The 72,089-nt window shown below is 38.5% G+C and overlaps 1 protein-coding gene across 2 annotated transcripts; it reads right to left on the bottom strand.

Moving 5' to 3' along the window:
* Positions 1–15,080: 15,080 nt before the first annotated feature.
* LOC149784945 (uncharacterized) lies at positions 15,081–55,485 on the bottom strand. Of its 2 annotated transcripts, none has more exons than XM_089931167.1 (9): positions 55,331–55,485; positions 52,555–52,627; positions 51,298–51,446; positions 50,714–50,862; positions 23,165–23,301; positions 21,352–21,442; positions 20,743–20,899; positions 16,627–16,768; positions 15,081–15,218 (listed from the first exon to the last, which is right to left on the bottom strand). In XM_089931167.1, the coding sequence occupies exons 2-9, from the start codon at positions 52,625–52,627 to the stop codon at positions 15,154–15,156; spliced, it is 963 nt and encodes a 320-aa protein (XP_089787293.1). In that variant the 5' UTR covers positions 55,331–55,485; the 3' UTR covers positions 15,081–15,153. The 2 variants fall into 2 exon arrangements, with proteins under 2 accessions (XP_089787293.1, XP_089787292.1); XM_089931166.1 differs by lacking the exon at positions 55,331–55,485 and adding an exon at positions 55,200–55,325.
* Positions 55,486–72,089: the final 16,604 nt, after the last annotated feature.

Genomic DNA, 72,089 nt, shown 5'->3' with positions numbered 1-72,089 from the left:
GAGTACCACTCCCTCCAGGTTTCAAAATGATTTGTTTTTTGGTTTGAGTGTCGATGCGGAGATCGGCCAGTTGGGTCAAAGCAACTTTGTTTCGATCGAAAAAGCGTTTGGTTTGATGAGGAATCTGAATGATCCCTTGGAGTAATTGACGTGCCGTCACCGTGAACCATCGTAAGACTTCTTTGAGACTAGCTTCTAAGACACGAGCTCGTATTTGTGGATTTTTTTTTCGACTGATGCCATACAAGGCACGAATCAATTTGACGGGAAGATGCGAGTGAAGGGACGTCATGTTCGAACTGTGTGAGACAGACGAAAAGTGTCTGAGGTTTTTATAGATTTTTTTTGTTAAGTCGAGGACGGAGACGTGTACAGGACTGGCCCTCCGTCTTGGCACTAGTGGTGAAACAAGTGGGTACGAAATCGCAAATCCTCGGGGGTCGTAGGTTTCAAATCGACGAGTAAATAGGTGTTTGGGTGGCATCGTCGTACGCCTGAGTCAGCCAAGGCGTCCCTAACTGTTTGGCTAAGACTTGCACTTGCGATTTATCTCGAGGGCTTTTAAACAAGACCACGTAATGCGCATTGAGACTGATGGTGCGATGGGCTTTACTTTGTTGAAACAAATTTTGGGTGATGTAAACGACACTGGCATTACGGTAATGCCCTTTGCGCGTGAACCACAGTTTAATTTCTTCTTCGTCTTCTCCTAACATGTCGCCGAAAATGACCAAATGGGTTTGACGGGAGTCAGAGACGATGCCGTCGTCTTCTTTAGGAATGCCTTCCACAAACACGATGGAATCGCCTTGACTTTTTCGCAAGAGGCTGTACGCCGATTGCCACTCTTTGTAACACCACATGATGCGTTGAGGTTTCCGATCGATCAAATGATGTTTATGTCCGATCAAACGTTTGACGAATTCGGTTTTGCCTGAACTGCTAGGTCCAGCAATGAGCATGTTAAAGGGATGGCGAAGATACAAAGCCTCCCACCTGGCACGATCTAAGTGTTCGTTGATGACTTTGACAGTAGAGGAAGAGAGAGCAGAGACAGCAGAGGTAGCCATAGTGTTAGGAATGTCGCTTGTTACTTTTTTTTTCAGGACACGTTTATTGAATGTTTTAAACATGAACACGAAAGAGAAAAATACATAAAAGCCAAAGGCTTAAGTACAACGATGAAAGGCACATGATAACCATCAACGTGGAATAAACAAAGTGTCTGTACAACATGTTTTGGGTAATGTTCTGACCAGTTCTATAGGGGGTAAGGTCACACAAGTATCCTCCCGAAAGGGTCTTTCAGGCATGTCCACGACAGTCCTGTCTTGGGTGACAGCTTCTTCTGGCACCGTCACTAACACAGGTTGAAAAGTGACTTTTTTCCTTGAACAACTCTCGTGCATACTGGGCCACTTCTTGGGTCCAAGCCTCAAAACCCCTTTTTTCCAGGCACGGACATCTGTCCAATGGGCGTGTAAGTCACAAGCTACACACACATCGTCATACACGTCTTAGGTAGCTAAAAGTTGACGAATCTTTTTTTCCCGTTGAGGTCGAGAAGTATCCAGATGAAAACGCAAAGCTTTGAGTAAAAGGAGTCTTTCGTGACAATTTAAGGCCATTGAGGTGGTAAGTACTGATCGTAAAGAGTCTACAAAGAATCGGCTGGTAAACGAAATCCCAGAAAACAAGTCACTAAGACACACACCACTTGTCGGCCCAAATTGAATGGATACAGTTCTTGTAATAATCGATGGTAATGATCCACGGTTTGAATATGGTCATTGAGTTCCTTCCACGGAATTTGTTCAATTACATGTGACATAAGTCGTGGCATTGCAGCCTGTTTTTATAGTCTCTTTGTTTCGGAAACAATACAGGTACTTTCTACCCAGAGATCTTCGTTCTGCAGTGGGGAATCGAAACGTTGCATACTGTAACCTAAACGTCAGAGTTTGTTTAGAAGTTTCCTCTTCCGCTAAGTAGATTCCACGTAAAATATGTTGGTAATCCTTTAACTTGTCTTCCTCAATGCGTTGCACTAGGTGAATCTCGAAGTAACCAAAATGATCAACACGTGGATCATCGGGGCCTTGGAAGTATTGAACAAGGTCTGACCACTAAAACAATTTCTGACGAATCAGTTCTCTTATACCATTCAGGTACCAGTGGTTAAAGATCTGGTGACGTAACGGATGCAACTGTTCTTTACGTTTGACTTGTATTTTGACCAGCTCTCGGTAAATGCTTTCTCTAAGGATACGTCGGCCTTGGAATCTTTAAACTTCACTGTGTATTTGTAAGCCGTGGTTCTAAATTTTCTAGAGGAGCGCTTTTCGGTTTCTCGAATGGAATAGTATTTGTCAGGGTTGACTAAGGGTGGTGAACTTTGTTTAGAGGGTTTGGATTCTGGTTCACTCATGTCCTCTTCAAAATCACTGGCATGAATTTGTGCCAAGACTTCAGCTCTGGTACGAGGCGATAGATCACGTTTCTGCCTCTTACTTTCTTCTTCTTTCTTCTCAAATGAATTGGATCGTTTCATCTTGAGTGAAAAACGTCAAATGACTAAAGTTTAAACACCATGGACTAATTTATAGTCATGGCAGACCAGCGTATATAAAAGGGTGTGTGTCTTGTCCTTTCACTATTCATTTCACTCTCAAACCGAGCACAACGATAGAAGAGACTACACAAATCGAACGTTTCATCAGAGCTTTGCGAGGGGTCATTAGAAAATTCTCTTCAGACCAGCCGACGGACTACTCTCCTTCCTTGCGAGATAAAAGTCAAGATACTTGCCATATCTGTCAGAAGAAAAAGCATTGGTCTTCAGAGTGTCCAGACCGTCAAAACAGAAAAAAAGGGGTTAGAAAAGACAAAAGTCAAGATACCTGTTATTATTGTCAAGAAAAAGGACATTGGTCTCCAGATTGCCCAAAAAGAAACAAGAGGAGTCAGAAGAAGAGAGGGATTCTTCAGAGGAAGAAGAAGAGGAGGAAGAAAGCAGACAGGTGAAGAAAAGAAACAGGAGAAGAAAAGAAGAAGGGAAGAAAGTGAGGAGGAAAAGACTGTGACGGTGAAGAAATTCAAAAAAACAGAGAGACTAAACAATGAGACAGAAGAAGTCTATGAACTTTTTAAAGTGCTTTGTTGTGAATTGTGAATTGGATTGTAATTATTGATAAAAGAATAAATTAGGTGTAAAAAGGTAAGTGTCTTTGGGTTTTGATTTTAAAATAAGAACGTACACTCACACATTCATACACACGTACTATAGGGGTAAAATGGGTTGGGTTTTTTTTTTTTTTTTTGAGTTATTGGCAATTGAAAGTCGATCTCTTTTCGAGAGACGTGGGTGGCCCTGAAAAGGGCCTTTTTTTGGCGTAGGGGTAAGTTTAAGCAATCAACTTTAACTGCCTTAAGCCTTTGCCACGGCCGAGGCCTACTTCTGATGATGATGATTTGGTTGAAATCACTAAGGGTGGTACGGTAGGTTTAGTCACAGGGTTGGCGTGTTTAGCTCGGGAAGGTCGTATTCTCTTCGGTCGTGATAAAGAAGTCTGATACATTTGTTTCAGACTTCTTAACTCCGCTAAAATGTCTAACAGTACCGTGATGATTTGACTTTCACCCTCTTGTTTCTTTGCTGCTTCTTCTTGTTGTTTTTTTCTTACCTCTTCTTCTTGTTGCTTTGCTGTAGGAGAAAAGCTTGTTCTGCTTCCTTTTGCCGCTGTATAAATTTCTCCAATTCTTCTTTCTGTCTCTGTCTAAACTTCTCCACGTGTGGTAATGAAGAAGGAGACGAAGGTTACGGAACAAATTCTTGCGAGGTAAGAAAATCCACAAAATCCCAATTTACCTCTTCTGAAAGTAAGTCCGGGTTCCCTTGGGTGGTCTCCACTGCTGGTGCACCCCAATGGATCGTTTTCTGAGTTTCCGTCATGTTGAAAAAACTGTCGCATGGATTGACTACACACGGGCGCTAGCGAACCTATATTGACCACGTGACGTCACAGACTGCTCTCTTCCGATTGGACGTGGGCTGACTGAATTTTGTAACGCGAGTTTGGATTGGTCAATGAACTCAATCCGTTTCAATACTTCCTCTACCTATAAATAAGCGCAGTTCACTGCATTGATTCACCTGTTCTCTGCGCCTCAAGATGTGGACCACAGTCGAATCATCAACCCTTGTGTCTTCGATGATGTTCAGGACGGACATACCGATGTATGTCCGATCCGAATGGACAGTTGTCCATAGGACCGCCAGCAACCTATGGATACGTAGGATTTACGTGGAGAGGCAAGGATGCCTCAAAAGAGTCCTGATTTACGGTCCTACAGTGAGACGAAGCCTAAGGACAAGAAGAAGTCACAGATGCCCTTTATGTTAAGGGCATATATAAACCCAAAGGCCCTTTTCAGGGCCACCCACATCTCTCGAAAAGAGATCTACTTTCAATTGCCTACCCCCATTTTTATTTTATTTTATTTTATTTATTTTTTTATTTTTTTTTAAAAAAAAATCCCCTGTTCAATTCCCCTTGTCCCTAGAATTGCTTTTTTTCTCCCATGTTAAATTTCCCTTGTCCTTAGACTAACCCAAAATAGATTTACATGTTAATTCCCATTGTCCCCAGAGTGCCGGGCAAGTTTTCCCCATGTTAAATTTACATAGTCCCCAGAGTGCCGGGACCCTGTTTTTAATGGTAAGTCCCATTGTCCCTAGGGTGCCCCCATTCACTAATGGTGTGGTCCCTCTCAGACTTGCATCATAGAAGGTACCCCCTAGTGCAGAAAATTAGAGGATTTTATGTGTTTTTGTTCTTCCCCCATGGTGTAGATGTTTGTTTGTATTAGGTTTATTGGAATTTCGGTTTTAAATAATTTGGATCTAGGGTTTGTACACTTCCCTCTTCTAATGTATTAATATATGCTTGGCCCTGGCCGGTCTTGGAGTTTATTTATATATAACCACAACAACCGAGTATCACCTTGCCGGATAAAACATTACATAATGCTACCGGTGAAGGGTTTGCAGAAGGGACAGTAGCAGAACACTACGGCGACCCGGACATCGAAAGGCTGAATGCCCTGGGACTTCAAATGGCACCTGCTGACATAAGGCTCGCAAATGATTTTATTAAATCAACTGCTATCGTCGCATGGAGGTCACTAAAGGGCAAGAAACCCACATCACAGCTATAGCATACCGGAAGACGCATCCTGCCGAAACGATTCAACGCTGCATACACAAAATACCCGATGACAACTCTACTTGACGCTACAGAATTCCTTTGCGAATTCCACAAGTGTCAGACATTCCCACCAAGACAGCGGAATGAAACTCGGACGGCGGAGGAAGTTTGCAAGGAAAAAGAACGCCGTGGCACCTTCCCGCCTGGGGAAAAATAACAGCTCTTATCAGGGCTACCAAACTGCCTTTTATTTAAGGGAACCATTTTGGCTTGGTTTACCAATTCGATAAAACCACAATACTGACATGATTCTTTCGATCGCCTGCTTTAAAATTAAAACTTCTTTACCTAATAGTGACAACTTTTTATATGTCGCTTAGACATTTAGCAAATTGAAATTGTTAGGGAAATTATCATGTACACTATATACTAGTACTATTGGAATTGTTAGGAGATCGGAAAATTACAAATGGGGAGGGGGTATTAGTACCTCTTTATCCATGGAAACTACACGAATTTCATTCAAATGTAAGTCAATAATTTCCGGATACTACAGACTCGGGACAATTGTAGAACAATATGCATTCCAATCCTTACTTTCAGTTTCTTATCCAAACTCTTTGTTGTTGTCAATTTTCTATTTCTAATTTATCCATTCTAACACATTACAACACTATGTCCATTTCTGTATTAAATTCACTCTGGGGTGCCTTTTGGCCTTCGTTTAGTTTGGCTTTCGCTGTGTCAATGCTATCTTGTGATGCGAGTTTTGAATTTGCACAAGTTTTTAGCGCAGTTTTAGCTGTTATAAACCTTTGATTAAATTCATTTAAATATGTCCTTATTTGTTTAATCTTTTGGTCCTTTTCGTCAATGCTATATTGTAACACACCGATACGCCAACACTATCTAGCAACACACCAATACGTCTATACTATCTTGCAACACATCAATACGATCTTGCAACACGCCAATATGCCAATGCTATCTAGCAACACACAAATACGTCTATACTATCTTGCAACACACCAATATGCCAATGCTATCTAGCAACACACCAATACGTCTATACTATCTTGCAACACACCAATATGCCAATGCTATCTAGCAACACACCAATACGTCTATACGATCTTGCAACACGCCAATATGCCAATGCTATCTAGCAACACACCAATACGTCTATACTATCTTGCAACATATCAATACGATCTTGCAACACGCCAATATGCCAATGCTATCTAGCAACACACCAATACGTCTATACTATCTTGCAACACACCAATATGCCAATGCTATCTAGCAACACACCAATACGTCTATACGATCTTGCAACACGCCAATATGCCAATGCTATCTAGCAACACACCAATACGTCTATACTATCTTGCAACATATCAATACGATCTTGCAACACGCCAATATGCCAATGCTATCTAGCAACACACCAATACGTCTATACTATCTTGCAACACATCAATATGATCTTGCAACACGCCAATATGCCAATGCTATCTAGCAACACACCAATACGTCTATACTATCTTGCAACATATCAATACTATCTTGCAACACGCCAATATGCCAGTGCTATCTAGGAACACACCAATACGCCTATACTATCTTGCAACACATCAATACGATCCTGCAACACGCAAATATGCCAATGCTATCTAGCAACACACCAATACGTCTATACTATCTTGCAACACATCAATACGATCTTGCAACACGCCAATATGCCAATGCTATCTAGCAACACACCAATACGTCTATACTATCTTGCAACACACCAATATGCCAATGCTATCTAGAAACACACCAATACGTCTATACGATCTTGCAACACGCCAATATGCCAATGCTATCTAGCAACACACCAATACGTCTATAGTATCTTGCAACATATCAATACAATCTTGCAACACGCCAATATGCCAATGCTATCTAGCAACACACAAATACGTCTATACTATCTTGCAACACACCAATATGCCAATGCTATCTAGCAACACACCAATACGTCTATACTATCTTGCAACACACCAATATGCCAATGCTATCTAGCAACACACCAATACGTCTATACGATCTTGCAACACGCCAATATGCCAATGCTATCTAGCAACACACCAATACGTCTATACTATCTTGCAACATATCAATACGATCTTGCAACACGCCAATATGCCAATGCTATCTAGCAACACACCAATACGTCTATACTATCTTGCAACACACCAATATGCCAATGCTATCTAGCAACACACCAATACGTCTATACGATCTTGCAACACGCCAATATGCCAATGCTATCTAGCAACACACCAATACGTCTATACTATCTTGCAACATATCAATACGATCTTGCAACACGCCAATATGCCAATGCTATCTAGCAACACACCAATACGTCTATACTATCTTGCAACACATCAATATGATCTTGCAACACGCCAATATGCCAATGCTATCTAGCAACACACCAATACGTCTATACTATCTTGCAACATATCAATACTATCTTGCAACACGCCAATATGCCAGTGCTATCTAGGAACACACCAATACGCCTATACTATCTTGCAACACATCAATACGATCCTGCAACACGCAAATATGCCAATGCTATCTAGCAACACACCAATACGTCTATACTATCTTGCAACACATCAATACGATCTTGCAACACGCCAATATGCCAATGCTATCTAGCAACACACCAATACGTCTATACTATCTTGCAACACACCAATATGCCAATGCTATCTAGAAACACACCAATACGTCTATACGATCTTGCAACACGCCAATATGCCAATGCTATCTAGCAACACACCAATACGTCTATAGTATCTTGCAACATATCAATACAATCTTGCAACACGCCAATATGCCAATGCTATCTAGCAACACACCAATACGTCAATACTATCATGCAACACATCAATACGATCTTGCAACACGCCAATATGCCAATGCTATCTAGCAACACACAAATACGTCAATAATATCTTGCAACACATCAATACTATCTTGCAACACGCCAATATGCCAATGCTATCTAGCAACACACCAATACGTCTATACTATCTTGCAACACATCAATACGATATTGCTACACGCCAATATGCCATTGCTATCCAGCAACACACCAATACGTCAGTAATATCTTGCAACACATCAATACTATCTTGCAACACGCCAATATGCCAATGCTATCTAGCAACACACCAATACGTCTATACTATCTTGCAACACATCAATACGATCTTGCTACACGCCAATATGCCATTGCTATCCAGCAACACACCAATACGTCAGTAATATCTTGCAACACATCAATACTATCTTGCAACACGCCAATATGCCAATGCTATCTAGCAACACACCAATACGTCTATACTATCTTGCAACACACCAATATGCCAATGCTATCTAGCAACACACCAATACGTCTATACGATCTTGCAACACGCCAATATGCCAATGCTATGTAGCAACACACCAATACGTCTATACTATCTTGCAACATATCAATACGATCTTGCAACACGCCAATGCTATCTAGCAACACACCAATACGTCAATAATATCTTGCAACACATCAATACTATCTTGCAAGACGCCAATATGCCAATGCTATCTAGCAACACACCAATACGTCAATAATATCTTGCAACACATCAATACTATCTTGCAACACGCCAATATGCCAGTGCTATCTAGGAACACACCCAATACGCCTATACTATCTTGCAACACATCAATACGATCTTGCAACACACCAATATGCCAATGCTATCTAGCAACACACCAATACGTCTATACGATCTTGCAACACGCCAATATGCCAATGCTATCTAGCAACACACCAATACGTCTATACTATCTTGCAACATATCAATACGATCTTGCAACACGCCAATATGCCAATGCTATCTAGCAACACACCAATACGTCTATACTATCTTGCAACACATCAATATGATCTTGCAACACGCCAATATGCCAATGCTATCTAGCAACACACCAATACGTCTATACTATCTTGCAACACACCAATATGCCAATGCTATCTAGCAACACACCAATACGTCTATACGATCTTGCAACACGCCAATATGCCAATGCTATCTAGCAACACACCAATACGTCTATACTATCTTGCAACACATCAATACGATCTTGCAACACGCCAATATGCCAATGCTATCTAGCAACACACCAATACGTCTATACTATCTTGCAACACACCAATATGCCAATGCTATCTAGCAACACACCAATACGTCTATACGATCTTGCAACACGCCAATATGCCAATGCTATCTAGCAACACACCAATACGTCTATAGTATCTTGCAACATATCAATACAATCTTGCAACACGCCAATATGCCAATGCTATCTAGCAACACACCAATACGTCAATACTATCATGCAACACATCAATACGATCTTGCAACACGACAATATGCCAATGCTATCTAGCAACACACAAATACGTCAATACTATCTTGCAACACGCCAATATGCCAATGCTATCTAGCAACACACCAATACGTCTATACTATCTTGCAACACATCAATACTATCTTGCAACACGCCAATATGCCAATGCTATCTAGCAACACCCCAATACGTCTATACTATCTTGCAACACGCCAATATGCCAATGCTATCTAGCAACACACCAATACGTCTATACTATCTTGCAACATATCAATGCGATCTTGCAACACGCCAATATGCCAGTGCTATCTAGCAACACACCAATACGTCTATACTATCTTGCAACACATCAATACGATCTTGCAACACGCAAATATGCCAATGCTATCTAGCAACACACCAATACGTTTATACTATCTTGCAACACATCGATACTATCTTGCAACACGCCAATATGCCAATGCTATCTAGCAACACACCAATACGCCTATACTATCTTGCAACACACCAATATGCCAATGCTATCTAGCAACACACCAATACGTCTATACGATCTTGCAACACGCCAATATGCCAATGCTATCTAGCAACACACCAATACGTCTATACTATCTTGCAACATATCAATACTATCTTGCAACACGCCAATATGCCAATGCTATCTAGCAACACACCAATACGTCTATACTATCTTGCAACATATCAATACTATCTTGCAACACGCCAATATGCCAATGCTATCTAGTAACACATCAATACGTCAATAATATCTTGCAACACAACAATACGTCAATACTATCTTGCAACACATCAATACGATCTTGCAACACGCCAATATGCCAATGCTATCTAGCAACACACCAATACGTCTATACTATCTTGCAACATATCAATACGTCAATACTGTCTCGCAACACATCAATACGTCAATAATATTTTGCAACACAACAATACGTCAATACCATCTTGCAACACAGCAATATGTCAATTGCAACACACAAGTATTTTTTTTTAACTAATTCTCATTCAGTATATTTTTCTTTCTGTTTTAGATTGTTTCACTCTCAGTGTATGTGTTGCACAATTCAATGACTATCATCTTTTATCGATTTGAGATCATCACCCAAATCTGACAATATATCAATTATAAGCTGCTCTCATAATCTAATCGTGCTTTCATTCGAATTCATTTCGACGTCCTCTCTCTTTTGGTTCGTTTCCGTCAAATCACTAGTTTTCTGCAACTCAAACATTAGGGCTGATTATTGTCGTATTGTTCCGGTCAGTAGATTTTGTGAAAATATAACTCAGTATATTTTTAATTTCGTGATCTTTCTGTTCAATTCATTATTCAGGTGTTATTGTATTAAGAGGGTGTAAATATTTGTACTGAATGAAATGGTAGGTTAAGCTTGAGAAACAGAATGCGTAAAAACGTTGAACTTAAGTTTTGGAAATTTTCTGTTTATTTTGTATCCACTTTATTAGAATAGTATGTGCAATTATTCATCTGTCTCTTTCTAGGTTTTAATTACCATTAGTCCGTCATTTTACCATCACTTAGTAACATTATAAGATCACTAGCATACTGCTTTGTATAAATGTCTAGGTGTTTGATTTATAACCATTTTAAAATGTAGTTTTTAGAGAGCCAGCATTTTTTTTTTAAAGTTAAGAAACGGCGGAATGCGGTTGACGTCAGGGTAGGTGGATACTAACCTTAGTTTCATTTATTTCTCCAATGATAAGATAATGTGCCAGCTGCATCACTTAATTGAAAAACCCGGAGAAGACTTATAGATTATTGCTGTCAGAACATACAAATGTACTAAAGGAAAATTTGAGAAAATTTATTTAACAGTGCTCATTGAAGTGTCGCCTCAAGTCTTTAGTTGCTAACGAGATGAAACTTTGTACAATTCTGTTTAAAGCCGGCTGTTTAAAGAGTCCGGGGAATTTGAATATACAGTATAAAGTCCATGTCTGACTGAAAAAGGATGTCAGTGGAGAAAATAAATCGATTTTAAATATAGTTTTGCTAGTTTCCCTTAAATATATGAACTTGGGTTTTAAAACCTATCTAGTTCCAGTCTGATTGAACATCCGTATCGAAACATGCAAGTTTATTGGGGGGGGGGTGTAATAAGTTTGTGTGTGTGTGATTCGGCTTTTTAACGTAGCTTTAACAATTCAGTCATATCACTACGATGTATAGTATGTCTAGCACTGGGACATCATGCCGCAGACATGTAGCATGATGTCCCATCCAATCACATTATCCTGACACCTGGCCGACCAGTCCAAACACTTACCTCTTAATGCTGAATGCCAAGCGAGGCAGATGTTAGTACCATTTTTTTAAGTCTTTGGCATGACTCGGCCGGGGATCGAACCCACTGTAAAACAATAGTTAATTTTAAGGTGGACTAGAACCTAGTAAGCATATAATCCAAATTTTAGATCAATATGTCAATGTTTTCATACTTGCAGTTTGGATGCGGTGTAGTAGGCCAAGTTAACCCCTGCCCAGATTAAACCCGGGTATAGTTTGGCCCAGGCCAGAGTATACTCCGGAGGATAAAGTGTCCTAGGCTAAACTATGCCCGGGGGTGTAAAATTGCGTGGGCCAGGCCATACCCCTTCAGGACAGAATATGCCCCACTTGTATATTAAATTAATATTTACTTATCGTTCTGGTCTTTACTTGTGGCAGGAAAACATGAACAATCATCACCGCCTTTTCTGAGTTTATTGAAGTATGTTTTAGCTTCAGCTTAAAGAAATAAGAATACTATTGTGATTTAAAAACTAGAACATATTGATGGGAGTGTTGGAAATATAATAGTTAATCAATACAATTGGACTGGAAGAATGTGAGGTATATATTGTATCATGATTCTTGATTCCTTCTTCAAGTTTTCCACAAAAAGCTGAAATTGTTGTGCATTGACACTACCACAATAGTGTACCACATGATTAACACTGTCTCTGGACATGAAGAGTAATATATATATAATCTTATGTTGTATGTATATACCTTGACAGACTACGAGTACGATTGAAACATGTCACTTAACTTACCTGACAAAGCTGAATCCTCAATAAAATGTTGAAAAATTAAGTTGTTGTGTATATCGTTCAACACTATTGATATCATGGGGGTATAATTTGGCCTGAGGGGTATGAATTCGCCTAGGCCATAATATACCCCAGGGGTATAAATTGGCCCAGGCCATAATATACCCGGGTATAATATAGCCTCGGCCGCTTTATCCCCAGGTATACTCCGGACTGGGGGTATACTATTGCCTGTTACACCGGTATGTAAAACCTGCAAGGACCGAACAAAATTTGGTTTCAGGATGAAATTCTTGCAAATCGTCAAACGGCGATACAAAAAGAAGAGATATATTTGTAATAGTAAGCTGTACAGACATTTACCAAACTTGTCTTAACCCTCAATTTCGAAGAATAACGCGAGAATCTATTCGAACAACGATTACATTTACGATTGTCGGACATTGAGTAAACTAGCTCACATCACTGTTGCTACCTCAAATAACGGCCATTTTTTCTTGTGTCAATTTGCTAACTTCATTTGAATCTTAAATTATATGATTTCAGTATAAGATGATAGAAAAATGTCAAGATCCCTTTCGTTACAATTTCATTTTAGACAGTTCTTTTAATAAGGATCGATTGAAAATTTAACGAAAGGCGTTCACAAATCTGAAGGTTCAAATCTAATTTACATATATATTCCAACGATTTTTTTTATAAGCGGTAACATAAAAAAGATGTGAAGATGCTAAAATAGGTTCTCATTTGAGAGAAGAAGCTGCTTGCTTCATTACCTACGTTGCCCCCTTCCTTATTTCGTTTCTTATTTTACCTACTTGCTTCGTTGAATATTTCTTCATTTCCTCATTTACAATTTTAAACACTTGCCCACAGTATAACAAAATGCAGTTATAAACAGCTTAGCAGAGGAGAGTTCAACCATGATGTAACCATATGCTAATACACCGTGTATATGAAAAGGAAATGAAGTATTATAACTTCATTTTGCAGGTAAATAAGGGCCAAATGAAGCGGGAAGAACATGGTACATATTTTGTAATTGCTTCTTAATTCGGGATTCGTACTAGGTTAAATTCCCCTCTGATCCCGATAGTCCGTATGCTCGATTAAAAATCAACAAAACAACAACAACAAAAACCAACAAATAAAAACAACAACATAAATACAATCGCAGTCTTATCTTTCTGATCTCAATCATAAAATGGTGGTTTACAAGTGATTTTGTAATATATAAGCAAACAGTTTTATGGTTCTACTATACTACTGTAATAAATTTGGAGTATGCACATTTGGTTATAGCGCCCTGTTTTAAGGCATTCTTAAGAGTTTGGTGATTACATGTCTGATCATTGGAATTCGGTGCAATGGATATATTCCTTAGCCCGAAATAATTAGCCAATTATTAGGAGCCAACGTCACGGAGTGAAGTGTTAGTGAGTTTCCATGATGCCATGGTTCACATTTAGTACATTCAGGTTAGAGCCGCATGAGTGTCCCTGTCGTACTATAGTCCCTATTAGAATCTCTGTGTACATTGATGGTGTGACTGCAGTGGCAGTATTTACGGTAGGAAACAGGCAAATTACACAAAAGGAATAAATAAGAAAGCACTCGGCAGATACCGTTTATGTCGCCATGGTGGCAAATGTAATGCAGTTTTACAGGCAAAACGTGCCTAGAAACCATGAATTGAGTGGCCTAAGGTGGCGTAGTTAAAATAGTTCCCTATGTTAGGGGATAGTTATATAGTTACTACGGCGTGAACTGCTGGTGTTATGCAAACCTAACGAAGAGAAACCACGCATATGTGCGGTTGACATATTTGGCAAGTTGTGAGATCTGTGGTCTTGCATTGATTAGGGTAAAATGTATGTATAGAACGGACACGTCGGGCTTCCTAATTTACAACTGAAATTGTATGGAAGTCTTTGGAAATCTGGGGTAAACTTGTGACTTCTAGCGGGAATCACGCCAGGATTTGACACCGCTCGGTCAAGCAAATACCCCTGGCTTGTATTCGTTGTATTATCCTAATAACAGATTGTGGTTATTTGGATGAGTCAGTTTCGATGTGAAATCGTGTTGCAAATGCCAATGTTAATATCTGATCGAATATATACTTGTAAGTCTATTTCCATTTTACTCTGAAATCCCACGTGATACCATTTTTATTGTGTGTGTGTGTGTGTGTGTGTGTGTGTGTGAGAGAGAGAGAGAGAGAGGAAGGGGAGGGAAACAGACAGACACAGAGACAGAGACAGGCATACAGATTAGAGAGAGATTATTCAAATCTATTATGAATAAGTTGCCAAACATATCCCTTTTCTGGCCATTTATTGTAGGTATAAATATATACTTGGTTCTGACAACAACATAGCAACCCTCCACAAATTAGGAAATCTAAACATATTCAATATATATTTATCCTTAAGTATCTTGCAATGACTGACAGCATGATGGAATTCGCCATGGCAACTGCAATAGGAAACAAGAAATCTCATAAGACAATACCGTTCGATCGTTTGAACATCAACAAAAGCAATAAACCACAAAACATTAACCAAGGGGAACCGATAATGCAGATACAAGCTACGTTGCTATCGACCCCAAAGCCGAACTAACTGCATAAACTTTATTCATAGGATTATTGAACTATAGTCTGAAAAATTTAAGCGGGACAATTTCCCATTCAAGAATCTTTCAAATGAGACTTTTTTTAAAAGTAGAAATATGGATAGGAAATTGTGTTCATAATGCAGACCAGAAAGGACTATTAATGGCTTTAAAATTAGCAAACACTACAGCTTCATACTACGGAAAGTTTGCTAGTTTAATCGCAGCGCGTCGTCTCTTTTATTAGTTTATTTTTATATCATCATTGTTGTTGGCTGTTATTTTTTTATATTTATGAAATATTTAAGAAAACCTGTTATTGCTACAAGAACAGGCAAGCAGAGAAAAATTTGTATCGTCTGGACATTATATTGAATATATCATAAAAAGAAATGGCCTTGCCCCGAGAGAGAGAGAGAGAGAGAGAGAGATGCCTATGATGGCCAGTTTAGATTAACTTTCATTGATCAAACTATTACTTTAGGTGGTCGTGAAGCTGAAGATTACTATCGTTTGTCATAAATAATTCTGAACAAATTTTGTATACCCATAATCCACAAGGGAGGATTTTAAATTACAACCAATCACTACGGTTTGTTGGCAAAATTTTCAGACTAAATTTGGAATAATTAGTCTAGAGTGTCATAAATTAGTAATCAAGGATGTTTTTGGTGTGTTGGCCGAAGGTGTTTATTGCGACCAAAACTTAACAGAGAAAACTCTTTATCAAACTCGTAAATAGACAAGGAACATTTGTTACCATCTTGCTTCCCTCCTTTAACTATGACTAAATGAATCTGTCTCGTGTATGCCTCTATTGCTTCCTTTGAACTGAGTATTAACTTTGGTTACATTTAGGTTGCAAACATTATCTGACTGAAACAGTCAATGTAGCAAGAACGCTCGCCGGAACAATGACTGTCAAAGTAACAAGAACGCTCGCCGGAACAATGACTGTCAAAGTAACAAGAACGCTCGCCGGAACAATGACTGTCAAAGTAACAAGAACGCTCGCCGGAACAATGACTGTCAAAGTAACAAGAACGCTCGCCGAAACAATGACTGTCAAAGTAACAAGAACGCTCGCCGGAACAATGGCTGTCAAAGTAACCAGAACGCTCGCCGGAAAAATGAATAAAAACATGATCCTGTTCATAGCCCCGCCAAGACTCGGCCGGCCCAGAAGATAATGTAATGTAACGGTTATTGGCCTAGGATACTTTTCTGATGGAAGCGCAATACCAGCAAATGGGAAATGCATCAAGTATACCTATTTTATCGGCCGAGGATGATTCAGATACGTATTCATGCAGATCATGCACAGTCAGGTGAGTGAAGACAATCTCCACTCTGTCGAGGGTCTTAGGCTCGCTAACCACGGCAGAAGATCTTTTTCTTCTTCCGGAACAACTCTGCAAGTAGTGGGAACAACTCTTTCATCCGTCGCAAAAATGAACAAATAAACCGTATGCTTGTGTGTGTGATTTGGATTTTTTTTAGCGTAGCTTTAAGAATTTTTCAGTCATATCACTACGATGTCTGCAGTGTGGTACTTTATTGTGATGTCTAGTGCTGGGGCATCATGCCACGGACATGTAGCATGCAGTGCCGTCTTAACAACATTTTAGGCTCTGGGCAAAGCAATGCACTGGGGCACCCTACCGGACAGTATTCATTAACAATATGGGTAGCATGATTCCCCTAGAAGTATGAGGCCCTAGGCAACTGCCCAGTGTGCCCATGCCTTAAGACGGTACTGGTAGCATGATGTCCCACGCAGTTACATTATCCTGACACCAGGCCGACCAGTCCTAACACTAACCTCTTAATGCTGAGCGCCAAGCGAGGCAGTTGTTTGCGCCATTTTTATAAGTTTTTGGTATGACTCGGCCGGGTCTCGATCCCACGACCTCCCGTATGCTTGTAAAGACTAATTTAATTAAGTCGATAAAAGGTCGCAAAACAAAATAAGTTGAAATATAATATGGGCAAGTCTTTTCTTACATTTTGGTAAACGCAAACTCTACCAGTGGCATTCTAACCAATGGCGTCTGTTCTGAATGATAATCAGTCAACCAGAAACATTATCTTGTTCTATATGGAAGAAAGATGACGGTCCCCTGTCAGCAGGTACTTATTGACGAACATTACGACTAAAAATGAAGTTCTCTAGTGTCTATCTTCTATGGAGCCTAGTGTGCGCGTCTGTTACATTTTGATATGAACAATTACGTCAAACGACGAACCAATGATCGAAGTAAAACACGTTCTGGTTAGATTACCACCCAAAAAGAAAGCATAGGTGTTTGGATGTTGGAGTGAGATCAGAAGAACCAATGAGTATATTACGTTTACAAATTTTACGTCGACTTTTTGGTCTCAAGAGTTTTCGCATAAAACACTATTTAAGAAAAGATGAGCACCTTTATTACTTCCGGGTTTTTGACCCTCTAATATGCAATTTACTCATTTAATTCAAAGTATGAAATAACCCGTGATTATGACCTTAGACGTATAATCGCTTTGTAATTGGTTAAGAGTAATAAAGTGTGAAATAATTCTACAATGATTAAAAGTAAAATCGTCACAAAAAATAGACTGTTCTGCTACTGGCGTGTTGAGCAAATGTAAACAAAGAGTTTCTTCTTTACACTCTTTCATAACACTGACATCACAAAGTGAAATATAAATTGTGCCAAAACTAGGAGAGGACAATTTTGGCGAAATGTGTGCAGACATACATTTCATGTATTGTTTGCAGGCTTCGAACAGCGACTCCTGTGCTTCTGTGTGTATGTACATCATGTGTACATGTACATCATGTGTATATGTACATTATGTGTACGTGTACATCATGTGTATATGTACAGCATGTGTATATTTGTACATTATGTGTTTTTTGTGCGTGGCGTGGAATATTAATTTCTTCTATAAATATCGGGAAATTTTTTATGTGAATTTCGTATCTGGAAAATTTCTCTTTCCGCTTTCTTCTTAGTGTTTAAATTTTGAAGAGAAAAATCAAGCCATTTTTGTTAACCTTACTATGCACATAGCGGTAATTATTCTGTTTCATTAGTGTGAAGACGACATCTCCTTTTAAGACGAAGTAAAATATGAATTACTAAATTTCAAAAGTAAATAAAGGAAAAAAATATACAGTACCTGAAATGCATTTAGGTCCAGGTTAAACAATGGGCCCGTTTATGATATTATCAGCAATCCTACTCAGAAATATGAACGTTTGCATGTGTGTGTGTGTGTGTGTGTGTGTGTGTGTGTGTCTGTGTCTGTGTGTGTGCGAGAGAGAGAGAGAGAGTTGTTAAAAATTCCCCAGCTACAAATTAAATGCATTAGCACGATTAAATGATTAAATTTACCATTGAAAAGAAACGGCTTATCTTGACTTTCACAGTTGTATAACATAGATCTACAAAATTCTTCGAAATTTAACTCCACTTTAACATATGATAGTTGTCGCTAGGCTTAAAACCTACAGAAATATGTTACGTAGAGTGGCACTAAACAATCTTTAATTCATTGAAGATTTGTTTAAATTCGTTATTTTTTCATTTAAGATTAAAATGAAAGCATAAACGATACACGCACTGCCTATTGCATATCACATCTACGTGGCGTAACGATAAGTCAAACAAAACCTGCATATGATGTCAAGCAAGCTTCGCTCACTTATAGATATTACCTATTTCTTCAATAAATTGGTTCTGAGGTTTAAATACGATATTTCACCTGCCCGTTGTATCCACTTAAAAAATGACGTAACTTTGCCTTCCAACTTATTTTCCCATGATGCTTTCGATTGGTATTTCCGATATCGACATTACCCGAGGCCGGCCAAGAATGACTAGTCACTGTCATAGGTTGGTAACTAGCAATACCTTAGTCACATGATTGGTTAGTTAGTGATATCATTCTCACAACGGTGACGTGATTCAATTAACGGCTATTCTAAATCAAGTTTGGAATCTTCGCTCCTAACTGTTACGATGGATTGTTTCAAAGTGTCCTTTTGTTCCAAGATGGCTGTTGATAGTTATCTGCTGCTTGCTTTTGTTTTCATCACCATGCAATGGACGGTCAAACCATGGTCTGAAGCGCTAACGGCGCCATGCAATGTAAAGTCAAACCAAGGTCAGAAGCGCTAACGGCGCCATGCAATTGACAGTCAAACCAAGGTCCAAAGTATTAACGGCGCCATGCAATGGACAGTCAAACCAAGTTCCAAAGCAATAACGGCACCATGCAATGTAAAGTCAAACCATGGTCAGAAGCGCTAACGGCGCCATGCAATGGACTGTCAAACCAAGGTCAGAAGCGCTAACGGTGTCATGTCCGTAGCGCTAACAGATCAATGCAATCGACTAAGTCAACGTAAAACAATGAAAACAAACCATACCAATTCACACCTTTGCGGTAGTGAAAGTTAAATTTATATTAGTCAGGAAAATTGTTGGATACCCAACTAAGCTGTATATTAGTTGACATTTTTGATGTAACGCACACGATGACGTCATAGTACTATTTATTTTACAACACGCCTGAGGGAAGTTATCAAATCGCATTCGCCTATGTCACCCCCCCCCCTCCGCCATTTATTTTCTCAACATCTATCATTTTACAAGAATCTGCTCGTGCACATCCTGCCTTATGTGGGCCCTCCAAAATCTTACCAATCTGGTATCACTTCAATTAACTCCGAGTCTCCGCGTCTTTTTTAGAGAGTCGAAGGTATTCGACTTTCATCAAATATAAATAAGGATGTTTCGAATGCGCGCTGGATGTGAGGCTACCCATTGACCAAAACAGTTCAGTGGGGCGTTTTGAGGACATGACTTTATGTGAATGAAGCCACATTTTGAGAATGACGTCACTAACAGCTAATTAGGAGATATATTTTACTAGGTATCGGTCTTTGATATTCACTTCAGGCAGAACGAAACAATTTTCAGCTACGCCCAGGGCCGAGAATGGAACCTCATCTTTGGCGTCTCACGCTATTAAAATCAAACTCAAAATGTAATGTGCGCAAAGCACCATTCTGTCACGTTTCAGCGGTATCGAAGTTTAGTGGTTGGGTTAGTTCCAAATGTAACTAATTTCTTATCACAGCCTTAATTATCTGATTTCATTTACAATGAGCATAATATGTTTTCCATTTTTATATGTTTGCTGTATTTGCTCAAGCCCTCGTGTAGTTTTATTTAAAAGTTTCAGTGAAACCTTGTATTTCGATCCGTCTTTCTGCCATTTTGTCTGGTTTTCTTTCTATAGTGTTGCCTATTTTGTCTTCTGGACTTTTTCTTTCTTTTCTGAAAATGTCTTATACATTTCATGAAAGACTAAACTGATACATTGTGTTGCTTACAAAATCGCATGACGTGGATCCCTGGGGACAAACGCGCACGATGCATTGGATGGTTACGAAAGGACTATTGTAGAACCGAAAGGTACGAAGATCAGTGGCCACCTCGCCTGTCTTGACTAGAGTAAAGTTTCCCACCAGACTGCTATCCTCTGTACACCTGCACAAACAGAATGCAATGACAAGCAGAGACCGGAAAATTGAAAAATTGACCTATATTTAACTGTACTTGTCAAACTCAAATCTTAAATATTAGTATTTTCTATTCAATGTTTGTAAGCACTTCAAACTGAAGATTCGAAATGCAATAAGCTCAATTCCAGTCTTGAATTTAATCTGGAAAGATCTCGTTCATTTTTGAGATAAATTTGAAAATGTCTTAAAATTTGAGAAATTAATTGACCATTATCAAGAACAAAATTTTATATACTGATTGCACATTTGCAATTTTTTAAAACCCATTTTCTTCCCACAATCTGGCTCTGACTTTGATTACAAAAACTATTTTTCTTCCCCATGTTTTGCTAAGCAGTAAATACAAAAGCAACACAACTACTGCCATTGTTTCTCATGCCTGCATGTAATACAGAATGTTTTCAGCTTTCATCCTACCCATCCACAATGAGGTTTTTTTTCATAGTCGCGTTGTCACTGGTCAGTCCAGGGAAGGCATCACATCTCAATGGCATGAGGTGATATTCCTCTGTGAAAGAATTGAAACAATATATGAGCAAATAAATGTAATTTTGGAACAAATAAAAATAGTGCAAAATGGGCAAAGGAAAAGGTGTTTTAAATTAAGCCATAATTTTCAAAGTGAGAAGAATATCAGAAACAAAATATTCGGATTACAGGAGCTTGAATATTTGCAGTGCTTACGAAAACTCCCATCGTGCATTATCTTATATTTCTCATTTATAGTCAATTAATTTTTTTGGGGACAAAATATTCAAGTTTATTCGTAAGAATTTTGTTTACACTAAACTTTTTCTCTTTAGTACACATTTAATTTATTACAATATTTAAAGTCGTTTTCAAGTAAATTAAAAAAGTTAAGCAGTATTATATCCCAGCTGACCAATTCAACAACTTATTTAAGCAAATGAAAACATAAGACCCCACCTTCAGCAGCACTGGATCTAAAAGCATATAAATAGTATGTATGTATTATTTGTGACTCCGAATCATCTCACCCAGTTACCATAAATGTAACCGAACAGTCCATCATATATGTATTTACTTTCAATCATCACTGAGACCTGATGCTGTATTTACATATATGTTCATGCACCCCACATGGCACATGCACCGCACATGGCACATGCACCCCACATGGCATGAACTAGGAAGAGCTTTCATTCGTACTCAAATTATTCTAAAGAATCCTCCCCATAGCCAATTCAAATAGTAATCTCAAAGTTCGTAGTTGAAATAAATAGGCATTTATAAGGTAACACTAGGACACATGAAGATTTTTCGGAAACTGAAAAGGCTTCAACTGAGAGCATCGTTGGAAAAGGAACAAGCCAAAGGCGGCCGTCAGCGTGAAAATTACATTGCTCTTCCCGCAGAATTAAAAGAAAAGCCTATGACAAGTCAAAAAGCCTTTATAAACGAACAATACAATAAGAGCAATTGTTGCTGAGATGTTATATGAACAGCCACAAACTGCAGACCCCTACAGATAAAACGCTACAAACCGAGAACCCCTATGGATAAACACCTGTGACAGCATGATAGTAATTGTAACTGTACTTTGATTCCTGGATGAAAATCACTGTTTGCTTCCATGGAGAAATAAACGGACAAAATTAAAGGTTTCAAGAAGGAACTATTTCTGTCCACTTTTTAGGACAGTCGCAATTGCAATTTGAGATATCATTGGGTACGAGTCTCCTCGCCAGTTGAGGTCATCATTAGGTACGAGTCTCCTCGCCAGCTGAGGTCATCATTAGGTACGAGTCTCCTCGCCAGTTGAGGTCATCATTAGGTACGAGTCTCCTCGCCAGTTGAGGTCATCATTAGGTACGAGTCTCCTCGCCAGTTGAGGTCATCATTAGGTACGAGTCTCCTCGCCAGTTGAGGTCATCATTAGGTACGAATCTACGCCGGTTGAAATCCATTATATGTCTCTATCCCCCAGGTATCCAAGTTAAGTCAAACATGAAGTCCAAACAACATCAATGGGTATAAAGGTAAAGTATTCAGCAAAAATATGCTTTGCGACAGACATGTCAAACACGAACACAACAACTGATTATTACGCATTACCTTAATTTATTCACTCGTTTCTCCCCCAAATTGTGTTGCCTATTTATAATCTGTTCTAAAACAATTATATTCAATTTCATAAATTCATACTTTTGAAAATTCGTCCCAAAAAGAACGACTGAATTTGTTAAAACGTGTAACGCCAAAGACCGACCTGGTCCTTCAATGACCCAGTAGAGATGGACTCCTACAAAAGCATTCTTGACCACGACACTTTTGCTGCTATTCTGATACGTCCGAGAAAAAACTGCGAAGAACGGAGTGATGCCATGGATCCGGGTCGTCGGGAATCTGGAATTGACAAAAGAACAAGGTTAGTATCACCCTAGCTTCATACACTTAGTAATCCCTCAAGCAACTCATTTCTGCTTGCATCCAATTTCATTTGATGAATTCGGTGAACTCATTGTATTACAGAGAAGTCCGCAAAGTGTCATATTTATTGGCGTCGGCATAAAGTCGATGCAAAGAAACAAACCTGATAAGAAATACTGACGTTGAACTGTTAAGCTTAAGACAAAAGAATTAAAAAATATCAGATTGCTTCATTGTGGCTGAAACCGCTCAAAATAAAAGTGCTGTACCTAAAATCGTAGTACAGATGTAACTAAAATCGTAGTACAAATCTAACAGAGCAATTTATAAATTAATGTTTTGTTGGATTGTTTTCCTTTCGTAAATGAAGGGAAACTTAATAATGTAAGTAGTGAATGGGGACACCCTACGTACAATGGGAATTAGCATTAAAAACACCCTTGGGACACTCTACGTACAATGGAAATTTAACATGGAGAAAAATCGTGGGACACTCTACGTACAAGGGGAATTAACATGGGAATAAAATCGTGGGACACTTTACGTACAAGGGGAATTTAACATGGGAATAAATCGTGGGATACTATACGTACAAGGGGAATTTAACATGGGATTTTTTTTTTTTAAAAAAGTTTTTTTAAATTTAAATTTAAATTTAAATTTTAAAAAGGGGTAGGCAATTCAAAGACTATCTCTTTTCGAGAAATATGGCTGGCCCTGAAAAGGGCCTTTGGGTTTTCTTCTTCTAATTTCTTCTTTTCCTCCACCAACTTCTTATTTTAGCTCCAACACTCTTTCTCTTCTTTTTTTTCTCCTTCTCTTCTTTCTTCTCTTCCTCCTCTTCTTCTTCTTTCTTCCTCTTCTCATTTTCCTCTTCTTTTTCAATTTTTTCGTTCCATGTTCTTATTCTTATCTTTTCCTCTTCATCCTCCTTCTCCTCCTTGATCTCTTTCATGACACCACTAATCTTGTCCTTTGCTTTCCTTAAATTGTTAATTTCCATCTTCACACGATGGGGACTATAGGAATAATGGTCTTCAACCAGTCTTATTAGCATCTGTTCCATTATTCCTAAGTTGTCTAAAACGTCTTGCAAGGTTTGTAATTTGTCCATTTGGTTTGACGCCATCTTCTTCTTTGTATTCTTTGCAGAATGGTTTGAACAACTAATACTGTGGGTTCTTATACGAAAAGCGCGAACGTGAAGGAAAACATCCCCCTAAAACATAGAATGGATCTTACCTAGATGATGACCAACATCGCGCGTACGTGAAGGAAAACATCCCCCTACTTTCTCATTTTATATAATATAACCCTAACTATACTCTCCACATTTGCTAAGAAACCCATAATCTACTATTCACGCAAACATACCTGAGCTCTTACAAACACACAAACACATACACTTCCACTATTAATAAAGAGTTAGTGTTTATATTCACACTACTCTACCTACACATTGGCAAATTGATGGTTATTTCTTTTCTTGAGTATTGGGTAGCCCTGAAAAGGGCTGTTTTTTTTAAACTTCAGAGACCCCTGGTTAATGGTGGCACCTTCCGGGTCTGGCACCACAGACACAACGTCTACTCCAATCATTAGTCCAATTCACATGACTTGTTTGAAGAGCAGACGGTGGGTGAGTGGCTTCACTATCCCACTCCTCCGTTTGCGGAATAGTGAACACTTCTTCTTCCCTCTGTCTTCTTTGTCTTTGTCTTTGTTGTGATTGTGGTTCAGCTCTCTTTCTTTCATTCTCTTCTTTCATTTTTCTCTCCTTCTCCTCCTGTTCTATTCTCACTTCTTCCACAAGGGCCTCCGCAGTCAGCTCGTTCAGTAGGTATCTGGCATACTCCAGATGCATCTGAAGTTCCATCAATTTAGTCAGTCTTCTGCTCATTTTTACTGTTGATCAATCAACATGGGTAGCTGGACTGCCGAACGAGTTTCAATTTATACTGAAAGCGCGGACGTGATGGAAAACATCCCCTAATAACATAAAATTGATCTTACCTAGATCATGAACAAAAAATAAAACAACAACGCGCGGACCTAAAAGAAACACTCACTCACTTTTTTATGCTACCCATCAATATTTTAAAATTTTTATAAATCACTTCAATGGACTATCCACATACGCAAAGCAATCCAATCTAACCCAAAATATATACCTCTAACAGCCAAAAAAAAAAAACTAACATCATTTTAATCTACTATCCACACCAACCTATTTTATCACTTACAAGCACAAACACACAAACTCATACCCTCACATTCTTTAAGAAAGAGTTAGTGTTTATTTTCACACTACTCTACCTACACACATTGGCAAATTAATAGTTATTTCTTTTCTAGAGTATTGGGTAGCCCTGAAAAGGGCTGTTTTTTGTTTTGCTATGGCATTCTTTTTTAGTTTCTAAGAATGCGATGTCCTCTGAGGATAGACTTTCTGGCGATAGGTCTGCTTCTTCGGAAAGAGAAGAAGAATTCTTTGGTGTCGATACGACAATCGACAAAGCCTCTGTCAGCTTCAGGTTGCTGCTGCTGTTGCTGTTGTTGCTGCTGCTGTTGCTGCTGTTGCTGCTGTCTCTGAAGTCTGTACTTCTCTGTCCATTCTTCTTTCTCCTTGTTCATTTCTTCTCTGAAGAGCTCTTCTATCAGGTCTTCAGTGATTTTTAACATTCTCACATTCTCTATTTCTTCTGGCTTCGGTATCAGACTGTGTCTGACCCTATGCAAATTCACGTAGGCTTCGTTGAGCTTAGCTAGTTTGGAGCACATCTTCTTAGGAGGATGAGTCGACAATGGATGGCTAGACTGGGAACAACCCGGTTCTTAAAGTGAAAGCGCGGACGTGAAGGAAAACATCCCCACACGGTTTTCGAGCCGCAACGTTCATGAGAGGGATAGTAAGAAATGAAAGAGCATCAATCCAACATTCTTATAGCTAAACAAACCACAAAGTCATTTTTTTCAAAACACAACATTTTTTATTCAAAAATCACTTAACACTAAACAACAACAACTCTAACATTTTTAACATTAATCCAACACTATAACATCTAACAATTTTTTTTTCAAATCACAAACATTTTTTTCTTCAAATACTATCTACTTTAAACAAGGCTGACAACGTTGTGAATGAAATTGTGATTTCCACTGTTGGAAATCATTAGGCCATTGATGGACACTACGTTTCCTAGCTTGAGACAAAAGATAAGCATAATGGTCACAGAACCATCGATCTACTTTCACATCGTTTCTAGCAGAAGAACGAGGATCGAAATGAGTCACTAAATGTTCTAAGGAATAACCCAGGCTGCGATGATGCAGAAAATACACACAATATTGTCCACACACCAAGGAATCTGTGCCTTGTAATTTCACGTTATTGAATCGGGTGGTTTGAGCATTTCTTCTCATAAAGTCAATGATATCGTCTTCCAAAGGGGGCAATCCGTACGAATCGAAATATTCCACACATCCTTCTTGAGGAAAGTAGACGGCTACCCAGTGGGTTCCTGGGAGATGACTTTCGTCCGTGTTGATCACGTAAGCTTGATGGTCTTTAGGTTTGCGATGAGGGAGTTCATCTTTAGCACAGACGACAGGATTCCAAGAAGCTGTATACGAACTGTGGTTCAAAAGGTAATAAAGTTCCCAGGTATCCATTGATTTCTGTGTTGTTTTTTTCTTCTTCTTCACAGGTAATAATAAGTCGTCAATTCGATCCTGACTTTTTGCTTGAAAATGTCTGACGAATAAACGGTTATTCGTTCTGTTTCCTCACTCTGATTCAGGAGAGCTTCGATACGATGGATCTCTTGAGTGGTTAATGGTGGACAAGAATGTTCACGCAAGTCTTTATACCACTGGTGCAACACGTCTTTGTTCGAGATGAGGCTCCAAGCTTCGTCCAGATACTCGTCCAATTTTTCTTCTTGACTTAACATCAGGCATTTATCGTGTTGAATTTGACTGGGATGATCGTTTTGACATCCATAGCAATTTTTCTTGATCAATTCCGTCATTTTGTCGACCAAGTGTTTGGCAAAACAGGAGACTAAATGGGCTTCTTGTTCTGGCCATCTCGACTTCATCAAAACTTCTTCGTCTTTGTCTTGAGATTCTTCTCCTTCCACGGTCTCCTCACATTTCATCTCCAAAGTTTCTCCACTAGGTAAAGAGGGATAACAGTCTTCCATGACTTCTAATAATCTAGAATGACTTCTCTCAAACTGTTGATTTCTATGGTATTATCGAATTCTGCATACAGGATGACGTTCAACGTTGGATTATCATCAACACCGGAGTCTTTGATTGCAAACTGAATTTCCACACGAATCTGGCCGGATTTTATAGGGTGGAAATGTCCCTCGTCGCTGCCTTGGTCTGGAGTGAAATCGAAAGCCCACAAAGCGTAGCCTCCTGCATAATCCTCGTACGTAATGCCATGACTGGTGTTGGTTCCTAACTGTCCGGTGGCTTCGTACAGGGACAAGTACGACCTCAAGTAATTCTTCTCTTTAAATTTGGGTTCAAAAGGTCGGGTACACAAGGTCTTGCCATCGCGACTGACTTCGATCTTAGACACGTCGAAGTGTTGAAAGTTGAAAGGATTTTTATTGATAGTTCCGTTGAAGGCTGTATTCTCGACGATACCAATGATTAAACGTTTGGGTAGCTGTCCTTGGAACAAATGATCTTCGATCATGGATCGCTGTCCCTTGGGAATGGTGAAGGTTTTCACTTCCACGCGTCGTATGGGATACTTGGCAGTCGTTCTGCTCAACGTCTGACTGATGTCGTTTCCCACTTTAGGTAGCACTTCCACACGTCGCACGTAGAGTCTGGCTTCTTGGATTTTGGTTTTGTAATCGTCATCATTAGCCAATAAATGGAAAGCGGTACTGCTCCGATTCAGTCTCAGGCGAACATTCACCCCGTTCAGCAAATATTTCTCTTGCAACCACATGTCCAAATGTAAACGATCCATCAGTTCTAAACTTTTGTTGGGTCCTTTGATTCTGTCTCTTCGTTCTACAAATCCATCATTGTTTTTTTTGGCTGATGCATCAGTTTCGAATGTTTCAAACTCGCCTGCTTCGTCAGCTTCCCATACCACACAGGCATTGAGATGAGTGTTCTTGGCATCTATTCCGTACGTCAAGAGATTTTCCAGGTAGGCCCGATAAGGGTAAGTATCCATGCTGCTACTGACCAGTTTGTTGTTCAAGTACAAGTCCACTCCACTGAACAAGGAATGCATGAAATTGTTGACGGGAGCTACTGCTTCAGTGTCTATATCACCTCCTGTCTTATCTACAACTTTGACTTTCAGGTACAAGTAACTGCTATTCAGATCGATGTAATCTTCGGGCTGTCCTTTGATTTCAAACTCGATGGGAGCGGAATCGGTCAATGAGGAGACGGGGTGAAATTCCACCCACTGAGATTCTTGCATGGTCATCATGGTGGGGGGCATGACAAACAGATCCAGTTCCGTCTTGGAACAAGCGCAAGACTCTCGGTGCATCATTTTTTTTGTTCTGTGTCTCAATAATCGAAAACGTCTAAGTCTCGAACGGTTCTTCTTTTCTTGGCCTTTCTCGCTTGAAGTCTGGTGAAAGGGTGTTTTCTTCTTCGTCGTCTCTTTTTGCCTTGTCCTTGCTGAATGCTTGACTCGGTAGCGTGCAGGGCATTTATAGGTGTGTCTCGTCGGCCCAAAATGTCTTTACCCGTTTGCAGCAAGACATTTTTGCCTGCCCTCATGAAGGCTTCTTTAGGGTTTTGTTTGTCGATGATGACATTTTGGAGAAATTCTTTGCCTTGCGTCAGTGCCGCATCTTTCAAGGCGTGCAATCCGCGTGTCACCATCGGTTTCAACACTGGGGCCACCGAACGAAAGGCCGATTTTAACATGTCTCCTAAACCGTGTCCTCGCTGTCGTGCAACCCCTTGGTACACTGGATACATGACTTACTTACGAATCGTGAGAGAACCGTTTTCGAAAATGGAGTTTCACCGTGACTTTTCCTTTGGTGAATGGAATATTTTGTCCCAAATCTCCTTTTATAGCAATGTTGACCGTGTCCAAATACGACTTGCTGACCGGCAAATAATGAGGATGCACAAATTCCCTGTGGACGTGATAGGTGTTTCCACCTTCCTGGTCACTGGTTGCGGTACTATCCACTTTGAAAGGAATGACACGCAGTAACGGTACGGAGGTGTGTCCCACCACGTTGTACTCCACCACATCGGAATACACGAACATCAAATTCAGTCCTTGGTTCAGTTCTACCGGTTTTCCAAAAGCTCTGTAAAAATCCATATTATTGTTGATCTTGGGGCTCATATTTTGTGCGAGCATTGTTGGATGTCCACCCAAAATTTCAAACAAACTACCATTGAACCTGAAGGACAACAGTTGAGTATCCTGAAATTTCATCAGTAAGCGACGAGCCACTTTATGGTACTCCAGGGTGACACTTTTTTTGATTCTGTTCAGGGCTTTGCCAAAGGCGAACTCGAACCTGTCCGCAATGGTGTCCACCAAATGTTGGCCACTAAAATAAAACCCTGCTGAAATTTTCACGGTGTAGATTTTGAAGGGTGGATTGCTGGCTTGTTTTGTGTCCCCTGAAAACCCGATGTCATTCATGACTTCTTGTAATTGTTGGTTCAGGATTTCGACCTCAAAAGTGTTTTGCTTTTCGGTGATGTTTTGGATTTGTGTAGGGTGAATCATTTCTACTAAAGCCACTTCCCAATAGGCTTCGTGATCCAAGGGGATGGCTTGAGGTAATTTGGCCGTGTAACAGCACAACGTGTTGTTGGGAAACACCTCCATGGAACTGTCACTGGGTAAGGTTAAGTAAAATTGGTTTTGGTGACTCATAATTCCAGAGTTCTGTGGCTGTCCGAGGGGTTAGTGGATGTCAGAGGCGTGTCTCCGCCCAAAATGGGGTTCTGGTTGTGGTTGTTGGAGTGGTGACTGGCACTGGCACTAGACACAACGTTCCCGTTCGAGGAGAATTTCAGGGAGGGATTAGGAAGCAGGTAACCGATGCAACTGCTCAATAAAATGGTCCACAATTGTTTGTCTCCTTGTTGCAAACTCAAATTGGCAATGGCTGCCCCGATGACACAATACACCACGAAGATTTGGCAGAAAAAGACGATTTGCGTTTTAGGCACACGTTCTCCACACCACACCCACAAGGGTTGTTTTTGTAAATCTTGCACAGAAGAACTAGGGGAAGAAGGACTGGTCGACGTAGCTGCGTCTGATGTGTGAAAGGGCATGATGGTCACTTCTTCTTTTTATAGTCGATGACTTGCGAAGCGTCGATCCAAGAATCGAAACTGGGTGGATATCCTTTCCAACGTACTTTGACTTCTTTGACACGTCGTTTGCCCACTTTACGGGTTCTGCGTTCGAGAATGCTTTCGATGTCGTACACGTCGTCTTCTTTTTTGGTGACACGTTGTAACTCGGGCAAATAAAACGTTCCTTTGAGTACTTCTCCGTTCATGTCTTCCAATTTATAGACGGCAGGATGACGGCCATGTACTCGTCCAGTGACGCGAAACAGTTCGGTCGTCCAGTTAGGTAAGTAACCTTTGTCGAAAGTGCGTTTGGTTTTGCCAATGCGCACCCAATCTCCTACGGTCAACTCTCCACTTTTCTTGGGGACAGCCCTCGTCGGGGACGTACCGAACAGGCGCTCGAACACCAGCACTTCGTTGTCGGGAGTCACGTCTTGCGAGGCACGTCCGATGCTTCGATGGTAAGATTGGTTGTACGCTTGCACCAGGTGCGGTAAGATGTCGATGTACTTCAGAGTGTGGTGATGCGTAAAATATTTCCACATGCGTTCTTTCAAAGTGCGTTGAAAACGTTCCACGATGCTGGCTTTGGTTTCGGGATTCTCGGTGGTAAAAAAATGAATGTCACGTTTCTTTAATTCTTTTTGGAAAGCTTGGTTCAGAAATTCGGTGCCTTTGTCCGTTTGCCATCGAAGAGGGCGACGACCGCTTTGTTTCAACACCCGTTGCAGGGCTCGCACTAACTCGCTGCTCGATTTGGAAGTCAAGGGTACGACCCAGGCAAATTTGGAAAAGACGTCGATGACACAAAACAAATATTTGTAGCCACGATTGTAGCTGGCCAAATGAGAGACATCGGCTAAATCGGCTTGCCATTGATGATCGATGCCTTCCACTCGGGTGCGACTTCTGGCAAACTTGCGGCGAATGGGTTTGTGCAAAGTGTAGGTAGCTTGTTCTTGTAACCATCGTTGCACTTGAGGTAAACGGAGACTTTTCAGTCGCGTTTTGGCAGCACGATACAATTTTTGAACTCCTGCGTAACCTGCAGGATGCGATGGATCGTAGTAAATGCTAGCTAAGACTTTTTCCATTTTTTGTGTTGGTGTGTTAATAAGGCACCCACTCTTGGAAGAGGCTACTCTTTTTCTCTTGGGGTATTTTCTTGGATTGCAAGGCTTTGCGTGTGCGACCGGCAATAGGTGTCGAAGAGGAGGATGTCTGAGCAGGGGATATCGGTTCTTGTTTCACTTCTGTCTTCACTTTCTTTTTCTCTTGTGATGAAGAAGGGGTGGCCATCATCTTTTTAATCCATCCAATTCTGGAGGTAGGTGGTGTTGTTAACTTGCGTACTTTTTCTGGTGGAGTTTGAAACCCTTCTTCTTCTTCTTCTTTTCCTTTTTCTTTCTTGACCACTGGTACCGGTACTGGTACTGGTACTGGTGATGGTGCTGGACTTTTCATCAAGGTCTTAAAATCTTTTAGAGTGGGTAGAGCTGTTTCGTCTAAAGCTTTCTGGTGAAAGAGTTGCAGTCGTTGCAAGAGTTGACCGTACTTTTGCGATTTTTCTGTTTCGGACAAATCTTGGCGATCCATCAAGGACTGCAATTCGTGTTGTAACTGGGACATCTCGCTCAAATTGGGATTGGGAGGTAAATGTGGGGTGCGTTGTTCTTGCCACCGATGGTATTCCATCCATCGTTTGTAAGGCACTAAAGCTAGTTTTCGTCCTTCCATGGGGTTGTCAGGGGTCGATTCTGAGATCTTGGGACTTTCGAAGGCCTTTTTATCTTGCTCCCATCAGTCCTCCCAACATGGTTCCCAAGACTCCTTTCAGTATGGGGCCTAACAAGAGAGGCAAAATGCCTCCACGTTGAACCAACATCTTTTTTTGACGAATGGGAATTTTCTTTTGAACCATTTGGCGAAGAACGTGACGATGTTTGCCTAAGCATTGTTTCTGGTGTTTGGACAAAGGGATCGTGCCTTTCAAAACGTTCAAACAACATTCGCAGACGGTATCGATGACCTCTTTGGAGGCCGTTTGAATGAGTTTTTTTCGTAGGGGCGAAGAAGCTTTGGACAGGACAGATAACATGTCCCCATGTTTAGCTAAACGTGGTGGCAGTCCTTTCCTTTTCTTTCCTTGGGGTTTTCTGGAGGGTGACATTTTTGCTTGTGGGTTCCGGGACATTCACCGAACAGACACTAACGTCGATGACTTAACGCACACCCTTTTATCTTTTTTTTTTTTTGGGACTATCGCTTTGTCATAAAGGTGACAATGTTTTTCCCAAAATCGCCAAGGAATCCTCCCCTTTGTTGACGCCTCTTTTTCTTGGAACGACTGTGTCTTTTCTTAGGGTAATGTCGATGCTTGGCTAAGCGCTTTGTCGGATGACGCGTCTGCCTTTGTCTCTTTCTTTTGTGGCTTCTTGGAGGTGACATCTTTTACAAGTTCACTGATACCCCGACTTGGTCACAGGCTCTTTTTATACTGGAACGCGTCGCCACTGATTGTCTTTACGTTTTATCAGTTTGAGGACAGGCATGACACGTCGTGCAGGGGTACGCAACGGACTAAATCGAGCCAGTTCTTGCTTGGACAAATCCAGTAAACTTTGTAACATGCCCGATCTTTCTTGGACTTTGATTTTGGGAGAAGGTACTTTGTGAGCAGCAGCCACTGCCACTAAATTGGAGGGTCCTGCCACTGGGGAAGTTCTTTTGGGGGTCATCAACGGAGATGTTCTTGGTGTGATCAACGTCTCCAAGTACTCTTCAGTTCTGGGTGTCATCAACGGAGAAGTGGATGAACGTGAGGATGCCGGAGACGCAGTCACGGCCGTGGCAGGTCGTGGTTTGCGAGTGTAAGGTTGCGTCCTGGCCGAAGTGCCTCTCTTGCGACTAGTTTTCTTCTGTGGACTTTTCTTTTTCTGGGGACTTTTTCTCTGTTTCTTTTTCTGGGGGCTTCTTTTCTTTTTCCGGGGTGGTGTCTGGTAAGAGGAGGGTCCTGCCACTGGAGAAGTTATTCTTCTTGGGGACCTGGTCTTTTTCTTTTTCTTCTTGGGGCTTCGTTGGACTTTTGTCTTGGGGATAACTTTGGGGGCATTAGGATCCCATCTTAAGAGTGAGCGAATGATGACCCCTCCTAGAGTACCGCTCCCTCCAGGTTTCAAAATGATTTGTTTTTTGGTTTGAGTGTCGATGCGGGGATCGGCCAGTTGGACCAAAGCGACTTTGTTTCGATCGAAAAAGCGTTGGGTTTGATGAGGAATCTGAATGATTCCTTGGAGTAATTGACGTGCCGTCACCGTGAACCATCGTAAGACTTCTTTGAGACTAGCTTCTAAGACACGGGCTCGTGTTTGTGGATCTTTTTCTCGACTGATGCCATACAAGGCACGAATCAATTTGACGGGAAGATGCGACTGAAGGGACGTCATGTTCACACTGTGTGAGACAGACGAAAAAGGGTCTGAGGTTTTTATAGATTTTTTGATGGGGAGTGAAATGAAGTCGAGGACGGAGACGTGTACAGGACAGGCCCTCCGTCTTGGCACCAGTGGTGAAACAAGTGGGTACGAAATCGCAAATCCTCGGGGGTCGTAGGTTTCAAATCGACGAGTAAATAGGCGTGTGGCGTTTGAGTGGCATCGTCGTACGCCTGAGTCAGCCAAGGCGTTCCTAACTGTTTGGCTAAGACTTGCACTTGCGATTTATCTCGAGGGCTTTTAAACAAGACCACGTAATGCGCATTGAGACTGATGGTGCGATGGGCTTTACTTTGTTGAAACAAATTTTGGGTGATGTAAATGACACTGGCATTACGGTGATGCCCTTTGCGCGTGAACCACAATTTAATTTCTTCTTCGTCTTCTCCTAACATGTCGTCGAAAATGACCAAATGGGTTTGACGGGAGTCAGAGACGATGCCGTCGTCTTCTTTAGGAATGCCTTCCACAAACACGATGGAATCGCCTTGACTTTCTCGCAAAAGGCTGTACGCCGATTGCCACTCTTTGTAACACCACACGATCCGTTGAGGGGGCCGATCGATCAAATGATGTTTATGTTCGATCAAACGTTTGACGAATTCGGTTTTGCCTGAACCGCTAGGTCCAGCAATGAGCATGTTAAAGGGATGGCGAAGATACAAAGCCTCCCAACTGGCACGATCTAAGTGTTCGTCGATGACTTTGACAGTAGAGGAAGAGGGAGCAGAGACAGTAGAGGTAGCCATGGTGTCAGAAATGTCACTTGTGACACAAAAACAAACAAGACAAGAGTTTATATACTTTTTCAGAACACGTTTATTGAATGTTTCAAATATGAACACGAAAGACAAAAATACATACAACCCAAATAGTGATGTACAGGAATATAAAACACAGCAAAGCGATCAAAGTGGAATATAAACAAGTGTCTGTACAACATGTTCTGGTTAACCAAGATGTCCTAGGGACAGTGTGTAATGTTCTTACAGTCTCTACATGAGGTATTGTCACACAAGTGTCCTCTCGGAATGACCTTTCAGGAATGTCCATGACAGTCCTGTCCTGAAGCGAGTGGTTGTTCTCGGTGACGGGTTCTTCTGGCACCGTCACTAACACAGGTTGAAAAGTAACTTTTTTCCTTGAACAACTCTTGTGCATACTGGGCCACTTCTTGGGTCCAAGCCTCAAAACCCCCCTTTTTCCAATCACGAACATCTGTCCAATGAGGGTGTAAGTCACAAGCTACACACACATCGTCATACACATCTTGGGTAGCTAAAAGTTGACGAATCTTTTTTTCCTGTTGAGGTCGAGAAGTATCCAGATGAAAACGCAAGGCTTTGAGCAAAAGGAGTTTTTCGTGACCATTTAAGGCCATGGAGGTGGTAAGTACTGATCGTAAAGAGTCCACAAAGAATCGGCTGGTAAACGAAATCCCAGAAAACAAGTCACTAAGACACACACCACTTGTCGTCCAAAATTGAATGGATACAGTTCTTGTAATAATTGATGGTAATGATCCACGGTTTGAATATGGTCATTGAGTTCCTTCCACGGAATCTGTTGGATGACATGTGACATAAACCGTGGCATGGCAGCCTGTTTTTATATTCTCTTTTTTTCGGATGCAATAGACGTACTTTCTAGCCAGAGATCTTCGTTCTCCAGTAGGGAATCTAAATCTTGCATACTGTAACCGAAACGTCAGAGTTCGTTTAGGTGTTTCCTCTTCCTCTAAGTAGATTCCACGTAAAATATGTTGGTAATCCTTTAACTTGTCTTCCTCAATGCATTGCACTAGGTGAATCTCGAAGTAACCATAATCATGAACATGTCGATCATTAGCAACCTCAAAGTTTTGAACAATGTCTGACCATTGAAAGAATTTCTGACGAATCAGTTCTCTTATACCCTTCAGGTACCAGTGGTTAAAGATCTGGTGACGTATCGGATGCAATTGTTCTTTACGTTTCACTTGTATTTTGACCAGCTCTCGGTAAATGCGTTCTCTCAACTCCACAGGCAAAGCACGAATGTTCTTTTGTAAAGTATCCATGAATAGGTCATACTAAATCCTCTTTGGTCTGACACAAGAAATGTACTCTTTGCACAAACATGGTTTCACTTCAGTGTCGAATTTAAATCGTTGAGTCACTAATCTACACATTACAATTCGTTCAGAAGTTTCCTCTTTCACCAAGTTGACATTGTGTTTAAGATGTTGGTAATTCGTTAACTCTTCCTCTGGAATTCGATGCAGTACGTTTACAATGTAGTAGATAGAATCGTCAATACCAAACCATTCCTTTTTATAACCAGGAGGTCGTTGATCAATGTCTGTCCAATGGAACACTTTCAATTGAATCAGTCCTTGTATAGCCTTCAGGTACCAGTGGTTCAAACACCGGTGACGTAACGGATGCAATTGTTCTTTACGTTTCACTTGTATTTTGACCAGCTCTCGGTAAATGCGTTCTCTCAACTCCACAGGCAAAGCACGAATGTTCTCTTGTAAAGTATCCATGAACAGATGATTATGGTAAAAAGTTACTTCAATGTCTCGGTCCCACTAAGGGTAAGTAATGACAATTCGGTGACCATCGAGCATGTTCAACGAAGGCCGAATCTTGCGGTTCCCAGTGGTGAAGTGACACACCGCAACTGAAGCACTTGACTTTATCTCCTTCGCCCAAGTAGAAAAATCCGGCTCTGGCTAATTCTTCGGGGGTCGGTCCTCCCAGATACTTTGGCCATTTTCCTTTGAACGATTGAAGACGATTTTCAAAGTCGCAGTATTCCGACAAACGCACAGGAAACGAATATTCGTTTTTCACAGGTTCGTTTCGATGAGGGTTGGGTGACAGGAACAGGAGTTTGCTCAGGGCTGGATGACATCCGTAGGGGGGTAGACGTGAAGGTGAACATTCCCCTTTAAACCCGGTAAAATGTCTAAGAGGACGAGCGGCATCGCTTTCGCATCCCTCAGGTTTGACACGCACAGCATCACTTTCCATGACAGGGGCAGTGAGAACAAAGTTCCCATGATGCTTTACGGCATCGCTCAGGTCACAACGTACAGCATCGGTCCCATCGCAAGGCTCACAATCGCACTCGTCTGCAAACTCCGTTACGCAATTACAATGGTAACCACATGGACAATCGCAGTTTCCTTCCGGACATTTTCCGTCGCAATGCATGGGTCTTATCCATCCAGTATTAGTCACACTAGAGGAAGATACAACTTTTTTACAATCCCCAAACTGAAACGATGTCTTTTTCAAAGTATTCATCTTGTTCGCTCGGTCTTGGTAGTCACAATGAATTATCGATCTTGACCATAGCCCCCTTTTTATACTAGTCTCAATGCAGTCTCCAACTTGTACATTTTTCCTTTTTTACGTTTTTTATGTCCTGTTCTGGAAGGTACCGTCTCTAAGGTACCGTCAACATTGTACCGTAGTGCGATGGGTGGAAAGGCCATAGAAAGGTAAGGGCAGTTCAGAGACCATCGAGTATGCTCCAGAATAGCTGAATCTTTATAGATACATAGATCCATTCGTAACTTCAGTCCGCAAGCGAAACACTGTACCTCGTATCCCAATCCTGACTCAGGTCCCAAGTAGACAAATCCTGTTCTAGCTAAAACATGCGAAGAAGGTAATCCTTCCCTATCCGTAGGCCATTTCTGAAACGTGTCCAATCGACGGGCACAATCACAATAGTCAGGTAAGAAGACTGGAAAATGGTAGGGTTTGAACTTGGAGTTCTCATCGGGTTTCTCACTCGATTCTTGCTGTGGCGAAGTCATCTTTCTGGTGGGTGACTATCCTATTACAACCAATGTTTTATACCAACGTGTCCATACGGTAAGGTGAAATGATTGGGAAGTCGAACTCGCTTCTGGTACACGATTTGATAAACTTTTTCCAAAGGTCGACTGACGATGTGGTGAGTGGGTAAACGTACAATCTTGTTCGGTTGGTAAGTGGTCACTTTAAAGTTTCCATCCTCTCCCGATTGCAAGGCTTCTTTCAATACCCCAAAGTTGACCACACGACTGGTACGATAATTCAGAGTCAGTCCTTTCACTTTGCACGTCGTGTGCACTTCTCCTTGTTTGTCCCGGTATTCGTAGCCGTAATTTTTGGGACCGCCACTGACAAAACTTAGAATCTTGTCGTCGGGATGCTCGTCTGTCCAGGCTCCTAAACGGTCTCCTTCGATGTTAGGGTGATGTTGAATCGGGTGATGGATGTAAATGCAACTGTCCGTGTCAAAGTACAGGACGCGTTCTTCTAACAGTTCTAAAGCTTCGTACAATTTTAAGCGAGCATGGGCTGTCACGTAAGCCGCAATGATGACATTTCCAAAAGGGTCGTCTTGTACAAAGTCCAGATCTTCTTCGTAATTGACCAAGATCAAATTCTCTCGAACGACGTCCACGTGTTTCATGTATTTGGTTTTGTCGTGAATCATCTGGAAGTAGCGGGAAGGTTCTGTCAAATATTCCGTCTTGGGTAAACACGGTCGTTGTGCCATTTTACCCCACAAGCAATTTAACATCACTTTGGCAAACGATCGCCTGCCTTCGTTTTTCTCGATGTGGTCTAAAGTGATGCCTTCTTGTTCGTAGTATTTCTCTTTGAATTGTATTTGGTCTTCGGGAGTGTGACACCAGGAAGGATAGCCGCTGGCTTCTTGCTTCAGTTTCAAAAAGGCATCCACGTAGTCGGCGAAAATGCCTTTCTGCGTGGGGTCACCCTTGCGGTATTGTTGTGTCTTGGGAAAGTGGCAAATTTCGTACACTTCTAACAGTTGGTATCCCATGTCCAGAGCTTTGAACAATTCTACGCTGACCCAGGTTCCCGTCAAGGCCCGTTCTTCCTGGCTGTGATGACAAGGTTGGTCTTGGTTGCACGTTTCGGCACAAGTACGGCACAAGGGAAACATCAGTTTGCCTTGACAATGGTGAGGTAAGACGGGATGGTATAGGTTCGTGGGAGGCAAAACTTTACACTTGATCAAGCCTTCGTATTGTCGAATGTTTTTCAGGTCGATGTGTTCCGTCAGCAATTGCGGGTGCCCTACAGGAAAGCGACAATATTTGCACACGTAGGGATACAGCGAACACACGTCCAAGTATTTGATTTCTTCTCCTTTCTCTTCGTCGGCTTGGTACAGCAAACAGGTGGCATTGGTCCTTCCTCCGTACAAACTATCCCTCGGGTTCAGCGGGTCCATGAACTGGTAACTTTCCACGAGGCGTTTAAACTCGGGATCGGTTTTCATACGGTGATCGTACTCGTGTTCCCACATTTCCACCACTTGGTATCCTTGCTGTTCTAACTTTAGGCGTCGCTGACAAGTGTCCTGGTACAAGTCTTCCATGGTTCGTTGCAAAAACTGATTTTTAGTGCCACGGTCAGGGTAACAGACGGGACATCCGTGAAATAAGCAACCGTTAAACTCGTACACGATCTTGGGGTTTTCTAAGTCCCAGCCATCGACCGAATACGTTCCGATGGTCTTTTCGCCTCCTCCGTTGCGGGGATGCTGAATCCACTTGTCTTCCTTGTCGCACAAGTAATGTAACCAGCGTAGGGCTTTGACCGAGTATTGACGTTTGACAAAGTGGGTCGTTTGAGGACTGATGACAGCCACGGTGTTTTCAGGCATGAATCGTTGTCGATACACTAAGGAACACGCTTTGGCAATGGTGCAAGCTTCTTTCAAAGGATCGACCCCTCCGTGTTCCATGAACAGTTCTCGAAATTTTCCACAGCAACGTCGTAAAATGTCCACGTCGGAACGACAATACTTTAGCATTTCTTCCTGAAAGTCGAAAGGGTCCGAGGCGTGAGCCTGGTACCAAGCGTAGAAAGCTTCTCGTTGTTCGGTACGCATGTTGTCGGGGTCGTAATAGTGAGCCTCAGGTAAATGGGGTAGAACGGCGTGTTGATTGGCTTCCGTATTGAAAAAGTGTGGAAAGTACCCTTTAGCCATTTCTGTCATTCCAAACGTTTTAGGCATTCGACTCAAAGGCATGGCCAAATAGCTCATCGAATCTTTAAACTGTACTTGTCCCACTTGCATGAAAATGATTTTGGCTCCGTTCAAAGTCACTTTAGGACGTTCGGTGCCATGTTCCGTATAGTACCTCAAAAGAAACTGTCCATCGTATCCGGAGAAATTGTGAGCCATCACTGTGGCATGGCGATGACAATCTCCGTAACGTTCGATGTCCTCTTGGCTCCACGTCTTGTCGATGGGGTCTAAGACCCATTGGGCAAAATCGGCTAACGTGTTGGGTCCCCGAAAGATTTTTTCACGCCCTCCGGGTATCTTGCTGCAGTGAGGGCAATGACTGAAGATAGGTTCTTGAATGCACTTCTCGCACGCTCGATGAGCCACGCAGAAATTAGGAATGTGAATGCCGGTTTCTTGCATGCATTCGAAATCGAAAAAGATGAAATTGCCTTTCTTCTTGTGACCGTCCTCTTTCTCTGGTGGGGGTTGGTATTTTTGCACGTAACATTGGTGTTCCAAGTCCACAATGTGGTGACAAATGTGACATTTTTTCTTTCCTGAACATACGTGTGCCTTGACACTATTGGTACGTATGCCTTGTCCACACGTAGAGCACAATCTCAGCAGTTGACAAGCGCATTTCTTCTGTGAACCTTGCGTTTTCAGATGTTGTTGGTAACAGGTAGGGCTGACAAACGTGCGCAGACAAGTGGAACAAGGCACTGGTTCTTCGCTCAGACAGGGTGAAGAGGCCAAACATCCTGTGCATTTCGATCCACAATGCTTGTGTTGCTCTCGATTGTTATAACCATGGTCACATTTCTCACAGTAATAACCGTATTTCAGGAATCCGGTGATACTGGTAATGGTATCGAAATGTTCATCGTGATAATAGACATGAATGTATTTTCCGTCCTTAAAGTCTTGGCCTCGAAACAACAGAGGTCCGCGCACTTCTTGAGGGTGCACTTTCAAGGTGTAGCGTGGAGCTAGGGCATCTTGCAATTTTTGCATCTCAGGAATACCACAGGGTGTGTCTTTGGACAGGCCAGCTTGTTGCAACAGGAGTTCTGCTTCGTTTCGTTGCTTGGCTCGATGGGAACGTTGTATAGTGTTCCAGGTTCTTTTCCATTCTACCGTGTCGTTCTTGTCGGCATAGGTTCGTCCCACCACGATGGCACGGGCTAAACACATCTGGTCATGAGAGTTGTTAATTCGGACGAGACTTGTTTTGGTGTTGCGAAGGTCGTCCACCAATAACATCTTTTTGCGTCCTGTCCCTTGAGGAGGAGAGACGTGGGTCATGTCCAGTGTGGCTTTACCATCGGTGATGTCAAACTGATCATTAGATTGTTGTACGTGTTGAATCTTGTCCATAACTTTGGAAGCAGTCAATTCTGCAGGGGTGCTAAACTCGATCCAAACAGGGGATTTCAAACCGTCGTGTTGTATGGAAAGTCTCAAACGATCGTCTTCTTTGGGTTGACATTGTCGCTTGAGTGCAGTGAGCAAAGAATCCCACACCTCAGTGATGAACACTTCTGCTTTCTCTAACGGCACTTCAGCCTTGAAATCTTTAAACTTCACCGTGTATTTGTAAGCCGTGGTTCTAAATTTTCTAGAGGAGCGCTTTTCCGTCTCTCGAATGGAATAGTACTTTTCAGGGTTGACTAAGGGTGGCGAACTTGTTTTAGAGGGTTCGGATTCTGGTTCACTCATGTCCTCTTCAAAATCACTGGCATGAATTTGTGCCAAGATTTCAGCCCTGGTACGAGGCGATAGATCACGTTTCTGCCTCTTACTTTCTTCTTCTTTCTTCTCGAATGAATGGGATCGTTTCATCTTGAAAGCAAAAAGTCAAATGACTCAAGTTCAAACACCATAAACTACTTTATAGTCATAGCAGACCAGCGTATATAAAAGGGTGTGTGTCTTGTCCTTTCACTATTCATTTCACTCTCAAGCCGAACACAACGATGGAAGAGACTGACCAGATGGAACGTTTCGTCAGAGCTTTGCGAGGGGTCATTAGAAAATTCTCTTCAGACCAGCCTACGGACTACTCTCCTTCCTTTAGAGATAAAAGTCAAGATACTTGCTATATCTGTCAGAAGAAAGGGCATTGGTCTTCAGAGTGTCCAGACCGTCAAAAAAGAAAAAAAACAGGGGCTAAAAAAGACAAAAGTCAAGATACCTGTTATTATTGTAAAGAAAAAGGACATTGGTCTCCAGATTGCCCAAAAAAGAAACAAGAGGAGTCAGAAGAAAAGAGGGATTCTTCAGAAGAAGAGAGGGATTCTTCAGAGGAAGAGAGGGATTCTTCTGAGGAAGAAAGAAGACAGGTGAAGAAAAAGAAACAGGAGAAAAAAAGAAGAAGGGAAGAAAGCGAGGAGGAGGAAGAAGAGGAAAAGAGTGTGATGGTGAAAAAATTCAAAAAACCGAGAGACTAAACAAGGAGAAAAGAAGAAATAAATGAACTTATTAAAGTGTTGTGTTGTGAATTGTGAATTGGATTGTAAAAAATGGAGAAAAGAATAAATGAATGATATAAGGTAAGAGTCTTTGAGTTTTGATTTTAAAATAAGAAGCTACACTCACGCACTCATACACAGACACGTACTATAAGGGTAACATGGGTGAGTTTTTTTGAGTTATTGGCAAATTGAAATTGTATTTCTTTTCGAGAAATGTGGGTGGCCCTGAAAAGGGCCTTTTTCTTCATGGTGTAGGGGTGAGTTTAAGCAATCAATTTTAACTGCCTTAAGCCTTTGCCACGACCAAGGCCTACTTCTGGACTGCGTAATGCTGATGATGATGATGATAATGATTGGGTTGAAATCACTAAGGGTGGTACGGTAGGCTTAGTCATAGGGTTGACGTGTTTAGCTCGGGAAGGTCGTATTCTCTTCGGTCGTGATAAAGAAGTCTGATACATTTGTTTCAGACTTCTTAACTCAGCTAAAATGTCCAACAGTACCGTGACCGTTTGATTTTCACTCTCTTGTTTCTTTGCTGCTACTTCTTCTTGCTGTTGTTTTTTTCTTACCTCTTCTTCTTGTTGCTGTTGCTGTAGGAGAAAAGCCTGTTCCGCTTCCTTTTGTCGTTGTATAAATTTCTCCAATTCTTCTTTCTGTCTCTGTCTAAAATTCTCCACTTGCGGTAATGAAGAAGGTAACGAAGGTTCAGGAACAAATTCTTGCGAGGAGAGAAAATCCACAAAATCCCAATTCACCTCTTCTGAAAGTAAGTCCGAGTTCCCTTGGGCAGTCTCCCCTGTTGGTGCACCCCAATGGATCGTTTTCTGAGTTTCCGTCATGTTGAATCACTGTCGCATAGACTGAATGCACACAAGCGCTAGCGAATCTATATTGACTACGTGACGTCACAGACTGCTCTCTTCGGATTGGATGCGAGCTGACTGAATTCTGTAACGCGTGTTTGGATTGGTGAATGAACTCAATCCGTTTCAATCCTTTCTGTACCTATAAATAAGCGCCGTTCAATGCATTGATTCACCTGTTCTCGTCGCTTCAAGATGTGGACTACAGTTGAGTCATCCACCCTTGTGTCTTCCATGATGTTTCGGACAGACTTGCTCATGTATGTCCGATCCAAGTGGACCGTTGTCCACAGGACAAACACCAGCCTGTGGATACGTAGGATCTACGTCGAAAGACAAGGATGCCTGAAAAGAGTGCTGATGTACGGACCAACAGTAAGACGCAGCCTAAGGACAAGAAGAAGACCAATGCGGTGCCATTTATGTTAATGAATACATTAACATAAAACCCAAAGGCCCTTTTCAGGGCCAGCCATATTTCTCGAAAAGAGATAGTCTTTGAATTGCCTACCCCTTTTTAAAATTTAAATTTAAATTTAAATTTAAAAAAACTTTTTAAAAAAAAAAAAATCCCATGTTAAATTCCCCTTGTACGTATAGTATCCCACGATTTATTCCCATGTTAAATTCCCCTTGTACGTAAAGTGTCCCACGATTTTATTCCCATGTTAATTCCCCTTGTACGTAGAGTGTCCCACGATTTTTCTCCATGTTAAATTTCCATTGTACGTAGAGTGTCCCAAGGGTGTTTTTAATGCTAATTCCCATTGTACGTAGGGTGTCCCCATTCACTACTAATGTACATATTTACGATTTAAATCAATGATTACAGTTTTATGCAGATTAGAGTATGTGATCAAAACGTCTTAAGATGGTTTTGGGCATGGGATTTAGTACTAAACCTGGGATTTAGAGCTAAACCGATGAGCAAGAGGTATATATCATTTAATTGACTGAGGGAAAAAGGTAAATATCATATGATAAGTGACTGAGGACAAATGATAAATGTCATCTTATAATTGACTGAGGGAAAAAGGTAAATGTCATATGATAAGTGACTGATGACAAAAAGTTCATTGTCATCTTATAATTGACTGAGGACAAATGATAAATGTCATCTTATAATTGACTGAGGGCAAAAGGTAAATGTCATATGATAATTGACTGATGACAAAAAGCTCATTGTCATCTTATAATTGATTGAGGACAAATGATAAATGTCATCTTATAATTGACTGAGGGCAAAAGGTAAATGTCATATGATAATTGACTGAGGGCAAAAGGTAAATGTCATATGATAACTGACTGAGGACGAAAGTTCATCATCTTATAATTGATTGAGGACAAATAATAAATGTCATCTTAATTGACTGAGGGCAAAAGGTAAATATCATATGATAAGTGACTGAGGACAAAGGTTCATTGTCATCTTATAATTGACTGAGAATAAATGATAAAAGTCATCTTATAATTGACTGAGGGCAAAAGGTAAATGTCATATGATAAGTGACTGATGACAAAAAGCTCATTGTCATCTTATAATTGACTGAGAACAAATGATAAATGTCATCTTATAATTGACTGAGGGCAAAAGGTAAATGTCATATGATAAGTGACTGAGGACCAAAGCTCATTGTCATCTTATTATTGAGTGAGGGCTAAAGCTCAGTCAAACCCATGCAGACCATATAATGCATGCTGCTGTGTACATGGCTAAAATTATAGCCATCTCAGTTAATGGACTGCCAGCACAGATAGCTTCATCAACTCAATAGCCAAGATGTACAAGCCAAGGTCTTCACTGGAACAAAAACTTTCTTAGAAAGTAAAAAATAACGTTCAATAATTTTCACTATTTACCAAAAGTTATATGAAATTTAAGAAATCTGTATGTTTGAATTTGCATGTGTTATATGTAGCTGTAACTACAAGCGAGACATCAAGTTTTATTCCTGGATGTAACAACGTAACACTCATACATAGCCGACGAAAAAGGCAAAAGATAAAATATCATCTGATAATTGATTGAGCGTAAAATGTAAATGTCATCTTTTATTTGGCTGATTCCACCTGTCAGGCAAACGTTAACACCTTTCAACAGCATTAGAATGTCCCATCTGGAAAGGTGTTCACGTTTGCCTGATGGGTGGAATCAGATCACAATTATTAGTTCCGGTTTAGTACGAATGTAGTCACAGTCTAATTTTAGAGCATTATTTGCCTGTCTCTTTCTGGTGATGATACTATAGTTAGCTTTAGGTATTCTTGGTGTTGATTTAAAGGTATCTCTTTATTCTTTAGAATTGGAGCATTGTGGTGTGGTTGGCTTTGTGTATTTCGGCGACAGTGCACAGCAAGGCTTTGATTATGTTCCGGTAGTCAAATATGTGACCCAATGTACTGTGCTTTGTTTATAGCCCAGCCTGTCAACAACAACAAAAATGTCGGGAAACCTATGACAAGAAATTCGCCGTGAGTTCATTTTAGATGGTACTTTTAAAATAAGATTTGATTAATTATCCTTTGGAGACAACAAAAAGTTCAGTCATGAGAAAAAATTGTAGGGAATATATAGTAAAAATAATTGATCGGATGCCAGGTGGACTAACTTGACAAACCATCAACATATCCTTTTCCTAAATCTCCAATCTGAGCATGCTCTCTGCTGCTGATCTCGGGTCACAATCACTTGTTCTGAGTCACATGGATGTTGTTCTATTCTATTTTTGTGAGCATTTGTTTCTGCCTCAGTGTGTATGTACGCATCTCTCTCTCTCTCTCTCTCTCTCTCTCTCTCGCTCTCTCTCTCTCTCTCTCTCACACACACACACACACACACACACACGACAACAGGGTGACATTACAAGGACCAGAGCAGGGTTTTATACTCACATTTAGTATAGAACACAGAGTACACGTTTATAAGAGATGCAGACGGCGATCTAAACAATGGTGGGTGGGTGGCATACGTTCAAAAATGGAAGACGTCATTCACACGTGATAGATGTTTTCAGTGACATAAAAATGATATGATCAAATATGCCAAAGTCTCGTAGGTCAAACATCTCACATCTCAACGTTAAACATCAAATAATCCTCACACATTAGTTGAACAATGTTTATGTATGCAAAACTCCAATCACAATACCATTAATGTATTACAACATAGTGAACTGCCTCATTTTTCTGACTTGGTTACATATTTTTACATTATCATTATTAGTATTATTCGAAAAGGAATGTAGTTCTTAATAATGCCAAGTATTTTGACTTGTTGAGTTAGATATTACAATACATACATACGTACGTACGCGTGTGTGTGCGCGCGTGTGTGTGTGTGTGTGTGTGTGTTGATGCTTGTCCGGAAGTGAATTCTGTGACAAATAGCATGTTTTTTTATTTAAATTTCCGCCTCTCAAAAGAAAATTCCGGTTAACCAATTACAGAAACTTCAAAGTGAGTTGGATCTTTGGAGATACTTTAGAATAGCATGATTTTGCAGGAGGTGGAAAGTTCAGTAATTTAAAACCACTGTAGGGACCACCTTGAGAAAATAATTGTGATCTGAGTCCTGTCAGTACATTAATCTTTAAACTTTAAATTGGAAATGCGTGTTTGTTGAGATAGAGACCTGAAAAAGATCATTCCAGTTAATTTTTTACAACTGATCTAATCACCGTTACATGTCTACACGAGCGTGTCCTTCCTTGTTGGCATCTAAATTTCACATTCAATGGATGATGTACGATGTAATTGCACCTCTAGTTAATCTGTCAGGCAAACAAATTTGCCTGCATGCATTAGAAACACTGAAACACGCGACCTTACGCATACGAGGTTGAAGCTCTAACTTTTTAGGCCACCGGACCGGTCTGAATGAACATGGTATAATTGATTTTAATAATGACAGGTTTATATGTACCGCTTGTGCAAATGACCAGCCATGTTAGGAATTTTAGGGGATCAGAATTCCACTTTTGATATATGATATTTGACCTATTTGCACCTATAGCTGATCTGTCAGGCAAATCTCTGGCTAGACGCATTTGAAATATTCCCGCAAAAATTTATTTTTCCATTATGAATTAGTTGACGTATTGTTATATACATGTATTTTAATTGAATACTTTGCTACTGAACTCCCATGTATACTGTTATGTACCAACTATTCCCTAATTGATCAAACCTAACCTCCCCCCCCCGCCTTCATTGTCTCAATGATCAAAACGTTCTCCCGCCACACACTCCCTGAACTTGATTATAGCAATTATCAAAAACCTTACCCTCCCTATATTGCCTTGAACTTCATCACAGCAATGATCAAACCTCACACTCCTCACACTGCATTAAACTTTATTAGAACTAGTGTACCTTATTTAGCCAATAAATGGCCGAACATACTCCAATAAACATTTATATTTTGGGGTAGAACTGTCCTTTGAGTAAGAGTCCTTTGTTTCACATTCTGAGTGTTAACATTTCTTGTTTAAAGGTATTTTTTCTTGCGCTTGCGCACTTAATGACATTTGGACATGTCCATATCCAGCAGTTTTTCACTTTATTTCTCATCTTATGGATTTATTAGACTTAAAAAAATACATACATCTCTCTTTTGGTCGGGACTGGTATTTGGAATAGGGTAAAAAAGATGTATTTGTTTTGAAGCAATCCAGTAGTCAGTTGATGATACCAAAGTGACTTTAAGACATATCCAACGTAACCGCCGTAAGTTACCAAGATTGAGACTGTCTCATACTAAATATGCACTGTATTACCGGTATACCGCTTTGCCTCGGTATTTGTTTCCGACGGTACGTACCACGGTACATTTTCACTGTATCGGTACAACGGTAGTTTCTGTCAATAAGGAATGAATAGAAATTGCCAAGGAATCTGGTTGCAACTTTGATGACACTAACAGTGTGTTTTCATGGTTCATGACAAAATAGTAAAAAAAAAGTACTCTTTTTTCTACAAAACGTCTATATCTGTCGCAGATTAATAGCGACTATTACAGATTTAATTATATTTATGATCCTTTTATCGCATGTTTAACGCGTGTCACGTATGCCAACGCGGTGGCCGAATGGGTCAAATGCAACTTTACGAATAAAAATGTAAATAAAAAAAAACACATGTCATATTTAGTTATTTGCTATCGTATGTGAATATATTAGGAATATGCATTTGTAAGACTGGGAATCATCCTACGATTTTCAGGAGCGCACATATTTTCTGTATGAACTTTACGTAGTTTCTCAAGTCAACTAAACATTTTCTCGTTTGTTGAGTGTGTTTTATGTTTACTGGTTCTCCTTGATACCTTTCTTGCCGGGTGCAGGCATCCAATTCAGAGTCTCCCTGCCTATTATATCAGTAGTGTAGCTATATATAAAAAATTGTCGGCTTTTATTATCAACATTTCCTGTTTTTTTATTTTTTTATTTTTTTTTATAAATAGACTCTTTAATGTCAACAGTGTTTCACAGTATTAGCTATATATAAGTTTAATAATAGTCACTGCTTTTTTGTTACAGTTAGTACAACAATTAACATACGCATGGTCGTGATTTCCCTCATGAGGTACAGTATCAGTATGGTTTAATGAAATCTCTCTAAGGTACTGGCCATTTAATTCTTTGGGATGGGGGTCTCTGATTTTCTTTTGAACCAAAATATTTATTTTCTTTTCACTAAAGATAATTAATATTTTTTCCAAGCAATATAATGGAATACAAGATGGAGTTATTTTCCTATTAATCAGATACAAATATATTAACAGACAGACGAAAATAAAAAAAGTATCAGGCCCTAGTCCGAGCACTGAATTGTTGGTTCCCAAAATAATTGCGGCATACCGGATACGCATCGCACGCAATACGTTCAGAAATACCGCGATAGCAATTTTTTCGTAGTAACCAGTTACAGTTCATAAAACCAATCTGATATTCTGTACCTCATGAGGGAAATCACGACCACTTTTCATGCTTGAAGTATTCTAGGAACTGGAAGCAAATTCTTTATTCTTTAGAATGAGCGTTATGGTGTGTGTGTGTGTGTCTTTGGCGAGGAAAAACAGTGAATAATGAGGTATTGATGTTTGCCCGGAAATTAAATAAATGACACATGCCACGTTTTGTTTACAATTCAACTTCTCAAAATCAATGCTGGTTAACTTGTGATTGGAACTTCACAAATAATACTGTCATACAGGTTAAAGTTTTAGTTCGTACTCTGCGGAGTGTAAATATTCAATATTAATGATGCCTACTATTATCAAGCATTCTTCTACAGAATCCAGGATATCAATTTCTGTTCTGTCTGGTGTATATTTATAATTCTCTATAATTAATCCTATCTACCTTGATTTCTTTCATAGGAATCCGGAATGACTAGATAAATGAGAATTAATTACTAGGTCGTCATACGAATGTGTCTGCTACACACGAGTGCATATAACACCGATTCAGTCGCATCATTTTTTGGGTGATGCGTGCTTAGTCGTGATGGAATATGGGCTGGTGTGTGCAGGCAAGGCGATGGGTGCCGTTTATCCGCGGAACTGGCTTTGAATCTCCGTAGAGTACGAATTAAGAATTCTCTAACCTGAATGATAGTATTATTTGTATCAAATAATAATTCTGCCCACTATTATCAAGCATTCTTCCATAGAATACTGGGATAGCATTTTCCGTTCTGTCTGGTGTATATTTATACTCCTCTTTCTCTCTATCTTCTCTCTCTCATATATATATATATATATATATATATATATATATATATATATATATATATATATATATATATATATATATATATATATATGAGTGGTTTGCCTCCCTCCCCCACAGAAAATAAACCAAAAGTTGAAAATGTTGAAAATGAATAAAAGAAAAGTTCTTGCTCAATCCTTGTTTCGTAAATAACAGAGGTGGTACGAACGGCAGCTAATGGTAACTATCAGATTACATTCGAAGTCTAATACGTAGGACTGATATCAAAGTTGTAAATGACACATGAAGCGCATACCACATGCCTCATTTGATCAACAAGGTAATTCGATACGCTCTGTGGCATGATAATCGGCAACTGTGCAACTCGCCTTTTCAGCAGAAGTTATTGCCTATACTCGTCCAAATGTATTGGAGTGACAAGAACGAGTAAAGACACTTTTCATCAATTTAGTATTTACCTGATTGGGATCCACTCGACTGCGACCTTGTTTACACCTGCATGAGGAATCTCTGAACATCTGATCAGGAAGTGGATGTTTTCTGTACCCCCCAGAATAAAGTCGTTTGATGACGGCCGGTTCATTAAGGTCACCAAAATGGGTAGATTCTGTTAGGAGAATGAAAACAGGTTAGAATGTTGAAATGTATGCCATGTTTCCAAATTGTTCTCTCTCCCGAGTTTTGCCCCACCACACGCTACGCTCTAAGCTTCCTAACCCGCGTACCCAGCTCGAAACACCTTGATTTGTCGCTTTTACTATAATTGTCGGAAAATGTTGTACAAAAGAAAGGCTAGAGAAGATCGAACATCTCGCACGAAAACTGATTATATAAACGATGAGATTACATAAGGTTGTGCACAAACTTACCTGTGAATGTGTATTTACTAACAGAAATTCCTTTTATATTAGTGAAATGTACCTACACAAGATCTTTGCAGATGATTATAAAAATAACAACGACAACAAAACAAAAACATTAGTAATGCATAAATGATGTTAGGAATTTAACTATGATTACAAATTATAATAAATTTATTTACCATTTCACAGTTGTTGATTATAGAGTGCTCTTTTGTGCTCTCGTCTTCCCAGTTTACCTGACAAACATTGGCAGAATTGTTTGCGAATACGGCAGTATAGGTACTGTTGTCCGGATTCTTGATTCGGACTGCACCATCCGGGAAACATTCTGCAAGGAAAAGATACTGGTAAAGAGTAATTCTAATACAAATATCCCGATTTTCAAATGGTTAGAGTAGTTTTTACAAACGTACTTTTTTCCAGATGACTTTTTAAACGTCTATATAAATATTCACTGCTCTATATATCTACATATTGATCAAATGTGATTAAAGTTTGATAAACTGCGGCAGATTGTTTAAAAGTATTCCTACTAACACAAAATGTCGTCACATTCACACTAAACTCACACTTGAGTGCAAAACGATTACAAGTTCACTATCACAGTTACAAGTCTGAGAAATTTTAAAATTCATAAATATTTCCCTTATATATTATTTAATTTTCTAAATAAAACCTATATGTGTTTATTCCGAACAATGACTGATTATGTGTATAGTCGGGCAATTTTCACCTGTTCTGCCCACCAATTATACATACAAGTAATTTGGTGGGAACAAAGCTACGTTTCATCTTTTAGTTTGACAAAATGGAAGCGACAAAAATAAAAAGGACTGTTAGGACTTCGTAGCTCAAAGAATACAGTAGCCTGTTGAATGAGGAAGAATGATTTTAATTTTCTAAAACATGTGACTGATAATAGATCTAAATGGGGAAATCCATCAAGACGGAAACCATGTTTTAATGCAATTTCAAATGACATGAATACAAAAGCCTGTAACACCATCATACTAAAACTGAAGAATCAAACCTGTTACTTTAAATGACACTTATAATGTATCAATACATTTTCGCCTAATATTGTTTCAATTTGCGGAGAAACATTTTTTGAAACAGAAAAGAAGAAAAATGTAATAGTATTTTTTTTGTTTCGTGTCCAGATAATCCAAATATCTAAACTCAACCGTACTTGCAAATAATGTGGTAGCAATACTTCTCTTTAGCGTTTCGTCATTTCCTGGTGAATCATTTTGTTTGGAAAATTCATTGAAGGACTTCAGTGATTATCGACATGATTTGCCGACATCGGTCGATCAAATATCTTTACTTAGCTGAAAAAGACTCTAATCAATTGTTGATAAGGGATATCTTTCCGCAATACCTGTTAGGAATGATCAAACTTTAATTATTTACCATTCGAATTATAGATAACCTACCGTATTCGATGGTCTGAGCAAGCGTTCTTGCGACAATCACCGTTAGTAAAAACGTAAGTCGTTGGCACGCCATCTGGAGTGAAAATTAAAAACAAATTATATTGCCTTTAACGATGGTGAATTTTTATACGAGTTAGATTAAACGTTCAGCTACTATTATTATCATTATCACTATTATTATTATTATTATTATTAGTAGTAGTAGTAGTAGTAGTAGTAGGAAAACAACGAGGACGAGGAGAAAAACGACGACCATGGTGATCTTGATCATTATTACGAGGACAACGATATCAGTTTCGATGATGATTCTTGTTTTCTCTTGTCATTATGAAACGCGTGGGTTTTTTTGTTGTTTATTTTTTTGTTGCTTTAAAAAAATAATATATTTGGTATTACACCTGATTGGGTATGTTTTTCTATTCTTTGGGAAGGTAGTAACATGTTTGTCCAAAATAATGGCCTCATTTGATCCGGGCAACTAACCTAGACTTAACATAACTATGAGAGAAAAGGGAAGAAGTGAAGAGTGTGTGTGATTTGGATTTTTAACGGAGTTTTAAAAAAAAATGTCAGTCATATCGTTACGATGTTTGCAGTGTGGCAGTTTATAGTGATGTCTAGCACTGGGGCATCATGCTGCAGACATGTAGCATTATATGCAACCCAGTCACATTATCCTGACACCAGGCTGACCAGTCCTAACACTAACCTCTTAATGCTGAGCGCAAAGCGAGGCAACTGTTTGTACCAATTTTGTATGTCTTGGTATGACTCGGCCGGGGATCAAACCCACGACCTCCCGCATCCGAGGCGGACGCTCTAACCACTAGGCCATCGGAGCGGTTGAAGAAAAGAAGACAATACACAGGAATAACACGGACAGGTGAATGTTCTCAAAACGCGATAAAGAAAAGTAGCAGTAAACAATTTAAAGACGAACATTAAAATGTTGATTCTTTCCTTTACAAAACACGAAATTTTCAAAATATAAAATATTCTCAGAATAAATATCAATAACTCTTATTAACCAAGTCCTACTTGGTCAACAGGACACAAATTGTATCTGCAAATGGAATACACTCCAGCCCAGTTGATCTATGTTGTGTTCCACATGGGTCTGTTCTTGGACCTGTTCTCTTCATTATGTACACTCAGTCGCTCTCAAGTGTCATAGATCATCATCCAGTGTCTCACCAATTGTACGTGATGACACCCAAATATACAAATCTAGCCACCCAACTGAAGTTGATGCTACCATCCAAGGTGTAGAGAGGTGCAATTTCTGATGTGAAATCATGGATGACTTGTAAAAGCTGCAGATGAATGATGATAAAACTGAGGCCATTCTGATCACAACACAAAGACTTTCTCATTCACATCCTTTACCTCAAACAATAAATATCAGCAACGCCAACATTAAATTCACACAATCAGTACGAAACCTAGATGTTACTCTGGACAGTACTCTCACATTGCACCAACATGTCATGAACATATACAAGGCTGCATATCTTGAGCTGAGACACATCAGCTCAGTTCGCAAATATCTTTCAGTTGATGCCACTAAAACACTTGTGTGTTCATTAGTACTTTCAAGACTGGACTATTGTAACTCAATTCTGTCTGGTTCATCTCAATATCTACTCCAGAAACTTCAAAAAGTTCAAAACACTTAAAGAAGTTCAAAACACAGCTGCTCGGATCATACTTAGAGTACCACGATCAGAGCACACCTCCCCGCTGCTCTGTACCCTACACTGGCTATCCATTCGATCCAGAATCAAACACAAACTTTGTTCTCTGTGCTACATTTCACTGTCGGACTCCAGTCCAACATACCTATCTGACCTCACCCATGTGTACACACCAGCAAGATACTTACGCTCCTCTTCTGACAATCGTATACTCATTATTCCCACTATGAAAACAAAGTCATATGGACAGCGTTCTTTTGCACATCAGGGCCCAGCAACGTGGAATGAATTGCCCACTGAACTTAGACACAAAGACACAGTGATCACATTCAAGAGGGCTCTCAAAACTCACTTATTTCGACAGCAAGAACAAACTTAAAGACCTAATAATGTTTCCTACCTGAAATATTCTCAGCATGTTTTTTATTTTTTAATGTTTTTTTTCTAATTTCATGTTTGTTTTTGTAATAATATTATTGTGTTTCTTATCTTATAGGTGTTGTCTAATGTTGTAAAGCGTTCAGAGCTTCTAAAGATTAGGCGCTATACAAATTCCTCATTATTATTATTATTATTATTGTTATTATTATTATTATTATTATTATTATTATTATTATTATTATTATATAAAAATACATTAAATATAGTCTAGACGAATAGACGACATGATTCAAACAAATTAGTTTTAACTGAAACTAACGCGCGTGGCAATAATTTTACGGCAAGTTACTACGTGTGTGTGTGTGTGTGTGTGTATGTATGATTTAGATTTTTAACGTAGCTTGAACTATTATTTAGTCATATCACTATGATGTCTGCAGTGTCGCAGTTTATAGTGATGTCTAGCACTGGTCAATAACCTGAAAAAGTAATTTTTCTGCTTATGCATCGATACAGTTGCTTTTTATATACAGAATGCGTGCAATAAAAGACTTACGTAAAGTAACTTACCTGGTTTATTCTTCAAACTTGTACCTACTGCCACTGGTCCAGTAATCGATTCTTTTATCGAAAGATTACTGTCTAATCAGAGGTTCGTAATATCGAGGCAATTAGTGGGGATATTGTGATCAGTCTGCTACCTTTCTCGAAGTTTAGTAGGATGAAAGATAGATATTCACCAAGAATATGGTGGTTCTGTGAAGTATATTTTCTGTGCGTGTACCAATATAACGTTGGTCAGTCTGTATATGCAATTGGAATCCCAATCGCAGGACGACACCAGTGTATGTGGATAACTAGTACACATATCCAGATGAGAACTGGAATGATGAGTGCTCATTGGGTGTTCATTGGGTCAATCTACTGTTGCACGTGCGCCACGCAGATTATTTTTACCATTAATCTGGACTCCGCGTGTTTTTATATTGTTAATTGAGCATGCTTTATATGAATCCTTGTTGTGAACTTTATTACAATTGTCCTATATTTTAACGCGTAAATGTTAAAAACGGTTAAAAAATTCCAGGTTAAAAAGTGTTCTCTTAAATTCTAATTGTAGACGTATACAACTAAAACTAAAAAACCGGGTTTATATATAAAGTATTAATCCGCCAAACATGATATCTTTGGGTAATCCGAAATAAATAGCCATAGTGAAACCAAGATATATTGGTTTCACTATGGCTATTTATTTCGGTATTAAGACCGAAATAATGATGACCCAAATATATCAAGTTTGGAGGATTAATACTTAGCAAAGTACATGCGGTGAAAGTTGAGATGAAGAGTAGTAAAATGTAAACAAGCATACAAGTCATTTTATAGTATGTATTTCATGAATGCTTTGTAATTTGATATTGCCAGTACCGATCACAAGTACACTTTCAATATGGAAATATTTGATAGCCATTGGGTTGCAGGTATGTGTGTAATAATATGACTGTCAGTCAAGGGACAGTGTTGACTGGAAGAAGACCAATATGACAGCCCCATTACCTGACATCGTGACGCTTGCCACGTGCATTGCACGCAATTGCCAATGTATAGGCCTACGAAAAATATAACGCTCGTTGCATCTTGATTAGTCTTCATGCAATAAGATAATTACAATGCAATAGCCCAATACGATAATTACAATGCAATAGCCCAATACGATAATTACAATGTAATAGCCCTATACGATAATTACAATGCAATAGCCCAGTACGATCCCAAAGCCGTGTAAAATATAATACTAAATAATAAATTGCCTATTTTAGGTCATATAAATATATTTTCCGTACAACAGTTTGTTCCTGAACGTTAAGATGAAAGTCTTTGTTATTGTTAATAATATACAATTTTAAACTCATTACGTACTATGCGTGATATCTGTCTACACCACACCCACCCGTCCGTCAGGCCAATTCGTATTACCTATAGCCCTTAATGTGACCCAATTTGCACAAAATTTGTTTGATAAAAGAATGCCATCTACAACTACGTGTACCGGCATCATTATCATGCAACACAATGTCATATAACATTTTTGATAATTTTCTATTTTCCGGGAACAAATTTAGCCCGATATCAAATAGCTCTGATTTTTAGAGCAATATTATACCTTCTGGATTCCATGTACACACATATATAGTAAGGTACTGTTTCCTGAAAATAAGACATTTCATAAGAAAGCATTGTCAGTAGAAACACAGATCTCACGCCCATATAAACATTTCTATCACTAGAAGCCTGTAATCTCTTTTAAAGAGGAAATAAAGTCATACATACATACATACATACTGCAGGGAGAGAGAGAAGGAAAGAGAGACAGACAGACGGACGGACGGACAGACAGAGACAGAAACTTGGGGAAGTGCTGCTGAGAAAGTCAAAATATTAAATCGGATTCTTTAGAAGCATTTACTGCGATTCAATATGTTTTCCTTGACAACAATTAAAATATGATGTTGCATGAAGTGAGCAACACAACTTTAAATATTGAAGACAAACTATACATATTTGATCTATGGCAACTTGATTATTCAAAATTGTAGAGTCTCTTTTTCACCGCCATCGTAGAATTATCATTCAAGCAATATTCACTATATAAAAAGTAATTTTCGAGAGAATAAGAGTAAATGCAGGGAAATTAACTATGTAGTCTAATAATGAACCTTATTAGTGAGAATTTGGGAGTGGATAATTTATTGCGTAGGCCTACCATACAGGTTGACACACAGACGAAAAACAAAGACTGGAGTATTTTGATTATCATTATCAATCGTTATATTGTGAGCCAAGGTGTCTCAGTGCTCGGCGTGCTGGACTTATAACCGAATGGATGTGGCCTGGGTATGAAACCTACCATCGGACCAGCCTGGGTCAGCTACTGTGGTGTGTCCTTGGGCAAAGCACTTTACACCAACTGCCTCGGCACCAAATAACCTACTTGTGTTGCTATGCCGCAAATCACCATACCAAACCAAATAAAAAATTCGAAAAAGGTGGAAACGGAAAGTCTGGAGAGTATTATTGATGCTGCTGTTGTTGTTGTTGTTGCTGTTGCTGTTTAGGGTTTAACTCTATTTCTAAGGGTAAGGTTGGCTATTCATGGCGGCCAGCATAACTGGTGAGGAAGAACCCGGGAAAACCCCGGTAAGAACCATCGACCCACGAGAAGCTACTGGCAAGCGTTCTCACACATCCACGGAGAGTATTGATAAATATGACAATAACATGTGCACACATCCACTGTAAATCACATACTCACGCAAAACGGACATACTCTTACCGCGGCGGAGTGTTATTAGCAATATGCATCAACACACAAAGTTGCACGACTCTGCAGCTATTAATTACAGAAGAACTGATATAAACACGAAGCTTAATCTACGCCACTAAGGCAAGATATATAGGTCACAGTAACCTAGTTTTAATTTGATAAATGTTCTCAAGGGATCGGTGTGTGGTGGGCTCTGGACCCCTTCCCCAAAGACTAAAAAAAAAAAAAAAAAAAACGTTACACACACAAACGTACAGTCACTTGTCACTTGAAATTTGAAACATATTTTTATTCTGGTGGACTTTCATTGGGTATTATAAACATTTTGAGCAAATAAACACGCAGACTTCTGATTAAGTCAGGAAAGTATAACCCTTTTTAAATTTTGAACCCCCAAAACACTTGACCTGCCCCTGCCCATTGCAGGTTCGAAATCCGGCCGAGTCATACCAAAGACATAAAAATGGAACTAACAGCTGCCTAGCTTGGCGTTGGTGTTCGGAATGGTTGGCCTGGTGTCAGGATAATGTGACTGGGTGGGACATAATGCTACACGTCTGCGGCATGATGCCCCAGTGCTAGACATCACTATAAACTGCCACACTGCATACATCGTAGCGATATGACTGAAAAATTGTTGAAGCTACATTAAAAAATTCCAAATCCAATTGACCCGGCCCTGGTTGTATTCAGCAAAATAAATACTCATACAACGCTTTATAACTCGTTGGTCAGAGTACCCGAGGAAACGATCTTTGGAAAGACATTGTTTACAATGGAGTTCATTTTCCATATGTATCGTTTACAATCTGGAAAATGAGTGTTTGTGAACGTATGTATATGCGTATTAGTAAGAGAGAGAGAGATGTAAGCCCTCATATGATATTAGCGTTGTAACCAACACAATAAGTTAAGGTTACCGAGTTATTTCTGTTTTTTTTGGTGTGTTTTTATTCTCTTTTGTTAAGAGGATAGATATTTCTACGGATGATTTTGTAATTTGCACGTAATAGTGCACTGCATCACGTAACACATATCCCCATTAGAATAAATTATATATATATATATATATATATATATATATATATATATATATATATATATATATATATATATATATATATATATATATATATATATAACTAAATAGAGATAAAAAGTTTTATCGATATTTGTATTATGTTTAATGCACACATATTAAAGTTATAGAAAATAAATAAATAAATACATTAAAATAAAAAATAATATCTTGATATATTCCTAACATATATTAATTTGTTTTTTTTTTTTTTAATTTTCATAATTGTTTATTGATACAAATAGATGATAACAAAATACAAATAATTACATGTATCAGCTTACACTATAAATAAATAAAAAGTATGCGTTGGACTAACACTTACTCCTGCACACGTACATACACCCAGACACACTTTCCTTCGCATTCATATACATGTAAAAACACAATAGGATGGTACATATGAGAAAAAAAAAATACAATGTAGATATCTGAAGTGATGTAGGTCTGTACGAATGAACAATTATATGTGTTACAAGTATGATACAAACATAGTTATACATACTCGAAATATAGGAATTATAAATAATTAACGTAAAGATAAATTTATACATGTAAGGGTTCGTGTGACATGGGATTTAGTGGTTTATTTTCGTCACAGACTTAATTCAATAACTAATTCAAAGTTGTATAGCGAACAGAAAAGGCCTGCCAGACACCATCTGTCAAGAAATTCGACGACATGATATCTATGAAAATCGGTTCGTATTCTACACTTTAGTCGGTTAAGGAAGAAGTTGAGAAGGGTGTCGGATGTGACAGTTTCCTTATAAAAATAGGCACGAACACGCTTGCACCAGATGACATATTTGTATTCAGTTGATAAGAGGAGGCAAAGGTTTTCGAATTCTGGCTCTGGGAACGAAGCTTCTTTAGGGAGAACACCGAATTTTAAGAATGAGTAGAAGGTGTTGAATGAATTTCGTGACAGTTGTTTGATCCATTGAATTACAAGGCGTTGTAGCGGGTATACCAACTCACATTCAAAAAATAAGTGATCTGTTGTTTCGATGTCGCCGCAAAACGTGCACAGTTTGGACTTGGAAATATTCTTGAGGAACATGTTGTAATTTACTGGTAAAATATCGTGAATGGTTTTAAAACACACATCTCTGGTGATTGGGTCGAGGAATTTATTGTGTAAATTTTTCCATACCATAGTGAAATCGATAGTGTAAAGTTTGTGGACTTTTGGTTCCAGAACGAAATTTTTCAGGTTTGATTGATAAAAGGTTTTGGTGGGGGCAGTGCCAAAAGCAAAACTGGGGTTCTTTTCTGTGAAATCTTTAAAGATATTTAAACAATTTTTGTAAAATTGGGGAACGTATAGAGTGTGTGTGTATATATATTTAAACTTAATTTGGGGTTATACGCCCTTAATTGTAATCCGATCCAATATCTTGGGAAAAACTTCCACTTGGCGTTGTAGTTGTCATCAAGTAATTTTTGCATGTGCTGTAGTCTTAGAGCTCTTAATTTACATTTGATATTTGTGATGTTTAAACCACCCTTTTTAAAAGGATTATAACAGACAGCACGGGCCAGGGGTTCGAAAGTAGAGTCCCATAAATAAGTGAATATATTTCTATTCATGAGTGTAATATAATGTTTGGACAAATCTATAACAGTGGCAGTGTACCAAATTTTACTGCAAGAGAGAAGATTGACAATATTAGACTTTGAAATAAGGGATAATTTTCGGCTTTTATAAAGGTGCAAGGTATTTTGGAGGTGAGCTGAGCTGGTATGCCAGTAATCATCATGTGTTAAATTGTGTCCAAAAAGAAAACCAACTATTTTTTGTTTGTAAATCCAGGATATACCGAAAGGGTGATCGCTGCGGGATTTCCATTTTCCTAAAAACATCCCATTTGATTTACTAAAGTTTATTTTGGCGCCAGAGGTTTTTGAATATGTTTCTGCCCAGAAGAGATACTTCTCAATGGATTTGTCGGTGCAACAAAATCCTGTGCTGTCATCTGCGTAAAGGGAGATTTTGCAGGTCTCCGGAGTACCAGGTATATTTATTCCAATAATTTCAGTATCCGACCTTATTTTGACTGCAAAAGGTTCATACGTTAGCACATATAGAAGGGGGGAGAGACTGCAGCCTTGTCTAACCCCTCGTAAAATAGAGAAGGATTCTGAAATGTGATTGTTAACGATGACGGAGGAGGATATGTCAGTGTAAAATATAGAAATCCATTTGATAAAATCAGCGTGAAATCCAAAAGATTCTAAGGTTTTCATCATAAAAGAGTAGTTCACCCTGTCAAAGGCTTTCTCTTGGTCTAGGCAAATAAAAGCACATTGTAGTTGTTTTTGGTCTATATAATCATAGATATTTCGGATTAGATGGCCGTTGTCAAATATAGAGCGACCTTTGATTCCGCAGGTTTGGTCCAAATGAATAATTGTTGACATTACTTTACTGAGGCGATTGCCGATAATCTTGGAAAGGATTTTATAGTCTAAGTTAAGTAGTGAGATAGGTCTCCAGTTTTTCATATTGGTCGGGTTTTGAGGGTCTTTACAAAGAAGAGTGATATACGAGAGCTTTTGAGAATCTGTTAAGGTACTGGCATCAAATATCATGTTATAAAGTTTGGTAAGTTTTTCGCCAAGAATGTCAAAAAAGGTGACATAAAACTCTTTTGACAGACCGTCTGGTCCGGGAGATTTATCATTCTTCATGCCATTAATAGATAGCCATATTTCGTCTTTAGTGATGGGTCCTACAAGGAATTCATTTTCAGCTTCAGTTATGTGTGGTAGATCACGAAGAAATTCTTCAGAGTTTCATCGATTGGTTCGTTGGTAAATAAATCAGAATAGAACTGTTGAAAACATGATAGAATGTCTGAACTAGACTTATAAGAAATATTGTTGTGTTGAATCTCGTTAATACATTTTTTCTCACCTCGTTTATTTTCAGTTTGATAGAAGAATTTATTAGGTTTTTCATTATTGTCGAGTATTTTGGCTAGTTCAATTATAGTAGCGTACGACCCATTAATTAAACAGTTTATCCCAACTCAATTTATATAATAAAAAATTATGGTGTGCATAACGCTTACTATCAAGTATTTTATAAATATTTAATTACATAATACTAAAAATTAGGTAGAAATATAAATTCAATTTTAAAGAATTAGTAAACTTATTTTTATGATATTAGATTATACTTTTACCAATTACGTTTTTCTGCAAAGTAGAATAATATAAAAATATTCTTATCTAATTTTAAACAGGGGACATAATTCAGAAAAAATAAAAAATAAAAAAATATATAAAAAAAAAAGAAAGAAAAAGAAAAAGAAAATCAGAATTAATGAATGTCATAGTGTTTTTTTAATTTAGACCTTTTGGATATGACGTATTAAGACGGTGAATCCAATAGGTTTCCTTTAGCAGACGTTCCATTTCAGAATCAGCATTAACATATGTATGTATGTATGTATGTATATATGTATGTATGTATGTATGTATGTATGTATGTATGTATGTATGTATGTATGTATCTCTAAGTGATGTTAGGATTTATTGATAAATTCTCATGAAACACAGTCTGAAGTAATTTTTAAAAAATCTGATTCTGATCATATTTCTACTAAAAATGAACAAAATTAACAAAATTATGAATAATGCCTAAAATCACTTAGAGAACTGCGTGAGATTTGACCCTTCAAAAATTAGTAATTTAACGGATTTTCTACTAAGAAATCGACTAAAATCAATAAAAAAAACCGATAAATTTGGATCAGGATCTGAGAATTTTTTTAAAAAGAAAATCAGCATCATTAATAAATATTATTGCATGTATTATCAGAATAGAAAAATATGTACAGAATAAATATTCTAATCCGAATAAATACTAGTGTCAGAATAAAAAATATTATTTCAGACTAAATATTATCAGAAAGAAAAATAAATAAGAAATATTATCAGAAATAAACGTGAATCAGGATAAATAAATATTATTATCAGAAATGAGTCTGAATGAGAATAAATATTATGAGAAATAAATCTTTTCACAATCCGTTACACCAAAGTTGAAAAGATCGCTGCCATAACTTTCACTTTCACAATTACTGACACTTTTATTTTCTCGATCAGACATAATCTTTCTTAATTGCCTCACACGTGTGTTAATATTTTTTTCGTTTCGTATTCATTACCTAATTTTGATCTAATTTTTTAAGTTGTGCGCGACGGAGATACGAATTTCTCAACCTCTATATTTTTCACTGTCGACAAGGATTGAATCATAGACTGCTGGATGAGCTTAATGAACATATACTCTGCTGGTAGTGTATATCTATCTTCAAATTTTCTCTGTTGTAATGATTCAAAAGCGCAAATAATTTTTCAGGATTTAGTTCATCTGATATTTTTAAATTTTCATGCTTTAATTATCTAATTGAAGAAATAATATCATTAATACTTTCGGAGGTCATTATATTATAAATATATATTTAAGTTATATCCCTCAACCAAGACGATATACAGTTGTGTAGTATAGCGCAAACACAGCATCTAGATTACTAAATAAATATTTCACTTGCCTCTGTTCACTCCCGAATGCACTTCCAGACTGACTGGGAGAGAGAAATTCTGTGTGTTTTATAGTCATGAATGCGCCCATGCAGAATGTTCCAGAAAATCAAGAGATTGAGTCATTCTGGAAATTCCATCTAGAAATCCAAGTCATTCTATAATGTTCTAGAAAAGCACGTGATTGAGTTATTCTAACAATCTTGTATGGAAATCTCCGTCATTCTACATTGTTCTGCGTGGGCTTATTCGTGACTATAAAAGACGGCCAGAATTCACTCTCTTATTCAGTCTGGTATCCGAGAGTGAACAGAGGTAAGTGAGATATTTTATTGAACCTGTGTTGTGTTAATTACTACGCAAACATTTATATTATTTTATATAATTAGTTACGATGACATAAAAAAATCTTCATTAGTCGTATAAATATTTCACAGTGACAAGCAAGATAACTACTTATTACTTTACCGGAGAGAGCTTAGCTTTACAGAGTTATCTTCCTTGATCTGATGGTATCTAACACAATCAGGAGATACTGAAATATTATTTGTTAATTATATTTTTTCGAAAATGCTGATTTAATAATATTGTTCGCAATGCGTTAAACCGAAGGTATGCAAATATCAATATATCTGCCAGCTGCATTAATTGACTAAAATATTGTATTTCTTTTTCAATCTCTGTATTTACAGATTGAATAACACTTCTTGCGAATTTTTTTTTTTACATCTCCCAGTATATCCAAATTTGTTAATTTCACTCTGTGTAACAGCTCGTAAATTATTCAAAGAATTATCGAGTTTACTGCCGTTGATATGATCAGTCAGAAGTCCATTTTCGTTTATTCCATTATAACACTCTGATACGAATGTATGACAAAGATAATATTTCTTCCCCAACAGTAAATTTGAGATAACCAGTATTGATGACATTACCAACTGGCTTGTTTATAGGCGACAGTTCCTGATTACACCATCACGAAATGCCTTGTAATCCTTGATGATATGATGTTTCACAAATTCTTTTTGCTCTACTTATATGATAATATTATTTGTTTAAATGATTATTAGTGTAAATGATTATTTTGAAAACCTGGCGAGATAATCTTCAGCGCTTTCTTCGACTTTGTCTTTATTATCAGTGTTGTTTATTTATCATAATATCGTTTCATTTCTCTGCATTGTTTACCAACACATTGCAAACACAACTGCGTTTCTCCTCTAACCAAACACTTCACTTCAAACACGGTTTAGGTACTAAACTGCCTCTTCGTACACTTTGTAAGTGAAGTTTACACAAGCTTTCAAGCTTTGTTACAGGCAGTTGTAGAACCTATCATAAGAATTTTGAATTTATTATTTGTTTGAATCATTATATATATATATATATATATATATATATATATATATATATATATATATATATATATATATATATATATATATATATATATATATATATATATATATATATATTAGTCTTAATTATAATATGGACGAGTTTAAGATGTTATCAGAGATTAAGATTAAACCATCTGAAAAAGGATTCGATCTTGATAAAATAACCCCTGACCCACGAAGGTGATCTCTGGTTGATCAGACGGAAACTTTGGTTGAAAGTATTCGTAATGCTAAGAAATGATTTAACGCCGATGATGCATCTCATTTGTGGTCAACACTCGAAATCATACGCAACACCGATGTAATCGATGCTACAATGAACGAACAACGAGCGGCGACGATTATTAATAATCTCGACAATCAAATATATTTTTTCAGAGTAAAGTTTATTAAGGAAGTAGACTATACATGGATTATCAGTGACGAACATGACCCTATCCTTCATAATGAAAAAATAGCCGTATTAAGTAAAAATTCCAAACAAGGAATGTTGATTGGTATTGACAAACCGCTGAATGATAAACCCAGCGTTGATAATCTAAAACCGAAGAAATTTTCGAAAATAAATTGTGTAGCCAAACGAGTAACGGAATATTCTACAATTTCGACTCGTGGAAATGGTTTAACGGATAAAAGAAGTAATGTAATAAATGACTGGAGAGAAATAGTTAAAGATACCATAGCGTCTATCAAAGACGTCGCTGAGCTGGGAAAGAAATTAAAATTTCCAATAACGGTAAAAACGATTACTAAAGAGATTTTGTACGATTCAAAGTATAAATCGAAAGGAGTTCGATTGAAATTATTCATCATAACGAGCATGTGTGAACTAATGCAGCAACAATATTTCCACGAAATCGAATTGTTAAATTTTACCAAGGAGATATATTTGATTTTATTAACGAAATAAGTAAGAATGATCCTGTATCAGTATGGTTATTTCCGAGTTCCGATGATGGAAACTATGATCAATTTGTACGACTTAATGGAGATATTTATCGCTGAGAATCTCCCCACGAAGAAATGAAAAATATTGCGTCAAAATACACCCATGACGATATCATGCATGAAAAGTTGCTCAGTAACTGCTTTACGATTTCATCAATCGCGACTCATTTTGCTAGAGAGAAAAATTTGTGGAAACCGACGAGGTTTGATATTCTCGATGATATAATATCGCGTTGTGTCGAATACAGACACGGTTGATTATGGAATACCAGATACGATTATAAAGATGTTATTTCGGTTGATATGGTTGCATGTTATCCAGTAAGTTTTCTTGGAAAGAGAGATAGTTGTAAGTATTTTGAGCGATTTGGACATCTAACACACGAGATTACTAGTGTATCGATAAATGGGCCATTACCAGATTTTAACTTAACTGGATTCGCTTGAATCGAGTCATTATGTTTGCCGAAGATCTTCATCCGTTTTGTTATGCCTGGTTTGGGAAACACTTTTAAGAAAAAATGTGGGCACCAACAGTATTATTACGGTATATGCTCGATGTAAAAATATTATTATTGTTAACGGTAAGCGAAGCAATTATATCATATATTCCGCAAAAACAAGTTTGGTTATCACAACAAAATGAATATTCTGATAATGAAAATCATGATATGACTGATTTTGAGAATTAAATCGCAAAGGATCTTGGCAGAAAAATAATTGGTAAATTTACCCAAGGAGGATCATATGGTAATAAACGACATTGTACAAGATAAATTATAGATGATGCTGAACTCGATTTTATAAATCCCGATACGACGAATATAAACATTTATAAGTCGAGAAACAGCTTTTTTTTGCCAAATGGAACTAAATTAGGTAAAATTGTCAGTTATATTGATGGTGAGTCATCTCAGTTTACTCATTTAGTATTTTCAATGCTCGCTTACATTTCGATAAATCTATTATCGATGATAAATAGAGTTTCTGAGTTTGCTGTCAGAGTAGCTACGGATTCATTTTATATCAATTAAACAATACAGGATTGCTAGAACAACTACATATCTGCACCTATGCATCATTGAGTGAATGAAGAATAAAAGAACAAAATATACTTGATTATTCTGAATCCGCCGGTGTTTAAATTAAGGATATTTATTTAAAAAGATTAAATATTAAAATTGTCATCTGCACCATCGGTATATTATCCTGTGACCAGAAATAAGACTGTTTGTCTCAAAGGGGCTGATGGTTGTGGTAAAACAATTCGTTTGATTGAATTATTTCGGAATTTTGATATAGTTGCATTAACACCTACACACAAACTCGCAAGAAAAATGAGGGAAAGAAATATTAAATCATGCACTTATCACAAATTCTTTCGATGGAAGGGAGATAATTGGAGTCATGAACGAATGGGAGAGAAATATATTCCAAGGAATATTGATTTTTACGAAATATGCACCGCTTCATTAAAAATGTTAAAAAATATTTCTTGATTGGTTAGTGACAAAAATAGTGCTATGATAATGTGTGGTGATCATTGTCAACCACCACCTTTTGTTGGATTGTCTCCACACAAATGGCTGAAAAAACTTGTGAATTATTATAAAGAAATAACTAATGATGATATAGAGTTTGATCCAGAATTAAGTGAGTTTAAGAAATTAATCAGACTACAGCAGAATAACGTTCAGTGTCAAATAATGCGCGAGATAATTTCAGACACTCATATAAAAAAATTGGAATTTATGGAGACCAAATGATTTGATAGTTGCAAGTAGAAAGATCATTCGTGATACACTTCAACAACAATTATTTATGTTACATAAAGACAAGTTTTCAAAACTACCCGTACCATTGTATTATCGACCAGCAGATACGCGACGATAAAATATTGAAGCTGATATACCAGGATCATCAAAGAAACAAAATCTTGTATTAAATGATAATGTTTTACTTCCTATTAGTGTTGTTGAGAGCGAGTTAACTGTGGATAAAACTCCATCGACGCTAGGATGCGCAGTGGCAATTCGTGCATCACAAGGATTGACCATCTCTGGAATAATGTTTGGATCGTCGATGATCGAATCGAATGGTGAAACTTAGTTTATCTCGCAGTGTCTCGAGTCAGAAGAATATCTCATTTGCGGAGGGTTATCATAAATTTTACACCTCAGGAAGACGGCATTGACGAACCTGTTGATAATGATGTACATCAAGAAAAATATTGGTTAGTTATAAAGAGTATGACAAAAAAAAAATAAGCGCATGTTTGATCTCGATGCTGAATGTATTATGAATATGAAACAATAGAAAAACAATCATTGCTCGAACTGTAGCACAATAATGTTGTGGCAGTATTCAAATAATAATCTAAGACAATTTACCGTAGATAGAATGAATAGTACTCTTGGTCATTCACGCGAAAATGTGATGCTGACCTGCCTTGAATGTAATCGACATCGATGGGCTAGTTTACAAAAGTGAATGCGGTGGTAATTGTGTGCCTTCAGGAATTTCTTGTAATTGCTCGCGTACAAATCCACGATGAAGAGCAGTTAAATCTAATCTGCAGATTGCATGTCTACCTGTAGATCTTACCACGCTGGAAATTGCATTTGTCGTAATACTCCAAATAGGATCAGTCGCTCTTTTTTATCACCTTCAGGTTCACCAGGTTCATATAAATATCTTACAGTCACATTACCTAACAATGTTTGTTTTGAAAAGTCATGTCGTTGTATTTGTACATGTTTACGTTTTTTTTTTTTTTTTTTTGGTTATTGCATTAATGGGTTTCATAGAAATTGCACTAGTAATTTCATTATTTAACACAGCTGTCACACTTGGTAATCTTGCAACCGTTTCGAGAGATCTCATATCCTTCTGAATTATTTATTTCGCATAGCATAGCATATTGATATCCAAAAAACCGCTCAGCAAGTGTTCGATTAAATCATTCAACAATTGCCTGATCACGACGAATTACAGTATGTCCTCGTCTGATTTTGACGATATGTTTTTTCATCAGAGATGATACTGAACCAAGCAATTCTTTGCCAGAATCAACCTGTAATAACTGTGGCCATCGCAAGGGTCCTCGTTGATAAATTCGTTCAAAAACAAATACAACTTCAGCTGCTGTTTTAGTTGATAGTGGTTCTGCTTCTTTATACCTACTTGCAACGTCAACGATAGCGCCTCTTTGTATATACGTGACTGACGTCTTCCAATTTTAATAGTATCGCCTGGTAAAAACAAAATATCTACTGACGAACTTCGTTATGAGCGATGACATCTAAAATGTGCATGCTGAAGTTTTAGGTAGTGGTATATAAATTTGCAATTCTGCATGTTGTGCTAACCAATTAGCAGCAAAAGAACGTGTAAGATTTGCTGCATCAGCGAGTTTACTAATCGCTGCTCTACCCCTTCAATATCCTCCTGGGCTATAATAAATCGAGTCCATTATTTTAATAATCTGATGATTAATTACTGACCTTTAATACTAGTTTATTTTTCATCGCATATCTTATCAACCAGTTAGCTAATGATTCTCTGAAAGACTTTTTATGGAATGTAACGAGTGAATCAATTTAACATCTGCAATATGTCGTTGTTTTAAATCCTTATTTTTATACGTTACATCATGAAGGTGACATGCTTGATCTATCGCATTTACTGGATACTCTCCAAGTCTTGGTTGATCTCGCTCGCCAAGTCGGATATCAAGTCGAGTTCCTGGACCACAATAATTATATCCGGGAAGATGTTTTTCTTCTGGATACGTAGCCCATGGAGCTCCTGGTAATTTTCCTAATGAAGCAGCGATATCACCACCTGTCTTCATACGAGACGAAATAAATTTGTATTTATTTATACTACATTCTACATACTTGCCTTAAGTGCACGCTTTTTATTTTTTATTATTATTGTTGTTAATCCAACGATGGGGGTGAAAGCAATATAGATCCATATTATTTATTATATTTGTATAACATGGATGTCATTGATTTCTCAGCGACATGAAAGCAAGAGACAGTAAAACATATTTCAGGAATACCGAATTCCATCAGAATGATAATAATAGGTCCGTCCGGATCTGGTAAAACACAATTACTGCTTAATTTGATAATGTGATGACTCAAGTGGGATAAGTTGCATTTAGTAGCTCTGTCAGCTGATGATCAGAGATGTTACGACGAACTTAAAGATTTAAGAAAATGCAAAACTGCTGGACTAGGATGGTAATGATATTAATTTTATCACCGGTATTGATGAAGTCCCATCTGTAGATGGCCTCAATGGATTTATTAATAATATCGTAGTATACACTGATGTAACGATGGACGAATAATTAAATCCACCTAGAATATTTTCTCGAGGCAGACATACAAATACAGACATGATTTATGCTACTCAGCGACATACACAAACACCGATATTTATCAGAGATAACTGTAATATTTTAGTTTTGTTTAATGGAGTCGATATACATACTCTACGAAATATTCATCAGACTTGGTGCTCAGGGGATACGGACATGATTAAGTTCAAAAACTTCTTTTCAAAAGCACGATCTACTCCACACGGATTTATAACAATAAATTTAGACGATCCTCGATCACAGTAGCGTATAGGTCTTAATAAAACATTTGGCTGAGAGACTGATATAATAATGATTTAATTACTCACACATTAGAGTAGCAGAGAGGGTGCGACATCAATGAAACGTCCAGCGGGTAAACTACAACACTAAAGTAACAAAATAAACTAACCCAATTAGAGAAACTCTCGGTGTTTTAGCTAGAGGCTTCGGTTTGGCATTATTGACCTTATATTTTTATTTTCGTAGGAAGCTTTTTTTTTATCAAACATGACGTTTTAGCAAAGATTCTGGTCACACTCTCTGCTGCTTGATAGATTACACAACATGTTGTATTATGAACACATATCAAAATTTTAAAATGGAAATGACGGCGCATGAAGAACAAGAATTGAGTAAAAGGTCTATGGCAAAATATTCACTACTATACCACTTCCTTAAAAGTTGGCTATGATGTCGAAGCAACACTGGAAACATTTATTTAGCACGGAAAGTCTGGAAGGTTATGGGGTGGGAGTGGACGATATCTTACAGTGGGAATCAAATTGTACTAAGACTTTTATGACATATATAAATTCAGCATATTACAAGTTACTTTATTCACGCACTGACTGAAAAAAAACTAAATATTTTGCACGTCTATAGTCATAACTGTAGTATATAAAATGAAACAGTAGAAGCATATATTTGACGTGGGAAAGGGGATATTTTTTCAGTTTTACAAAATTACTCGTAAAGTTTCATTATGTTTTATTGTATTAACTCGATACTTATTTTTCTGTGCTCGTTATTAGACAGAAGCCATTAAACATAAACAGCAGACAATTTAATCAAGAACAAGGATAACGTTACACTTAAAAAAACACCCCCACAAAAACCCCACCTATAAACAAAAAAAAAAAAAAATGATCAGAAGCCTGCAAAATTGCACGTAGCAGAGCTTTAACTATTTCCCATCCATAAAATCAATCCAACCAAAAGACTGGTACCTTTCGTTTACGCTTATACTTGACAAAAACTGTAGAATTAATGATAATAATGAATCAAAGTGAAATTCTATAAAATGATCTGTTCATCTCATTCGTTGGCTTATAATCCAAAGCTTAGAAGAGCGAAAGTAGCAAGAAAAGTATGTTTGTAGTATCTCGCTTTCCTTGATATGTGAAAACAAATAAAATATTCAGTAGAGCATGAAAAACACACGTGCATCATTTCTACAAACGTAAAAGTGTCCTTTTGTTAGTTGTGAATGTGAACACACATAACTTGTCATAACAGTATACATAAATGTGTTTGTGATCATCGCCTACCTTTGCCGATACTTAGTAATACACTACAAAGACGACATTTTATTTAATAGTACGTTTCGGTAATTATTACTTGTAACTACCATAGAGTTACTACATATAAGACTGTGAAAATATGCCGTACCATGTTGTTTCACCACTACGGCCGGATTGTCAATGAAAGATATATGCTAGGAAACATGGCAGCTGTGAGACATCAACTAAGACAGTTTTATTCTTACACCAGTGAAAACTCAGTC

Source organism: Sinohyriopsis cumingii, chromosome 13, assembly GCF_028554795.1.
Source record: "Sinohyriopsis cumingii isolate HCF-2022 chromosome 13, ASM2855479v2, whole genome shotgun sequence".
NCBI lineage: Eukaryota > Metazoa > Mollusca > Bivalvia > Unionida > Unionidae > Sinohyriopsis > Sinohyriopsis cumingii.
Note: the sequence above shows the minus strand (reverse complement) of the source record. Positions and strands in the feature narration are given on the sequence as shown.

Bases quoted from the DNA above. Each gene is read 5' to 3' on its own strand.
- LOC149784945 (XM_089931167.1), bottom strand. From the start codon at position 52,627: ATGGCGTGCCAACGACTTACGTTTTTACTAACGGTGATTGTCGCAAGA. The intron at 20,900-21,351 runs GTAGGATGAAAG...CTGTTTGTGCAG, and splicing joins AAAAACCTCATTGTGGATGG to GTGTACAGAGGATAGCAGTC. The intron at 16,769-20,742 runs GTAAGCAACACA...CACTACTTGCAG, and splicing joins GATCCACGTCATGCGATTTT to AGTTGTTCCGGAAGAAGAAA.